The sequence below is a fragment of the Centroberyx gerrardi genome, chromosome 19 (genome assembly GCF_048128805.1).
Source record: "Centroberyx gerrardi isolate f3 chromosome 19, fCenGer3.hap1.cur.20231027, whole genome shotgun sequence".
Lineage (NCBI taxonomy): Eukaryota > Metazoa > Chordata > Actinopteri > Beryciformes > Berycidae > Centroberyx > Centroberyx gerrardi.
The window spans coordinates 2,039,752-2,111,840 of record NC_136015.1 but is presented as its reverse complement, the minus strand read 5'-3'; the positions used below and the strand labels follow the sequence as shown (position 1 = coordinate 2,111,840).

General features: G+C 40.1%; 2 protein-coding genes across 2 annotated transcripts; one reads left to right on the top strand and one right to left on the bottom strand.

Moving 5' to 3' along the window:
- Positions 1-13,066: 13,066 nt before the first annotated feature.
- On the top strand, positions 13,067-43,097 carry LOC139931639 (immunoglobulin superfamily DCC subclass member 3). The gene is made up of 14 exons (XM_071925194.2): positions 13,067-13,115; positions 21,902-22,207; positions 25,090-25,234; positions 25,834-25,964; positions 26,596-26,733; positions 27,013-27,171; positions 34,162-34,327; positions 34,795-35,045; positions 35,553-35,717; positions 37,201-37,389; positions 38,798-38,911; positions 39,749-39,875; positions 40,469-40,592; positions 43,020-43,097. The coding sequence occupies exons 1-14, from the start codon at positions 13,067-13,069 to the stop codon at positions 43,095-43,097; spliced, it is 2,142 nt and encodes a 713-aa protein (XP_071781295.2).
- An 18,715-nt stretch (positions 43,098-61,812) lies between these two features.
- gnrhr1 (gonadotropin releasing hormone receptor 1) lies at positions 61,813-70,216 on the bottom strand. Its single transcript, XM_071925193.1, has 4 exons — positions 70,201-70,216; positions 66,821-67,365; positions 63,570-63,768; positions 61,813-62,228 (listed from the first exon to the last, which is right to left on the bottom strand). Exons 2-4 carry the CDS (start codon positions 67,358-67,360, stop codon positions 61,813-61,815), a joined length of 1,155 nt encoding a protein of 384 aa, XP_071781294.1. The 5' UTR covers positions 67,361-67,365; positions 70,201-70,216.
- Positions 70,217-72,089: the final 1,873 nt, after the last annotated feature.

Here is a 72,089-nt window from a genome sequence, read left to right as displayed (position 1 = left end):
GAAGCAAGTAAAACAACTTTCTCTCTCTCTCTGTTTTCTCAACTCCCTCCACTTCCTACTGAATTACTCTTAATCATCTGTCTTTGGAAGACATGTATGGAGTCAACAGCTGTGAAACTTGAAAAACTGATATGAACAACTGTGTGGTTTCCTCTGATCATCACCATGGTTCTCCACAGAGACTGGTGGTGTTAATGGGATAAGGGGGAACTGAGAAGCCCTTCATGCTGCTCCTCTCCTTCTCCACACTGTTTATGAGCAGCATAAATAGTTCAGATTACTGCTGGTGTTGTGGCAACATAAACTCTACAACCTCTACAGAGAACGGCCCAGTCGCTATCAGCAGTTTGACTTCAAATGTACACACAGTAAAATCTTTCTGAAGTCGTTTATCCTCAAAAGTAATGTTGCACTGTTCCAATAGCATATTGCAATTTAGCCATCTAACCACTGTTGGAGAAATGCCATTACAATGTAAGGGAACAAGTCAGGTCTTTATTTTGCAGCTAAAAGGAGACTGGTTGTCACAACTTTAATGTGAGTACTTGATTATAACAATGTTTTGTGCCATACTGTGTCATGGAGAACTGAGGTTTATTACTGAGTGTAAAGCTTTAATCCTCAAAATTCCAAGTTGAATTTTAGAATTGAAATAAATCAAAAACATCAAAATGTCCCTCCCTGACTTTCCTAAACCCACTTTCTGTGCAAACAAGTATTGTTAGATTTTCAAAATCATGCAAGGAAATAGTAGGCTAGTTATAACTATATTAAACCCCTTTCATTGTAGCTTAACAGCAGAATTCATGATTTATGCTGATGGCCACATACAGTGAAGCAGGTTCATAAAACCAACTTCCCACATATAAACTGTCTATTCAAGAAATACTTCTGCACCCTTGGCTAAAATCTGAGGCTTTTAGATCTGGTAGTTTGGCTGGTTTCATGAGACAGAACCTGTGAAGACAGCAAACTAAACACAGACTGGCTGATAAGCTTGATACATTGTCATGAATTCACTAAAGTAAGAGAAAGATTTCCCAATGGAAGGGAGGATTCGGCGTGGAGGATTTTAGAGACATGAAGGGCTTCATATAGAACCAAGAAGTGATGTAAGAGGTGGATGTGGGAAAAACAGCATATACATCATCAATATAAATTACAAATATTTAATTTCAATTATGTTTCCATTTTATTAAATGAGCAAAACCTCCAAAACAAAGTCTCATAACAATTGCTGGACCAGCTGCTCATAACAATTGCTGGAACAGCAGCTCTTAAGAACTTTTATTTTTAAAAGTCCTTGAATTAATGAATAAAAAATATGTTTGCAGAGAAATGGGAGGTTTTGAATTGTTTTTGTCATCCAATGAGAAAGTTAAAATTAAAGTTGTATGTATTGTATACTTGTGCAGATAAGTGAATAAAAGTAACATCCTGTTCCCTCCTGTGTTTTTATGATGGACTTTTTGGCCTAACAACATGCTGTAACATTATTTGTCCAACAGAGGTCAGATATAGACAGAGGTCTATATGAAGACTGACCGAATTCTGTAATCTTGATCGTGTGATATCTGGATTAGAATTATCCTATCTGATACCTTTTTGAAAAACTGACTCAAAATCAGCAAGATTAGTCTGAAAAATCTGTACAATTCAGGTTAAAAGTTTTGAAAAAGCCTTGAGCCCACTATCTGCAGCCTTGGTGGTCACTGTAGTTCCCCTGGTAGTTACTAGGTGGAGCCAGTAGGTGGGAATGTCCAGCCCTCCAGCACCATTTCCCCTCAGCACTTTATCTTAACCACACATGTATGTGAAATATTTAGATGTTTTGATCGATGATGTCTTTCTTCCAAGCCATTGAAAACAAGTGAAGTTAGGGGTTTTATTTTACAAATAAACATTATTTTTAGTCTACAAAAACTTTCTCCCACGGTCAGGTGGATTGGAGACAATAAACTGCCCATAGGCATGAATGGGAGTGTCTGTCCATCTTTATTAGCCCAGTGATGAATTGGAGATCTGTCCAGGGTGTCAGAATGTATGCTGGGATAGACTCAGCCTTCCACTACCCTGAAAAGAAATAAGTGAGTAGAGAGAATGAATGAATGAAAAGCCTGGTTGTTCACGCTAGTATGGGGTTCTGTTGTATATTAATGCATCAACTTAGAGTGTGTGCACATATTGTTAAGAATATAAGATTAGATGAAACTTTGTTGATCCCAGTAGGGACATTGGGTCGTTAGTAACAGGATACATCAGGGGAAAAAGACAAATAGAATATAAAATAAGCAATAAAAACAGTAAAAATAATAAAAAACAATAAAGCAATGGAAAATGGAATATAAACAATTTTGTGGTTCTAAAAATGTATGCTGGTGTCAATGTTAAGTAGACTGTATAGGTGGGAAGTATAGGGAAGTAGTATGGATTACTAACATTTATGGATTTACTTAACAGTCACAACTGCTATCAGTATGTATACCGTATGACATAGTGGAACCATTATGAAAATATCATTAATGAATGCAGAATATTACAGTGGCAGAGATGTGAAAGGTGAAGAAGTATGTGAATTTACAGCAATATGCATGATGTGGAAATGGGCATCGCATTCATATTACTGTAACAAATCTGCAGGAGGCCATATGGGTACAGAAAGTGTTGTGGTGTCTAATCACAGTGTGAGATTTATCACAAACTGTCAGGCCTGACTCATCATTATACATTGTGTTCTGGCCTGCCACCTTGGCTGATGTGTAGGCTCAGTCACTCAGCATACCTTAATTCATAAGCCTCCCTACTCATCTGAGACCTCGAGAGTCATTTCTGCTGAGGGTCCCTAAAGCTCAGAAATGATGGATTTTAAAACACTAATGAACTTTAACTCTTCTGAATGGAACAGCTTTCAGAAAGACGGGAATTTTAAGGAACTCAATACTTTTAGCGAGTTTAAAGCAGACCTAACCCTAACCCAGTCTCTTGGTAATTGCCGTGTCTACCACTGTTTTCTTCTCTGTTTGCCAACGCTCTCCCTCTCCTTCTTCTCTTTCTCTCAATTCTATCGATTGTCTAATATCTACTATGAAACGTTTTAATGTTTTTCTGTCTCAATCTGAAAAAGATCCTGCACACTGCTCTTGCAATACAAGACCATACGTATTTATTCACTTACATTTCAGTCCAGTCTGACCAGTCTGTGAAAAGTTCATAAACAGAATCATGTGTACATATAGCTTAAGCACCACTCCATTCTGCACCCTCGGCTGTATGCTTGGATTTATAGGTGCGTCTGTCTAGGGTTAGATCATGTCTATTAATACTTCATACAAACTGGAATCACACATCGTATATACCATCCATTAATTTTCTAGCCACTTATGTAGGTCAGGGTTGTGGTGGCAAAAGTGTGTGTGGTGAGCAAAGTAGCTCAGACATCCTTTTACCCAGCAACTTCCTCTTGCTCCTCCTGGGGGATCTTCAAGAGTTCCAGCTGGGATGAAGTTCCTCCAGCATGTCCTGGGTCTACCCCGAGGTCTCCTTCTAGTCAGTTGTGCCTGGTATACCTCCAAAGGGAGGCACATAGGGGGCATCCTTACCAGGTGCCCGAACCTCCTCAACTGGCTCCTCTCAATGTGGAGGAGCAGCGGCTCGACACCAACGTTCTCCTGGATAGGCTCTTTTCACGTTGTTATTGTAACAGCTTCCATGTTGAGAAACCGGTGCATCACAACCTCTTGTGGCAACTTTCTTTTTGCGACTTAGTGACAAACCAATCCAACAAAGACAACAAAAACAACAAAATTGTAATGGTTACTAGCACTAGATACATAATGCAACAACGTTATGCAAATTAGGTGATGACTGCCAAGAAATGACAGCGGACAAGGAGAAACTGAAGGTAAAACTCACCTTCATAATCGAGGAGGTAACTTCAGGTGAAGAACTTGTAGCCTTCCTCTAGTTTAGATTCAGGAGTCAATGAAAACAGGTTAGCGAGTCTTTGCACTTCACTAATGTTAATTCTGGGCAGGTTATGGAGCAAGTTAGCAAAGGCCATAGCTGGCAACAGGAAGTTGTAATGCACCAGTTTTTCAATGTGGAAGCTGTTACCATGATAATGTGAAAAGGGACTATTGCCGAGCTCCTAACCCTGTCATGCAGAATGAGGCCAGCCACCTTGTGGAGGAAACTCATTTCGACCGCATGTATCTGCTATCTCATTGAAGATCAACCAGTAAACTGAGAGCTCACCAGTCACCTGGATGGGAAGGCCCATCTTTTTCCATGAGACAGCCATGGCCTCAGACTTGGAGCAGCTGATCCTCATTCCGACCATGTCATACTCAGCTGCAAACCGCTCCAGGGCACATCTGAGATCACAGTGTGATGAAGCCAGAAGGACAACATCATCCACAAACAGCAGAGCTCAACCCTAATGTCACAGAACCCGACACCCTCCAGACCTCAGCTGCACCTTGATATCCTGTCCGTGAATATCACAGCAGGAGGGACAAGGCACAGCCATGTTTGAGTCCGATGCCCGATGTTGTTTTCTGTCTGTAACATGTACTGTTGCAGTCTCTCTTGCAAAAAAAGCTGTTGCTCTCAGTGTGACTAACATGATTTAATAATGGTTTGATAATATTAAATCAAATTAAATTAAATTAAATGAGCTATGACAGTGGGCATTCATTAGCTTTACATCAAAGCTTTACATCAAAACATCAAACACTGTTTGATGTTTTGACTCATCAGCTTCACAATGGCAATTACCACAATGATGACTTTGACCATTGTTTCTCTCTACTAATTCTAGCTCTGGTCAAAACTATCTGAAGTGTTAAATTAATTAACTCTGATGGGTGTGGACTGATAGAAACCACTGTTGGGTTTTACACACACAAGGTTAAATTAACACTGACAATTTTGCTGTGTATGAGTGTTGGCTTACTGGGGTTTCTTTGCCAGAGATCGAAAAAGTTAAGTGTGTGGAATGGGCAGATAACACTGAGAAAGATTTGTTCTCAGTACTGGAAGTTGGAATTTCCTCTTTCTCAGTGTCCTCAGTCTTCTTGGCCAAGGAAAAATGGCTGCCGACAGAAAATATTACCCAAGTTCTCCTCTTACAGGCTAGGAGTATATTCTGAATAACATTGCACCTCTAATGATAATGCAATGAAACAACTATGACTTGTTTTCAAATGTTGAAAAGAGAAAGAAATTAATGGAATTCCCCAATTGTAGCCTACAATATGGTGAAGAAAGCACTGGATGATTGTTTTTCATGTGAAAGAAATCTATGCACGCATGTTTTTGTGTGAATATGTTTCCATTTGTTTAATTATTTACACCCGCTGTGATTATAAAGAAATTACAAGTTGAACTTTTACCCCTCTGTATTTAGTCTACATCTTGTTTTGTCTTGTGCCATTAACATGCCAATTGAGAGGAAACAATAAAGTCCAAGTATTTGGTTGTCTATTTATACATGGTGTCCCTCTGAAGCAGATATATGCTAATATGGTTGTATGGAGGGCTGCTTAAGTGGGGTGGATGGGAAAAGTAGTTACCATATTGAGACTGCCTGGGAAAGGGAGAATCTTAATTGAATTCCCAAATTGATTCTTTGACATTATATTTACTGTGATGAAATATAGGATTAATGATGTTGACAACAAAAGCCCAGGTCAAAAAAAAAAAAAAAAAAAAAAATCATATGCCTGCAGATATTAGTCATAACACACTCAGCATCTTCTATCCTAAGGTTAGTGATGGAAAGAGTACTAAAACATCCTACACAAGTAGAAGTATAGTAGAATCAAATCTCTATCGCAATTGGTTGCTGCTTCAGCGTGGCGCCGCTAGTTTGCATAAAGTTCAGCTCAGCTCAACTTCACGTCATCGCTCTGGTCGCTGGCATCGCGCCGCTCGCTGCTGCCACGGCGTCGGATACCTCTAGTCGCCAGCTCCCACTGACAATGAATGACTTCACGCGAGGGATTGCGCTGCTTCCCAGTATTGGACGCTTGATAGGCGTGCTTCGATATTGGTTCCTTGCTGCACCTGATTGGTCGAACACTGTCACTCGCTGGGCCGTCTGATTTCAAACCGGAAAAACATGGTGGCTCGTTTGCAAACTTTGTCTTATATTACGAAAATAGTTCACCGAAATGTGTTTCTGAAAACATTTGAGGCGAGAAATCAGCCATACAGTTGCTGAATCTGTCTTAATTTTCGATCGACAACGATTAGTTTAAAAGTTTGTACACGAGTTTCGGGGGTTTCCAGAGGCGGCGAGTCGTGCTGGCCGCCCCTGATTTGCATAAAGTAGCCTACACCTCAACTTTATGCAAATATGGAGCAGCCAACGTGATGCCGCATCTCTTGTAGCGCACCGCAGCGCTACCAGAATGCATTGCACGACTGCTTACATAGAAAATGAATGGTAAGCGTGGAAATGACGGATCTTGTGGAAACATACCATAAGCGTTACCTGATTGACTGACTGACTGCCTGCCTAACTGCCTGACCTGAATTGGCCTCATGATGCCCTTGGGTGTGTTGTGGGAAAAATGTACTTAAGTAAAAGTAAATGGAAGCTTATTTAAAATGTACTCAGACTAAACTCTGACTTACTTTTGTACAAAACAAAACATTGTTACATATTATCTTTCCTGTGCAATGCAAAATGGACGATAGAGAAAATTCAAACGAGATTCTTAATTTTCCTTAATTTGAAAGACAACTTTATAAAATAAAGTGCACTAACAAAGTAAAGCCACATTACTCTTCTCTGCTGACTGACTGATCACTGCTAGTTTCTTAGTTTTTTACCTTATAATGGATGTGATTTAAAATGTAGGTACAATAAAGTACAGTACCTACATTTTAAATCACATTTTAAATAAGCTTCCATTTACTTACTTTTCATTTTCCTTTTTCTTCAGTAAAATTTAAGCAAATTAAAAGTACTTCTACTTGTGTAGGATGTTTTAGTACTCTTTCCATCCCTGACCTTAAGATGGAAGATGCTGAGTGTGTGAGGTATCCAATTATTATCGACTATTTAACTTCTGGGCTTTTGTTGTCAACATCATTAATTCTTTATTTCATCACAGGAAATATAATGTCAAAGAATTCAATTAAGATTCTCCCTTTCCCAAGCAGTCTCAATAAGGTAACTACTTTTCACATCCTCCTCTCTTCCACAGCCCTCCATACAGCTGTATTAGCATATATCTGCATATTCAGAGGGGCACCATGTAAAAATAGACAACCAAGTGCTTGGACTTTATTGTTTCCTCTCAATTGGCACGTTAATGGAACAAGACAAAACAAGATGTAGGCTAAATACAGAGGGGTAAAAGTTCAACTTGTAATTTCTTTATAATCACAGTGGGTGTAAATAATTAAACAAATGGAAACACATTCACACAAAACCAAGTGTGCATAGATTTCTTTCATATGACAATTAAACAATCATCCAGTGCTTTCTTCACCATAATGTAGGCTACAATTGGGGAATTCCCTTATTACATTAATTTCTTTCTCTTTTCAACATTTGAAAACAAGTCATAGTTGTTTCATTGCACTATCATTAGAGGTGCAATGTTATTCAGAATATACTCCTGGCCTGTAAGAGGAGAACTTGGGTAATATTTCCTGTCGGCAGCCATTTTTCCTTGGCCAAGAAGACTGAGGACACTGAGAAAGAGGAAATTCCAAAAGACAAAACAAGATGTGGGCTAAATGCAGAGGGGTAAAAGTTCAAAGTAGAAGTTCGACTTCAAACACATACTTAAGTAAAAGTAAGATTGCTGACTTAAAAATACTCAAAAAGTACAATGATACAAAAAGCTAAAGCGTAAATGTAATGTGTTACTTCCACCCCTGCTTATGGTCAGTCTCTTTTGAATTCATAAAAACAAGTGATGAAGTTATCTCCTACCATGATGTAGAAACAGTAACATACGTCTCAATTTCACAAAGACATCATTATTCCTAAGAGTCCTTTTATTTGTTCGCTGTTAATAAACCAGTTAACAGAATATTCCCCTCCCTCTTAAAATGAGCCAGTGGGTAAAATGAGCCAGTGGGTAAGTCCCTATTATCACAGTCACACAGCCAAGGGAGTTATATTTTAGTTATATTTTCATTCTTCTTTCATTTCGCTGCATTCTTACCAGTTCATTTGAAAGTCAACATCATGAAATGAAAGCATTTATTTTAGTTCTGTCTCATTTTTCCTTGCCAAGATAACATTTTGAGTAAAAACTGGCTCATCTTACCCCGCTCTCCCCTACTAGTAGCTTACTTCTAATAACAAGGGAAACACATGATGAACCCAGTAGTAACAGTAATAGTAAGTACTTCTGGCTGTCATGTTTTTGTTGACATCAAAATGTACCCATATGCTGTATTAGTCTGAATTTGACAGATGGTGAAAACCAAAAGTGAAAGCAGTAAGATGTTTCCACAGTAACAGATTTAATATGGGAGAAGCCGGACATCTTAACCAGGTTTCTCATAATCAGAGTCTGAGCTTATACTGCTTATTCTAACCCTAATTATAACCAGAAACTTTACAGAGGACCGAGGAGGTCCAAGTTTCCACTTGTACCCAAAGGATGGTTCAAAAATCTGGGTGGGGGAGATGAATAGCCAGTAATCTCCCCTCCCCCCTCGAATATATGCCCTTGAGCAAGGCATTGGACCCCCAACTGCTCCAGTGAAGCTACTGGGTGGCCAACAGTAGAAGACTTCAAGTTGTACTGGGCAGCTTCCAGTGGCCAACAGGAGAAGACTGTGATTGTACTGGGCAGCTTCCAGTGACTGACAATAGAAGGCTGTAGTTGTACTGGGCAGCTTCAAATGGCCAACAGTATACAACTATCAATTATTTGTTGGTATGATGCCATTAAAGGGAAGAGCACAAAAAGCAAAAATCGTGAAGGTGGCCAGTAAGGAAGCAGGTAAGGTTCATATACAACAGGTAGGCTATATTATCATTCCTTGTATTCTGTGGTTAAGGTCCGACCCTCTGTCCAACAGTTCAGGTGGAAAGACTCCTTTATTCTACAGTCTAGACCTCCTAAATGTTGGTAGAGGACTCCTTTATCCTACTACCTTAGACCTCCTAAATGTTGGTAGAGGACTCCTTTATCCTACTACCTTAGATCTCCTAAATATTAGTAGAGGACTCCTTTATCCTACTACCTGAAGGTGCGTTCAGACTACGGACTACAAAAACTACAGAACGGTCTGGCGTACCAAGCTACACTGTTGCCAACAGAGCAGAAAAGCGTTGCCCAGGTGGTCGCTGACAGTTCATGTCGTCGTCACGCTGGGTGCACCAACTGATAACGTCAGACTGTCATAGCGTTGCATTTGTCTCGTTTTGATTTAATTTGGCAAATACTCGTTCTTCTAATTCATCAAGTAAACAATAATAACGTAAATACAACTACCCTACACTACCTTGATTTGTTCGCGCTCCACCACGTCATCAGAGCGGAAGTGAGTGGAAAAAATTTAAGCCAGCTGAACTTCAGTTTGTAGCTGCTACTTTTTACGCTCTGCCGTTTGTAGCGTTGTGTCGTCGACTTCCATTGAAAATGAATGACTTCCTGTTGCTTTGTAGCCTACAGTCTGAACGCACCATCAGTCCTCCTAAATGTTGGAGAACTCCTTTATCCTATACTGTCTAAGGGCACATTCCCACCCAGCATGTTTGGAGCTGTTTATTTGAATTCCGGAGTGTTTCCTCCTTTAGTTCAGTTCATTTGACCAGGTGAGAACAACCACCCAAAAATGTGAGTCTCTGTCCTCTTCTGAACTGCGGTGCAGTTCGGGTCAGTGAAAACGTAGTCAACCAACTACAGGAAACAACCCCAAAACGCAAGGGTTTATGGGTACAAGGAGATGGATGTTGACATTTGATAGCGAGCAGTTCCTCATGCTTGGAAAGCCTAGCATAACAAAATGAAGTCTGGACTGATGCTCATATTCAGCTGTTTCGTCATGTGTTCTTAACTGGTATGAACACCAGAAAAGAAGAGCACAGACAGGTCCATCATGCTGAGCTGAAGTTACAGGGTCTGGAATAGGGTGACCACCTCTTAATTGTTCCGTTGCAGGACAACAGACGTGATTTTGCGGGACAATGTGGGACACGTGGGAGAGAGAGAAATGACTATTATTAGGCTATGTAAATATTGATTTAATATTAGATGGAATGCCTATTTGCAGTAGCGTTGGATATTAACCTGCTTTAAATCATCTGTAGGCTTTATGAAATGTTTATTTTAACGACACTAGGACCTATTCAATCCAATAAATATAATTAATTAAATATAATAGGCTAATAGTTTGGTTGAAAGTCACATTTTATGCAAGAATAGGAGGGATAAACAGACCAGTTTCCTTAAGTAGCGAAATGCACGGTTAAATATATAAGTATGTTGTATACTATACTACAATAGGCCTAATCATTGAAACGCGGGACACTGCTTATGACATGCGGGGCATGGGACAAACGTTCCAATTGGTCACCCTAGTCTGGAAACCTGGTGGCATGAGAGGTTACCAAAACTGCAATAAACAAGCTGCTTGTGAGTCCAGTGCCCTATGTCATGAAACAAGTTCAACATAGGGTATCTTTGCAATAGCACGCTTCACAAAACTTACAACAATGGCGAATCTGATTAACTGATCTCACAAAGGTGGTTATCTATTTGCTCTGTCAACCCAGGACTTTCCAATCCAGCTATGAGCGTGTTCACAGGAAAGGGGCGGGGTTTGTAACAAATAGTCAATCACCTGCAGCATGGACAAATGCAGAGCAGTGGATTTACGATAAGATTAAATTATTGATTGAAATTAGGTTGTTAACTATTGACATTAGGTTGTTGCAGCAGCAAAAGTAACATGATTCAGCAGGCTAAAGGAAATAGAATATAAGCACACAGCTAGAATATAAAAATAAGCAATAAAAAATAGTTGAAAATAATAAAAAGCAGTACATTATAAATAGTTGTTGAGTTATGCTACAATTTCAACAGGTTTAGTAGACCATGTATGGAGACAAAATGGATTACTAATTTATGTTCTTCTTTCAACAAGAACAAACTATTATCATGAATACATATGAGAAATACAGAAACACTAACAGCAAAAAATAACGCTACTGGTACAGTAGGCATACTTTTCATTGATACAATATTGTGTCACATTGAGGCTATGAAAATATTTTCAATTCACAAAGTTGGCCTCATGTTCCCCCAGAGCTGTGATGGAATATGGGTGCAATTTATTGCACAAATCACTCTCCTATCCTATCTATCCTATTAAAGAATTTCAGTGCACTTAATATACAACAGTAAATTTCATGCATTATTGATAACTATAGTCAACCAATGTACGCTACCAAGCTATTTGATAGAAGTCCTCTTTTATAGCTATAGTGGGCAAATGATCTGGAATACAGACATTTATTATATCATGATCTAATAAATCATTGTGGAAAGCAAAGTGGTTCTGCTAGTCTCTAAACACTGTTGCCCTGTGAACAGCAGCAACATCTGTTAATGCAATAGTTTCCCCCTGTACTAACCCTAACCCTAACCCTAACCGTAGCCCATAGGATCCTCTAGCAACATAACCTGCTCCGGAGCAGGTTAGGTGTACAGTCTTGGTGATCTACCCCACTTAAAAATAAGCCACCTTCGTGACATTGGAAACTCCATGTTAAACCTGAAGTTATCTCACTAACCCCATTATCTAGCTTCGTGGTATACCCCTTATGTGACTTTTGTTTACAAGCCCGGTTCGCTTGTAAATCGGACAGTGTGAACCTAAACAAACTACATATAAAAATGCCACAAAGTAAACTTTTCCACTATGGTTCAGACTGAAGAAAACAAGCTGTAGGTGTGATCGCACTCCTAGACCTCCTAATTTCTGGTAGAGGGAAGGATTGTTTGTTGATCACAATGTCATATTGTTGATGATGATTTGTCTTCTGCTGCTTGCTTGAAAATCTACATCTACACCTTGCATTGGTGAATGTATGTTGTTTGTGGTGCCAGTCAGTTTTATGTTTTTATGTAATATTTTCAATACTTGCTACCAAACCAATTACCCAGTAAGGACAAATAAAGATGAAACTTGAACTTGAACTGTGTTTGTACTGGGCAGCTCCTGTGTGTGATTGCATGGAAAGTGAGAGTTGAGCAGAGCGTTGCTGGAAAAGAACACACACTCAGCAAACATACTGTAAAGAAATAAAGGTTTGAAAATTGAGTTGAAAGCCATTTCACATGGATGTCCACTCTAGATCTTGGTGTAAAGGAAGGCAAGATTTTTTGAGTTGACCCAAAAAACTAAGAATGTCTCAAGTCTGATAGACTGCCTGAAAATGTCACTCATGCTAGAACATACTGTATAATTTATACAGTATGCTCCAAGTTCTAGTGATTTATCAAGCAAGATATCCACACCACAGAGTCTTCCTCCAGCCTGGTTGACAGCAGATTGGGAGCAGTGTGGCTGGTCAAGGCTTGGCCACAGCTGGCCCATCAGGCAGCGGGGCGGGGGAGGGCGGCCGGCCAGCGGCCCTCTGTTCAAATGAATATCAATCATGCCTCCCAGGCTGAGCACCCTCCCCTCCGACACCCCGGAGCTGTGATTGGTTCATAGGAGACCAACCTGCCAGCGGCCGGTGAAAGCTGCTGTATCAATGTCCATTCACCGACAACAATGAGGTTGAATAACTAATGTGCGCTGTCCAGGGTGAGGTGTCTTCCTCCTACTATTCTTAGAGTGGCTTTGGACATGACCAGCAGCCTTCCACGGGCCAAACGCTGGACCAGGGAATTTAAAGAATAACAATGTTGTAGAAATAAGAATACCAATTTTTAGCTTTATCACCAAAGAAGATAGATAAGAAGAAGATATATTATAGGACACCTTTTCATTTGGAATACTTTTTTCATCTATTTGATTTTTGAGGGGTCTACGGGAAAGAAGCTTTGACACCAAGGAGATCGGATTAAAGAAGACCAAAATGAAACCAAGAATTTTATTCACCTTCTTGGCAGCTTTCATCTGTTTGAGTAAGTATGGTTTATAATATTTTGAAATCAATAGCTGTTGAAAAGTGTGGGATGAGAGGTGAACTAATGTTGAGGGACCAGTGATGCTGCGTGTTGCACTGGAGTGCAGGCTGGTTTGACTTTTACTGGATTCTACCTCAAACCTTTGTCACACAAGTTATGAATTGTTCAGTTTACACTTTGGATGCCATACTCATCATTGGAGAACAGATACTTCACTGAAGGTACAATTATAGGTCCATACAACCACTGTTTCCTCATCTGATAGCCATGGGATTGCCATGGAAGCACCCACTGACGATTAAATAAGCAATTCCATTCTTATGATTCCAATCAAGATGATTGGAAACTTTTGTCAATATCTACAAGGATGTTAATTGGTTTTCATGGAACTTCAGCCATATCAGCACAATATTCAAAATCTAGCCCCTGTGTCTTTATGTCAACCTCCAGTAGAACTTTGGATCAGATAAATTTCATGTTTTACTGCTGAAAATGCATTGAACCATGTCTGATTCTCTCTGTTGTGCTATGCAAAAACCTACTAACTGAGTTAAAACTGATATTGTGAAACTATTGAAAGCAGTTGTCATATTAGCCTTGAGGCCATTATGCAAATTCACTGGCTAATGTGTCACCTTCCCCTCATAGAAACAGTGAAAGCAGTAAGCTATTGAATGGACATTTACTGTGGGTAGTGGGGTCTCCTCAGCTCTATCAGCTAATAACTACTGAAAATCGTAATAATCATGGTAGATATGGTTTAATTAATGAGCCAGTTAATGTGCATAAACATAAGAAGGTTACAGTTGGAAGTCATTATACAATCTGTTTAATTTGATTGATCAGATTATTTAATGCATCAGAGTATCAGTTTTATTTTGGAGCTCATACAGGCCATACTGTGCAGTCAGTTTCATTTGGACCTACAAACACACTTCCTCTTTTTCTGTAGCCAGTATTCATTTATGCTCATATTTCATATATACTCATATTTCCTCGTCAACATTTAAAAAAAATCTCTCTGAAATGATCAGATTTGGAAACCTCAAGGTCAACATAAAGTTTTGTGTAAGTTGTTTCCAGGCATAGACATCAGATGTAAATCTTCAAAAAGTTTGTTCTGAGTTTAAGGAGGGATTGACGAAATTCTTTTATTAAAAAATAAAAAAAAATCATTTAAACCGCACACAGCTTTCTGCATGAGAAAGGGAACAATCCAGACGGTGTGGGAGACCAGAGCGAGGGGTTAGGGTTAGCAACCTCTAACCTTTCAGTGGGGGGGGGGGGGGCTCTGGGTCGTCCTGGTCATCAGAGCAGTCGGCAGAGGGGGGGCCAGAAAAAACAGGGAGACAATAGTGTCCGCCACACCCCCCGTCTTCAGTGACCTGACCCTCACACCCTCATCTCCATAACACTACCCCCTCGCTCCTGAGTCTGGCCTCAAATTGAGACCTTATTAAAGATGTGTGTGTGTGTGTGTGTGTGTGCGCAGGGTAATCCCCCTACAGCTGCCCATGACCGTGTCCTCAACAACCCCCTCCTGCCAGGTCTCCTTGCTTTCTCTCTCTCCCACACGCACACACACACAGTGTCCAGGGCGAGATAACCCAACAGGACACCCCTTGGTTTAATCCACAGTGGGACACAAAGGGCCTGTGGCGGCCGGTGTTTCCTCCAGCGTGACAGAGCAGAGGCTAACATCTCTATCTGTGGAGGGTTTATGCTAATGCTGAGGGGATTTAAACCTTCTTAACGTGCAACCGTGGTGCTGATGGGACTTTCCTGTCAAAGCTCAGATCCAAGTTCCCTAATCCAACTATCCACATATTCATGATCTTTGAATGTTACTTAATTATTGTATGGTGTTATTTGTTTTAAAGAACCTTTGAGGTTAAATATTTAAAAAAGATAGAAAGTAAACAACAGTTTTATCAGCTGGGATGTCAAATCTTTGATGCTCAGTATCTCAGAACTGCAATCCACCCAGATAGAACCTTATAATTCCAAGCTCATATGTTTTGACTATGTATTGACTCTACTTCCATTGACTACATTAATTTCCTACCCCTAACCTTAAACTAACCTTAATCTTATGAAGCCGGTTAGAGAAGTGGGCTAAGGCTGCTGGTTTGAATCCCAGGACCAGCTGTGAAAATGTGGATGGGGAATGAGAAACACTCTCCCTTACCTCATCAATTACTATCAGCAAGGCGCTGATCCCCCAACTGCTCCACTGGAGCTGCTCAGTGGAGCTGCTCAGTGGAGCTGCTCAGTGGCTGACAGGAGAAGACTGTGGTTGAGCTGGGCACCTCCCAGTGTGAACGTGTTTAACTGCATGAAAAGAGCATGGAGCTCAGATGAGTTTCCCTGGACAAATACAGATTAAAATACAAAATAGCAAAACACTATGTGGCTAACCTCAACCTAATCCCAATTCTAACCTTAACCCTAAACCCAAGTCCTAACCTTAAACTAGCCTCCTGAAGAAGAACTTTTGCCTGAGGACCAGGCAAAATGTCCTCACTTCAAGGTCTAAAACTCAAACTGGTTCTCACTAGGATAGAAGTGCAAGAACACACACACACACACACACACACACACACACACACACACACACACACACACACACACACACCTACACACAAACACAGAGCAGTTACTACATATTGACAGCTTGTCTGTTGACCATAATGGTTCTCATAGCAATATCTCAAGAGTGTTTTAGGGTATTGCTTTACTTGTAGTAGTTTTTATAACAACAGATATAGTTGATGTTGTCAATACACACCTACAGTGATGCACATGTTCCACACCAGCAGTTGATATCACATCCATCAAGCGCCGGTGTGGATCAGTCTTAGCGTGGGAGTTTATCAATACACCTGGTTACTTAATCCTTCGTGGTAGGGCTGCTCGCCAACCCCTGCTGTCAAACACCCTTTCTTTTTAATTAAGCAGCAAAAGCTCCCACAGCCACACGTGATCACAAGTTCATCAGAAGTTTCAACAGAAGCTTAAAGTAATAATCTATATAATAACAGTGGTTTATTAAATAAATAAATAAATGAATAGAAGAAGAACTGTGTAGTTCGCATGAGCAGCGATAGCCACCATGGATAAACACCACCGCAATGTGCGCTTAGTACCAAAGATGAAAAATATGAGTAATTCAAGGATTACCACTTTAAACCTTGTAGCTCTTCGTTAAGTCCAAACCTGTTGTGTGTGTAAATAAGATGGACACTTGTATGACAGAGGCTTTGCCATTATTGGAGCAGCACCAGAGTGGACCAAAATACTATTAGGCCTTATGACTACAAACTCCACCCTTCCAATATAGGTTGGCGGAATTCAATTCATTCAAGTGAGTTTGAATATGCATTGAGAAGTTCAGCAATCCCATCTAATAAGTTACAATGCACAAGAGCCTATAGCTAATAGCTCTGCCTTAGTATCCTCTTCTATTATTATTATTTTCCCCTTTAGATCATACACTCTTTTGTTTCTCCAATAGTGCTTCTACCATGTGCTTCAAGTGCAAACCACTTGCAGAGAGATCCATCTGAAAGCCCTCAGGTTCATAGCATTAACTGGTTAGAGACCCAACCTCTCTACTGCTAATGTGTTATTACCTTGAGTCTCATGGGGGCCGGGTGGGCCACAAGGCTTTTTGTTTTTAAAGAGATTTAAAGACTAAGAGTTGCTGTGCCCCTTCTGTAGGCTGACACCTCACTGATTAAAACTGCAGGACAAACAGGGAGACCTCTCCTCTCCATCACATTGGAGATTATTGCTTATTGATCTGCATGGCTAGTAGGGACCTTGTTTTCGGCCTAGCCCTTTTAAACAGTGTTGACCATCAGAAACCAGCCTATCTCCAAATGCAGATGGGACATCCTGGTCCCATGTCCCATGGGTCCAATATCAATCAATGCATGTAAGCCTGTTATTGATTTTGGTGATGATATTGGTTAAGACATTGAGGGCTGGCATAGTAAAAAACAGTTTTTCACAATGAGCCTACATTTAGTTGATCCACAAACACCTAGATCTAGTAGGTCTAAATGTTTGTTGTAACTCAAATACAAATCATGTATTGGAAAGTTGCTCTGTCACCAATTGTCACCAAGAGGCGTCAGACTTAAGAAATTCCAGTTAAAAGCTATCTTGGAAGTTTGCTAATTAGCACTATTCAGAGTGTACAACAGAACCACAATGTTGTGGCACATGCCTGTTTCCTGCCCAAATGCCCATGTTCCTCTCTCTAGGTGTTTAGACTTTGAACTTGGCATATGACTCCTAATAATGACAATCAATGGCTTAAACAAAAGACAAAGGCAGCCCCCTAGCAGCCACTACAATAGCATGTTTGCGTAGCGCAGCAGAAGGAACTTGCCGCCTCAGAGCGAGGAGGAGAGTTTAACTCCCATTAGGCGGACAAAGGAGGAAGCCCCGGGGCAACGGGTTTCACGCCTGCCCAGCTATTCCCATTTTCTAGCCCAGACCCTCAACTGCGTAGTCAGTCCATTGTTTAAACTGCCCTCCCTCCTTCTGTAATGGATATAATAGGGGACGAAGATAGGGATAAGGGGAAGAGAGGAATATTAGAGGTGCATGTTATTGGTCATGCTGCACAAAGGGCTACCAAACAATTTTGAAAAGTATGTGTTTGTGTGCGTTAATATGTAGGTGTAATGTAATGTTTATATGCCTTTCACCCAATTTGTGCAGTGAATCCATAAAATATTAAGCTTCATTACAAATTAACATTAGAACTTTCAAACTTGCTAGTTTTATTATCTTCATATGATTCCTGTGAGAAAAAAACAGTGTATAGCCAGTTGTAAAAAGTTTAGTAAAAATACAGGGAAATGTAGAGGGTGGGAGATTGGAGAAAGGAAAAGACATTAGTGAAAGGATTTGTGTATGCTTGCCTTATCCCTGGAGCCCAGGACCCCCCCTTCACTCTCCCTCTTCTCTATCTGTTCCTTTTTTGGGGGGTGGGGTGGGGGGCTGTTGGGACAGCAATTACAATAGGCTGTGAAGTTTAGGGGCAGCAGTCTGGTAAACAATGGCAATGGAGGGCTGGGGGAGGACCATGGCTGGACACAAGCTGTCCCTCCTCCCCTCCTCCTCCTCTATCCATCCATTCTCCAACTCTCTCATGACCCCAGAGAGGCTAGGGGTTACAACCACAAGGTGCTGGTGTGGGGGTCGCTGGACGATCCCCTCTCTAAAGGAAAAAAAAAACCTCATTACGGTCCTATCCCCCACATTGAAAATGGTTTCATCCCCAATGCTACGCACTTAATCACACCCCATGCAGTTTCGGCATATTGGAACTTATCATCTGCATAGAGGAGTACATTTTAGCTGCTCAAGTCTGGGTTTGCTTCAAAGCTTTTAATCTAGCATCCTTTAGCCTTGCAACTCTGTATTCATCCTTCATCTATGTTGATGCTGACAGCCTCCCTGGCTTGGAGGCCTCAGTCTTGATTCAATGCATTGGGGCACAAAAGAAGGGAATCCTTGATTGATCCCTTGTCAAAGCTAATATGTCAAGGTCCAAATTTCAGTGGCTAATTAAGAACAGCTATTGAGGGATATATTGGTATGGCAGTGTTTGGCTCTAACCATGGCAAATTGTATGGAACCCATAGGATAACATATGATAATCTAACTCAGTGGCTCTCAACCATGGTCCATTGTGACCCAAGAGTATGCCGATTTTTATTCCAACCAAACACTATGGTAGCTGATTTCACTTATCAGTTCCTCATCTCTAGTTGAAGGTGTGCTACTTGAGTTGCTGTAGTGTTCGGCTGGAAGGAAAACCTGCAGACTCTTGGATGTCAATGGCACATGGTTGAGAACTACTGATATAACACAGTTATGTCAGCTTTGGGGTGGCCTTTGGTTATAGCTTAGACTTGAAATTTAAATGCTTCTGAAATAAGATAATCTGTTTATAAGAATGTTCTATCAAAAATATAGCCCCTAAAAAGTCTTCCTTAGATGTCAACTTCCCATTTGTAGCATTATGTTTATTATCAAGTAGGAACCTGGCACTGGCCTGGTTAAAGCTGAAATTCACTCCTCATCAAGCATCTATGTTTCATGAACCAATAACCACAAAGTGTCCTTGTATGACATAACCTTGTTTGTGTACACTCCACATACTATATCTGCCAGACCTGCTATACTGCCCCCCCTTCCATCACACTGATGCACACAGTATTGGCAGAGATCGACATTGGCCTCTAAGGCCTTGCAGGTTGCAACGCCATGTGTTCGATAACCGTGGCCATAGCATGTGATGCAAGTCCCCCCTCGGGACCCCTGAATTTCATTACCAGCCCTGAGGGAAAGGAGGCTGAAGGGGGGTGCAGGACTCTATCAGTCCATCCAGGCACAGCTGATTGGAAGACCCACAATCCTCTCTGCTTGCTACATCTGCTGGGTGGGAGTCCACTCATTAGAAGGGGTGCAGATGCTCATTTCTTGATGTGACAGATGAGTAAAGCCAATGACAGGGATCACAGGGAGGGGGGAGGCTATGCTGTCTTTTCAGGTTGTGGGAAAGCTCCATGGCTGTATTTTATAAATGACATGTAAGAAACTGTAATCCAATGGGCTATTACAGAACCTCAAACAGCCATTCCATCAAGCACCTTGTCAACAATGTGTTTTCCATGTACACTCATGTCAAGAGGAATTGCAGTTCGACAACATAACGTCAAAGAGGCCATGTTTGTGGTATTTGTACATACATTGCCATAATACAATCAGAGAGGTCTCATTTCAATCCATACCATTTACCAGGCTTAACCTAGAGAGAATGCAGTTGTGCAGCATGTAACTGGAGTGAAGGATTTTGTTTTATGCATGATTCCATTGATTTGCTCTGTTTTATTTAGAGGATACTGCTATGTATAGAAGTAAGATAAAGTAGAATCTAGTAAAATTGTAAAGTATTGGGCCATGTGGTGCCTACACAGCAGCTGGTTTGGGTTATAGGAAGAAACCATTGGCTATGGAACCTAAATATGGAGGAGAGAGGGATGCATTTAGAAATCAATGGAAATGTAAGGTATACTGGCAAAGACAAGTGTGTACAAATCATTAGCAAACAGCATCAAATGGCCTTTAGAGTGAAGGGAATGCACTTAGTTAAGGACAGAAATACACATCACCTCAGAAATGAATTCAAAGTCAAGTTCAGCTACAAGCTGCCGTGTGTGGGATGTGATGTTCTGACTGTTTGGGAATCAGTCGGCTGGACAACAATAGCTGCTGTCTTACGGCTCACAGCTGAGTTGGAAGGAGTAAGGGAGGGGTAAAGTTGGGCTAACAGATGCAAAAGCCCACATTGAACTTGGTCATCATGCAGGTTCAAGGCCAAACTGTGATTGTTACTGCCTCACAGCTTCCCCATCCCTCACAACAGCTGGGAGAGAAACGGTGGCTATTCCAAGGGGTCAGGGTGGGGCTTTTTGAATCGGGGGATATTCACCCCAAATAAGGCTTAGAGAATATGGGGAAGACTGGGAGTGTCACAGAGGTCGACATGGAGAGGGGATGGATAGGGGACAGAACGATCCGATGGCATGGGAAAGTCACCTCGGAGATGGGACTGAAAGGAAGGCAAGGGATGGGAGGGGTGGAGGGGATGCATAAGAAGGGGCAGATGGTGCCCTTGGAGTTAGGGTGCATGGTGGCTGATGTGAGTTTTTACAGAGGTTACTGGGGGTTGGGTGGAAATAAGCATAGTCACAACACTATTGTCACTATTCGCCGCTGGTTCAATAGAAGCTCCCCTAACTTGACCCCAGCAACCCTTGCCAGTGTTCTCTTCCCGGTTCGGGTATTGTTGTTGCCCTCTCTGGCTGGATGGCTCGCTGGCATTCAGCCTCCATTGTGGTTGGTTTACGTTAAAAGTGTTGTAGGCCGCAAAACCATCCAAGCCATCAATCAAATGTGATGGTTTTTGGTGTCAAGTGAAGTTTTTCGGGTAAAAATTATGGCCCCAGGCTTGGCCTTTGTTGGAGAGGTCTCCCCCTGAGCTGTTGTGTCTCAGCATTTAGTAACAAACAAATATGGGAGGCCATGCTCTGGGATCATGGGGTGTTTGTGGGTTTGAGATGGAAAATAGTTTGAACTTTCTGTTATTCACTGTCCATTTCCTAGAAGGATATTTTGGAAACACTCCTGGTAAAAAGTTCTTAGCAAGTTTAATCGCAAAGGTTGAGTTCCAGAAATACAACTGAAGTCTTTTAGGATCCTAAGTGACAGTTCAGTAGGATTGCTTGAATCTGATTGGAATCTCAACAATCTTACTGGACTGTCTGATAGGATCCTAGAGGTTCGAAAATGTGAGTCCTATTAGGTCCTAAAAGACTTTCCTTTACTTTCCTTCCAAATGACTTTTAGATCAAAGAGATGTTTTAAATCTTTTAAAAGCATGAGCTAATTATGGGGAAAAAAACTCACTAAAAGCACCATGATAGCTGCATTATTTTATATTGTGCAAGAGATTCTCATGCACTAGATGCACTTCAACTACTGTTCCCTGGTGTTCAGGAGTAATGGGTTACATTTTATGGCATTAAATAAATCTCATAACCAAAAAGTAATTTAGCACAATATCTTGAAATAAGAAAGGCTGTAGATGACGACAATAACACTTTCTAGCACTTGTGTTTTGTATTTCAAAATGTAACATTTTGAAATTGTAACCTTCCCAGTTGTGTCTCAGCTAACCAGTATCTTCCTTCTGTTTCCAGATGGCTGCCTAGCCTCAGAGCTGGCCTTCCTGCTGGAGCCCAGTGATGTGATCGCAGTGAGGGATCGCCCACTGATGCTGGACTGTCGGGTGAAAGGCGAGGAACCCATCATGGTCACATGGCGTAGAAATGGGGTGCCTGTGCCCACCAGCCCGCGGGTTAGAGTCCTGGCGAACGGTACACTCTTCATTCAGAGCTTCCAGAAACGCAGAGATGGGAATGACCCGGATGTGGGCGAGTACGACTGCGCCGCCCAGAACCGCTATGGCATGCTGGTCAGCCGCAAGGCCAAGGTCCAGATGGCATGTAAGTGTGTCACTGTGCAATACAGTACAGGACTGTTAGAAACCATGGCTGGGATGACAAACAGGTGCTTTGGAGCAGATTGGAGTTTTAGTTCTACAAACATTACTCAGAGGCAGAGCTGCTCTGGAGGGAGAAATGATCTCATTAAGCCTTAATGGGCAGAGCCACAGTTTTTTAGAGCACAAGTTGGCTAACTGGCAAACTTGAATGATAAAGAAGGAACTCTGGTCAAAATATAAATTAAAATTATGAATGGTAATGACATTTGTTCAAGATCATGGCACTCATGAAGGTCAGCAGGGTAGCTAACTAGCTTGCCCCGATAGCTAAAGGCTAATAAGGCTAGTTTGAATTTGGATGGCAGCTAGGCTAACTAGCTAACTTAGATAACTTAGTATGGCTAGAATCTTTTTTTTTTTCTTCAGTTAGTAGGCTTCATAATATTAGCTACTTCTCTTAATTGCCTTTTGAACTCTTCTTCAGTCCAATGTCACAGAAAAACTGTGGTTCTCTGGCTCTGACCATTGAGGTTTAACTCAACCAATGAGATTATATCTGCCTCTGAGAAATGTTTCTGTAACTAAAACTCTAATCTGATGCTTTGGAGTGAGCCCGTTATATCTTAACATATTATGGATCTGTGCAATCACAGAGGACTATCTCATCATACTATTACGCTTCTTACATTTTCCAGCTCTTTTCCAGTTACCACTTGCAGAAGGTATTATTCTATTTTATATCTCATGGTTTCCATAACAACTGGGTATTATTATACAGCAGAAGACATATATTCAAGATTCATAGGTGTGGCCCATTCTCCCTTGAGAACAAGGGTTTGCTCACAAAATAAGCACAGTGAATATGAAGACAAGAATTCTCATTTTATTGTCACACTCTTTTAAAGTCCCAGTATAAAGAAAAACAAAGTTGACAGACCTTATAGAGGAGCAGTAAAAAGGTAATATTGATGTGTTAATACAGAGTTGTATATGCCAAAATTTGTTTTAGGCAAACGTTCAAAGGTTTTTTTATATATATATTTTAATTCCCAAATGATATGTCTATGAAAAAAGTGTAATCGGAAAATTATATCTATACCTTTGTCTCCAAAAATGTCACATTTCTGACCAATCTCCTTTTTTTTAATAGTAAGTAATGAAGTTCATGTAACACTGAGATTTTGAGAGAAGCTCTTTAGTGTGTGTAGTGGGCATTTGATTAAGCTGTGCACATGTCCTCCTAGACAGTTAAAAACACAGGGGATCACATAATAATGGAGGTGATTTAGATGAGAAGGCTGCCGCATACTACAGCCTCGTACTCCCACTCACTTGAAGATAACACTATAGTCATTTCCCAAGGCATTTTTATATCCATGTCCATGCATTACCTAGAGGTCATAAAAATAGCACAGGGACCAAAGAATAGCTTTTGGTCTTGCCCACAGATAGTCACTGCATGTTGCCTTATCTCTGTCAAAACATCCTATAGTTTCGGTTATAAATGATGCCTCACATGGTGAACACCTCTGTCTCATACCTGGCAACCAAAGACCCCCTCTGACTCTTTCATCTTTTGTGTGTTTTCAGAAGGAACAGACGCCCCACATAGCGGGCTGATGGCCTGTTGACACTCACTAAAACACACTAGTTTTCAATATGTAAAACCAATAAAACACATATACTGTAGCTGTTACATTTGACCACTTTGGCCAAACAAACACACACACACACATGCACACGCACATGCAGACACACACACACATACACAACCTTCTACTCCCCTCCCCCCACCCCTTCCTTCAGCCCAATAAAACCAGGGGTTTATGGGTAATCCAGGAGAATTATGGCTATCTCTAGGTGGTCTTCCCTCAATGCAATGAGTTGCCATGGCGACCTTCTCTCATTTGCAGACCCCTCCCTTAGTATACACCCTTATTGATTATAACCACCAGGTTATTAGGAATCCTATGTGTGTATGTACGTAAGCATGCATATACATGAATGTGAGTGGATATCCTGGAAGTGGTATGCTATTTTACACTATTCCAACATAGGAGTTACGTCACTCTCAGTGTGTGTAATTTATGATGATTTAACAAGGGCTGACAAATAATACTGAAATGAAATGAAAGCTAGCTAAAATGGTTGTCCAACCTAAAAAGATTTCCAAGTCTACACTATGCAAACTGTATCTTATTTTTCTTATTTTTCTTATTATCTTAGTTTTTAAGAAATGTTGTTAATAATTTGATAATTCAAAAGGGAATACTACTTTAAGGATTCATTCATGTATGCTGTTCCTGTCTTGGATAAAAATCAAAGATGTAAAACCAGGAGATAAATCAAGCACATAAAATGGGACTAGCAGAATGCGTGACTTTTTATACATCTTTTTATACTTAAATGGACTTTACACTATTGCACTGTTTTCAGAAATACCCTTATCCCCAGAAAATCTCCTGGGTTGCCTTCTTGGGGTGTATTTTCTTTATTAAAGCCCAGTATTGTAGGATTTGCCACCTTTATGTCCACTTCAGGCTCAGCAAATTGATGACATTATACACAGGAGTCATGATCCTCAGGTTTCTGGCTTGTAAATTGAGCGGTATTCCCCTTTAGTATCTAACCTTTATTTATGCGAAATGTGGTCTTAATTTTGAGAAACACTAGCAATAGCAACACCACTGGCGTGAGATAGAGGCTACCAATCATCTCAACCATGCTCTCAGTTGTTTACAGTAATTATACCAAGGTGTCACTATTTTGACAATGCCATATTGATGATTAAAAAAATACACATATCACCTTTAAACAAAGAAAATAAGCTCATCTGGTGTCTTTTCTTTATTAAAACCCATTGTTGTGTTATTTGTTCCTCAGCACTTCCTAAGTTCCACACCCACCCAGAGTCCATGGTGGTGGATGAGGGAGGCGTGGCTCGTTTCCAGTGTCAGATCAACGGTGTACCTGAGGCCAGCATCACCTGGGAGAGAGAACAGGTGCCACTCAGCACCTCCAACAACAGGTAGGTTCACACATACACACTATAAACACGTACCATATATATACTGTCAAGGCACATATAAAAATCAGAATCAGAATCAATTTTACTGACCAAGTCAGTTTGCACATACGTGGAACTTGACTTGGTTTGCTCACATTAAAACAACACAAAATTCAAAAACAAGTAGTATAAAAATGTTTTGAGGTCGTATATAAAGAGCCCTATTCTCGAATTTCTACTTTACAATGTTCACGCACATGAAAGCAACTGTGCACACAAATACACACACACACACACACACATGCATACATGCACACACAGACACACACACACACACACACACACACATACAATTCATCCTAAAACTAACATGTTATGATTATGAAAATGTTTACATGTGCCTTGCATATTGCCACCTTTTCTGTACATAGGGATCCTCCAACTAGTAATACATATACTAAACTCTGCACATCTGGTGCTCATATTATCTACATCTGTAAAATGAAGTGAAATATATACTTTAGTATATATATAGTATATTATGATGTGTTTTCCTTTAAAAAACCCTGCCATTATTGCTCAGTGTTTAACCCACACCCTGACATCCCATCCTTGTCCAGGTACACACTCCTGCCGATGGGGATTCTCCAGGTGACGGGCGTAAGGCAGGCTGATGCCGGGATTTACCGCTGTGTAGCCTCCAACATCGCCAACACCCGCTACAGCCATGAGGCCACACTCAATGTCACTGGTAGGTGGACACACACGTAGCTCGAATTAGGGGTTCAGTTCAGTGTGGAGCTCAATAGGTAGAGCAAGGCACCCACACTGCCGGGGTTAGTGGTTCTCTTCCCTCTGGGACCACATGCTTGTACATATAAAAATGGCAAAATGTGTGAAATGTACCCATGTACTTGTAGAGGTTGTGGGTTTCAGAGTTAGTAAAGTATATGTCAGTCTGATGTCAAAAGAGAGGGAACATATCAGCTATAGAATCCACTTCTTCTGTGTTCTTGCTGTTGGTTTATAAACAGGGCCGGCTCTAAACTGCTGGAGGCCCTGGGCAAAAATGTCTGTGGAGGCTCCCTTTTGAGTCAAATCCTACCCACCATCAAGCAATAAAGAGTAAAAATGTAGTTTTTAAAGCATTGTATTTTTGTATTATTAAGTAGTACACAGTGCAGGGTGACAGCGAGTGACAGCGAAGATAGGAGAGAGATGTCAGGTGACAGCGGTCATAATCCAGGACAGCGTAGTGTTACAAAGGTTTATCATGGATGTGTCATACACCCTACGGCACTAGCAGATATATAACCTATTCATTATCCCATTCTCTCCGCTTGTGTGTCCTCCTCTCTTTCCTCCTTCCTTCATCCTTCTAGGCGGAGCTCCCAGGACCTACAAGGAGCCAGTCATCCTGTCCGGACCCCAGAATCTGACCATCACTGTCCATCAAACGGCCATCTTGGAGTGCATCGCCACAGGAAACCCAAGGCCCATCGTCTCCTGGAGCAGGCTAGGTGCGACCACATCGAGCACATACTATCCGAACAATTGATCTTGGTCTAACACAGTGGATACAATTGGATGATCATAAAGTACCCTAATTTGTGATTTAAATTACTGTAACACCTGGTTGACATCTGGATGATTTGATTTATCATTCATGATGAGGACCAGCAGCCAGATATAACTTTTATTTCATAAGCCAGCAAAGAGCCCATTCTTATCTGCATCATCCACCTTGTTTCGAGTGTATAAGTGTGTTCATCTCTCTCTCTCTGTCTCTCTGTTACCAGACGGGCGTTCCATCGGCGTGGAGGGTATCCAGGTTCTTGGAACGGGGAACCTGATGATCTCTGATGTTTCCCTGCAGCACTCTGGTGTGTATGTATGCGCTGCCAACAGGCCCGGCACCAGGATGAGACGAACTGCACTCGGCAGGCTGGTGGTACAAGGTGAGGCCATACAGAAATTACTGCAAGGTGCCCATGAGCAAGGCTTAACTTAACCCCCAGCTGCTCCAGTGGTACTGCTCAGTGGCTAAAAGTTGGAGACTGTGGTTGTACTGGGCAGCTCAAGACAAGACAATTTTGTTTGTCTCATTAAATTTGGAAGCAAATCTACCTTATCAGACTATTCACTTTTACATTACTAAATGGATACCTAAAAGGTATCTCTCTTTTTCTAGCCTGGTTGTTCTAGATATTATTAAATAACAGCCAGTTCTCCAATGGACCTCCATGATGAAGCCAGATTGCAGGTTGCTTGTGTGTATGTGTGTGTGTGTGGGTGTCTGCACTTGACCATATTAACCTGCAGTGGATGTGACTTATGGTGGTGAAGGGAAGGAAAGAGTCAATAGTCAAGCTCCGCCCTTTCTCCTCACCTTTGGCCCCTGGCTGCATTGGGGGGGGGGGGGGGGGGTCTTTGGTGACACTATTGGTGTGACTGAGGCCCCCCCACCAACCACTCACCACACACACACACACACACACACACACACACACACCTCCTTCGCCTCCTTTTTTATAATTAAGCATTGACACCAGTGTCCAGCTGTGTATGTGTGTGTGTGTGTGTGTGTGTGTGTGTGTGCGCTTTCCATGACAAGGGCTCATCCATCACCCTGTAGATGTCCATACGCACTGCCTGCTCATATTTCTCACTGTCATTAGCTCTGTTTTAATTGGCCGTCCTGAGGCTAGCTCATTACTACCACACCTCCCATAATGTTAGAGGGCAACACAAGGGGAAAAGACAAGCTATAAACAACCATGGGAAGTGTTACATTAAAATTTAATTACGAATCTATCTGGTTTCTCTGCGGAGGTTAGTCATTAGTGAATATGTAACTGATACTGCAATGAATTCAATTCAAATCTTCAAATTTTAATATCATGTATCATGAGCAAACCTGAGGAAGCAGATGTGAAAACGCATTGTTTGCGCCTTAATGCTTCAGCTCAGGATTGAGTTAAATATATCTGCATTTTTTAATTTATTGGTTCCTTTGAATGGGACAAGCAAAGATAACATTGATACCACAATTACAGTATCCAATGAATGTATGTATGAATGGACAGAACTAATTTACAACACTACTAATGTGTGGTTGATGTTAACAAGTATTGCAAACAATATAAATTGGAATGTAGAATGTGTAGCTGCCAAATATAAATTAACAAGAAAATCTGATATAAATATATATTCATATAATCTTTTCCTTCAACTGATTTGAACTCAATTGTTGAACTCAGCTGTTAAACTCAGGGCTTTTCCTTTATCAGTCCATCCATCCATCCATCCATCCATCCATCTATCTATCCAAGCCTTCATCCCTGTTGTGTGCGACTCTTTGACCGGATCAATCAATACTTCCTCCTATCAGTCTTTCACAAGTGGATTGGCGATGCTTCTGGCAGAGAGGAGGGGGAGACAGGGGCTGATCTTTAATATATTCATTAATTTATTGATCTATTTCTATCTTTTTGGGTTGGGATAGAGAAGAACAAAGAGCTTTAGGCTTTGGTCGTCTGGCAACATGGCCACCCACAATGTTGGTTAGAGAGCCTAAGTGTTTTGGCCGTTGAATGACCTAATGTTACTCACTGAGCTCAATGCCACAGTACTGCTTTAATTGCATTAATTATTGGCTACCAGCAACTTGCTCCCAAAAGGAGTGTATTGCCCAAAATTGCAGTAGTTCTAACATGCTTGTCAGTGACAATGTCCAAAAAGTAAGGTTATCAGGAGAACTGAGATTTGTTCAGATTATACATAATAAGATAAATTGAAACTTTACTGATCCCAGTGAGGAAATGGGGTAGTTCCAGCAGCAATAGTAATAGGATACCGCAAGAAAAGATTTATGAATGGGAAATATGAGGTAAAGTATGCATTACAACATTATTAAGAGAACAGAATATTAACAATATTTGAAATATACCAAAGTATGAAATATATACTGTATATACATGTAACATAATAAATATGCAGCAAATGAATATGAATACAGTGTGAAATAGGTAAAACCATTATAAAAGTAGCAGTATTGAGGGCTTTCAGGTACACCCTCTGGCAGCCATATTGGAGTTCTTTAGCTCTTGGACAAAACAGTGGTTGTGAACAGCTGATTATGTTTCTAAATGTACAACTTGGAATTTTAAACAGAATTGCTCTTTTTGACTGGGAACTGATCATTTCATCACTGACACATCTGACTGATTTTATATTTAGATACTTTCGGCTTGTTAGCTAGATAACCATAGTATCACTGTTTTGTTGTAAACACATCTGATTTACAAAAGCTAACGTACTAGTATAAACTCGCGTTAGCAGTGGCTAGTAGTTGCATGTTAACATTAACATTAGTTGCTTTGCTAAATGAGCCTGCTGGCTAGTTAGCTAGCTAACAGTTTGTTCAGGTTGATTAACTGACTCTTCTCAAACTACAACTCAGAGTGTTTTGGAGTAGAGACTAGGGCTAAAGACAGACATTTTGATGTAAATCATAAATCAGACCATTTACTTTCACTAATAACTTTACTAAATGGATCTGGAGCCACAACACAACAATCTTTTTTAGTTAGCGCTCTTTTTCTAGCCTGATTGTTATTTAGATATTAGCCAATTCTGCATTCTCTGAAATTTGTGACAAAAATGGAAAGCTAAAATGAAAGGGAAAAGAAACAGATATGTGAATTTACAGCAAACACACAGTATGTGCAAATGTGAAAAACTTTGAAAGTAAGACTGCAGGTCAAGGTGAAAGTCTCATCATCCAGGTCAAGTTTACTTGGGTGGGGTACAAAAACAAATGAAGGTCAGTGTCACTGGCTGCTGGTTGTGTTTCTATCAGGAAGGTTAGTGGAGGCCAGCAAGGTCTGAACTTTCACACAGTCTGTCTGGCTGTTTCTCTGTCTGTCTCTCTGCCTGCCTGCCAGTCTGTTGGTCCATGGTCATGGTCAGGATAAAGGGACAAAGAGGACAGGGGGAGGCCGGGCCAGATGCAAGGAGCAGAGAGAAAGGGAAGGGAGGAGGACTAGACGGTCAATGTAGGGTGCGGGGTGGTGGAGGGTGGAAGGAGAGGATGGGGGGTTGAGGGATGACCTACAACATCTGACCTTCGACCCCTGACCTTGACCTGAGAGGGCGTATCTCTCTGAAAACGGTCGAAGTCAGGGTACGGAGGGAGGGAGGGAGGCAGAATGGGGACTGGACGGACAGATAGGGAAGTTGAGGGGGAAAGGAGGCGTGGTTTCAGGGTTTCATTAGGAAGGGGGGGGTGGTGAAGATGGATGGTGTCCCTGCGGAGGGGTGAGGGTGACCAGGGTGTCACCGCACAGAGGGAGACACAAAGGACGACCGGCCATTTGGAGATGGCTGCCTTCTCTGAATGGTGCGTTAAATATATTCACCCCCCACCCCCTCTGACCCTTGGTGGTTTTTGTCAGGAGAATATTTTTTCCTATGAAAAACGTTGAGATGGGTTGCAAAGCTTTTATAATGCAGATCCCACCGAGGGGGGTCCTTTCTCACATTTTATATGAACATCAGCATAAATGGCTTACGTCCTGAAAATATTTCCCACACTAGGCCACAGAACGGTATTTATGAATTGTTAAATGTATAAACCCCAAAATGTAGTTGTCAAATTATAGGATGTCAGAGTGGCAAAAACAAACTTTGTGTTCTATTTCATTACCACAGAATATGTTTAAATTCACTGTTAGTATTCAGGATACTTGCATATATATCCATTCAAAACAAATGTATCCTGAATATTATGTATCATATAGTGACCCAGATAAGTTTGTACCCAAATGGGACAGCTTAAATGTGCAAATATTAGCCAATACTGAGCCATGTATACACTTTGTCCTATTTACTGTTGGCTTTTAGTTTAATCTGTCATTGTAATATGCTGAATCTTTTCTTAATTAATGTGTGTTACAACTGTAAATGTAATAACTTCCCATTAAGGTAATAAACCATTAACATAACAGTTTGCAGCTAAAAGTGTAACAATGCTGTAAACGTACAGAAAAAACTTTATTACATTAATGGTAGGGAACTTATTCAATTTTATAAAAATTAAATAAACAGGATTATTACACTATTTGCTGCAAATTGTTCTTATATTAACAGGAAGTTATTACATTAACAGTTGTACCAGTGTGTCCAGAGTGTGATCAGGATATGAAGATTCGCGTTGGGGAAAGTAACTTTTAAAAGTAATTAGTTACTTTACTTTACCTAAGACATTACCGAGTTATGTTACAAAAGTTACACTTTATTAAAAGTAACGTAGAGTACTTTTATGTTCCCCGCTTCTTAAACATGCCGCAGCAATATGACTTGTGCTGCCAAGTGTGCTGTCATCATTGCTTTAAAATCCAATGCAAAACTACTAGTCCATTTTTAAAACAGGAAGCCAATCTCATTTATATCTAACAATAACCCAATTAAGTTACAAAATACCACATTTCCCCCAACACTAATGAAGATGCACATAAACAGCAAATCCCAAGTAAGGCCAGAATACGAGCTCTTATCTGGACACACAGTAGTACATAATTAGTACATATCATACATGACTCAGAATGGGCTGGATTTAGACATAAAATAAAAATAAAAAATATGATTTTCAATCCCATGTGGAAACCCACTCAGTCTGAATCACACAGATTGAATTGCGTAAATCAAGTTGTTAAATCCATAGGTGAAAATCTAAGCAGTGGACAGATGTATGTAATCCTACTTCACCCCCAAAAAGGCTCGAAAACAAAGGGACTAAACCTAATGAGGAATGACCCATGGTGAAACTCAAGGTCAAGCCTGGGACTAAAAGAATAGCTGATCAATACGGAGTATGGATCGGCTGATGAACGTTCAACTGAGGACGCCTGACACGTTAGATCTAACATGTTGGTGGGACAGTTGAACAGATGAAGGGGTGGACAGCTATTCCCCCTTGTAAGAGGTAATGACCACACACATGCGCGCACACACATGCACACACACAGCGTAACTTGATTTACTATCTGGCATGGACAAAGAAGGAGACAGGAGCCTTGAACTTGTGCTGAGCCACATTGAAAAGATTTTTATTGTTCTTGAATAGTTAGTTTTAGTGTCTGAATATTGGTTCAGAGGCTTTTCCACCCTGACAAGAATACAAGTCTGAAGGAAACACTAAATACTAGTAATTTTTTGACATGAAAAATATACAAAATATCGGCACAAAATATAAATATTACTAAAAATATTGCTACTTAGGTGGGTTTACCCTCCAAGTGAATGACTCCAAGTTAACAAGCACCTGACTTATGAAACCAGCTTTGACTCATCATGCTCCTGCCACAAATCCTCAAGACAGGCCTGACTAATTTTTGCAGTTTTTAAAGTCTCTCTCTCTTTTAATTTGAATTAGCAAGAAGAAGCGTTAGAAATGTTAAAGTCAATCATGCTTGTTTAAAAGCACTGTAGAAGGAGCAGAGCACTATTTGAAGCTACTTTAGGCTGGCTTTATAAGCCCCATGTTTACCTGTGGACAGACAAACATTTAAATGCATGATTAGATCATAACAGCAGCAAATCTCAAAATTGGAGAGAGTCAAAGCAGTAAAGTCAGAGGGCAATTGGCTTTTTTTCCATTCTTAAAAGCGAATAAATACAAATTTAAATGAGGAGGCATGTGGCATTTTTTACATATGAGATTCCAAATAAAGCTTATAAAAATTAGACACTCTTTCCACTTCTCCATGTTGCGCTGACCTAAAAGTGACTGCATTGCCTGTATTTTTACAGCATATAACAGTTTCAGAACCCCCCAAATTTGAAGTTACCACTCCTACACCCACTCACATCCCACTCACATCTACATTTCCCCCCTCTGATGATACAACACAAAAACAACACACATCTACCGGTTTCTCATCCCTCCTTCTTTTCCTATATCGGTTGGTGTGAGTGAGGCTTTAGAGGAACTGACGCCCAATTCTAATGAAAGTAGTTTGGGGAATACAAAAAAAAAATCCATGGCTTCATTGATTTATGTCTCCGTATTGAAATGGGCGTCTTGTTGACACTTCACCCCTCCATCCTTCCCTCAGCTCAGAGGTGGGTGGGGGTGGGGTGGGGTGGGGTGGGGTGGGGTGGGGGTGTAGGGGTTACAGCGGGTGTCAGTGTCAATAGATCAATGAGATGCTGAGGGTAGGCGGAGGGGGGGTTGGTGGGCTTTAGAGCTTTGCAAGCGCTGCCTATATCCCTAAATATATATGCATGTCTATTGTGTGTCTAATATTGAGCCGGGTGTCAGGCGGAACGGTCAGTGCCGCATCTGTCCCAGGACAGCAGAGGGCTGGCTGGGGTCAGCACATGGTGTTTGTGTGTGTGTGTGTCTGTGTGTGGGTCTGGACAGTGACCTATGAAGTTCAAGATCTGAGGGGGGAAGGGGAGAATGACCACAGTAATTAGTTCTCACAGAGTTGTATTAATAAATCCAGTTATTATTATGAATCCAGTTGTTGTTGTTATTGTTGTTGTGCTGTTCTGGCTGTATGGATACATATTATGCCAATTTATATTGTTTATACCATTCCAACTCAGAATACAGTGCAATATTCTTTATATATATTGTTACTGACTGATAGAAATGATGATGATGATAGAAATGACTAATTGTTTTTATGTACTACATATACTTTTTATATACTACATATGCTTGTATACGTTTTATATACTGCTTCTAAAAGTGGCCTAGTCCCTAAATTACTTTTTTTTTTTTTTCATAAATTTGTGTTTACTTACTAAAAATGATTCTGATCTCCTTTCATGTTTATTCTCTGCTCCTGCGCTTTTATTACTTTATATGCACATTCATATTCTGATGGTCTTTGTTGTTTGTATCTTCTCTCACCTCATCACACTCTCTTCTTCCTCAGCTCCTCCCGAGTTCCTGCAGTGGCCGCAGTCTGTCTCCAAGCCAGCAGGGGGCAGCGCTGTGTTCACCTGTGTGGCTCAGGGCGTCCCGGAACCTCACCTGATCTGGCTGAAGAACGGCAAGGTCCTGACCCCCGGAGACAACGTCAAGCTGACCAATAACAACAGGTAGACCACAGCACTGAAAACAGCTGACAACAATAATTTAGTTTTATGTGGTTTTAATTTATCTAATAGAAATTGAGTATAAATTAAAAATTAAAAATAATAAATGGGTGATTTGATCATAGGTTTTAATCTCTCCACTAACAATGCACAAATGAGTAGGCTACCAAAATTCCAAAGTATTGTTACTTTGCTGAAAATTTACTCAAATAGACGTAAAATTACTGGTGTAAACATCTGCTTGAGTAAAAGTAAAAAAGTAGCTCAGTGTAGAAGTTACTGAGTTTTATTTTTCTTTTTACAAAATCACATTGTTGCATATGAGCAATGTTGCAGTACTAGTAGTTGCAGTAGTAGTATTATTGTTTCTGTAGCTGCTAAAATCCTCCATTTGTTTCAGTACCAGTATGAGTAGTGCCAGGTAGAGTGTGAGCAGCAGTGTTCTGATCAGACCGTGTGTTGCCCTGCAGCACCCTGGCTGTGACCCGTATCACCTCAGAGGACGAGGCCATCTACCAGTGCATCGCTGAGAACAGCGCTGGCACCAACCAGGCCAGCGCCCGTCTGGCTGTAGCCCAGGCTAAAGACCTGCCGACCTCCCCCCAGGGCCTGACAGCCAGCGCCCTGTCCAACAGCGCCCTGCAGGTGGTGTGGACCCAGCCACCCGCCGAAGTCACAGACGGTATTATCGGCTACGTCCTGCACATCCGCAAGATCGGCGGTGAGTCTCAGGACATGGGCAGTGTTAGTCAGAAGAACGCATCTTAAAGCTCAAACTTTAATGCACATTTTGTAAATAAAACTATACAATTTAAAATAATCATGAAATATATTGAAGTATCTGGTGTATTTGTGAAGACTGGATCCAAGCACAGTATTTTCCTAAGCCCATGTTTTTTTCTGTTTTTCTGTTAGAAAAGAACAACGAGGAGTGCTTCAGCATTTCCAATAGTTTTTGTGAAATGCAGTATGCTTATTATCACAGAAAGTGATTATATAGTTGACTCTTTCTTAATGGGGGGTAATTAAAAATGTAAATTTTCCTTAACTGACTTTCCTTAACTTTCCCTAACCGATTCCTGCAATTTCACTGCAAAAACACCTAAAACACCTGCCACAAAATCAAGCATTTTTGGTCACAATAATCACAAAAAGCTCTATGAAATCACTGGTATACTGGTAGTAAAGCTGTCCTAATGATGTCTGTCTGTCTGTCTGTGTGTTTCAGAGCCCGACAGCCGGGAGCTGCAGGAAGCAGTCAGTAAAACCACCTTTCAACACGACCTCGCCAACCTGGAGCCAGCCACCACCTATTCCATCTACCTGAAGGCCTACTCCCCTCTGGGAGCCAGCAAGCAGTCCAGCACCGTGGTGGCCACAACACTAGGGGGCGGTAAGAACATGAAACATTGCTAACCCTAACCCTAACACCAACCACAGGGGATTCATTTTCTATAATTTATGCTCTTTCACTTGAAGCCTTTTTTATTATGTCCTCTATCTTTCTCTCATCTATTTTCCCTTTCCTCACTCCATCCCTATGGGTCTCTATCTGTCTTTCCATGTATTATACTCAAACCTTACCCACCGTTTTATTTGCAGAATAGAGTTTACCCACTTTTTTTAGGCTGGCATAAATCTTTATGACATAAACTCATACTATATGTTATAGGAAGTAATAACAAAATGATGTAAGTTATATGAAAATAGGGTCTTTAAAAGGGGGGAAAAAAAGCATGAATTAATGCTTTTCTGAAAATACAATTGCTTTTAGTTTGGCAGGTGTGATGCGTTATGATGATTACCAACTGGAGGTAAAATTTACCCTCCTTATCTAACACTACATCACCGCATATACTCTATAGTAAGGTTTGACCGATTTTTAGATTGAAGCTGCCAATAGCTGATATTTTGTGCCAATATTGAGTTTCAAATTTGACCATTTTCATGCCAAAAAATGACAACTACAATGACACATCATTGAGTTTTAGCTGCTGTCACTCTCACATCATTACCGAATTTGATCGTTCTTTTCCTGATCTCTCTTTCTCCGACAAGCATATTCATATTCCAATACTATACAGAGCAACATTATTAGCAATGGATGCTCATAATAACACTCAAGTATTAGGTCTATCCTATTTGCAGTACCTTAGACAAGCACTTATCCCTATGAGAACCCCCAGTAAGATAGCTGGGACATACTAGTATTATCCAGGATATTGAGAGAGGTATAAACCTTATCCTGTTTATGTTTTTTGCGTGTTTTTATGGTAATATTCAGAATAGTCTGTTTATTCACATATACAAAGATATTTATGATTCATTTGTAATATGAAGATGCGTATAAACAGCTTATACTGAGTAAGAGTTTAAGAACTTTTATCCAGAATACTTTAGTTTTAAGACCTTCCGGAGGGCATTGATGTTACCAAATGATGATTTTTCCCTGAATATTTCCACAATGTTTTTCCAGAACAGTTAGTGATTTTCCAAACTACTTCAGCAAAAATTCTAGCCCAAATTTCCTTTTTTTTTTTCCTTTCAATCCAAAGCACCACCTCAGTAATTTGAACCACATTATTGTGATTACTAGCAGTTTAGAATTTAAGGAATTGTTATTTTTGAGGTTTTGCAGAAACATTTGTACTGTGTGTTTATTCAAACACACAGTACAAATATTTAATATGTATATCTATTGCAACATACTATATGTATTGTGTGTGTGGTGTGCTTGTATTCTATTTTCTTTCTTCCAGCTGAGTCCTATGACTATTTGCTGCTTATCCTTGGAGCGCTTTTAGCTCTGTCTTTCCTCCCTCAGTCTATCAGGTACTCTTATCCCTGTTTCCATTCTGTGTCCATTTTCCATCCAGTGCCGACCCCCCCCACCTTCTTCACCAAGGTGGTGAACTCCAGTGCGGTGCAGGTCCTCTGGGAGCTTCCCAGTAAGGCCGGTAAGGCTGAAGGCTTCAGGTTGTCCTACCGCCGGGTCCCCAATGCCGTCTTCCTGGGGCCAATCCAGCTGCCCTGTCACATCAACGTCCACACCATCTCTCATCTTGGTGAGTGTGTGTGTGTGTGTGTGTGTTCTTGTATTTCTGAAGATGAGGAAAATCTTCCAAAATGAGGACATTTTGGCCAGTCTTTACTTCTTCAACAGGCTAGATAAGGTTAGGATTTGGGTTTAGGGTTAAGATTAGAATTAGGATTAATTTTAGGTTAAGGGTTAGAGAATGAATGTAATCAGTGAAGATCCTCACAAGAATAGTAATACAAATGTATGTATGTATGTGTGTGTGTGTGCGTGCGTGCGTGCGTGTGTGTGTAAGAGAGAGAGAGAGAGAGAGAGTGTGATTATTTTTGTGTGCACACATGCATATGAAAAAGTATAGAATGTAACCTTCTATTTCTATGATACCTCTCAGTATAGTTTGCACCAGCCAATATGAGTAAACAAGCTAAAAACCTGCTGCATCCTCTATTCCTTCCCATTCTAATCTAAGGATTACTGATAGAATGAAAAACAAATAGTCATAGCTGGCTATGAGAAAATAATGGGCTCAGTACTAAACTAAATAAAGGGTGAATAGAACGGTAATTTAATGAGAAATGGAGCCTAGATCTACCTGATTCATTATAGGGCTGTCTATTATCTGAAATCCTTTGTTGTATAGGAGATTGAACAGATATTGATTCAAAAGAGCTGTAAGTGCTAGTCGTATTTGACGCAGTAGTGTGTCGAATGACAATTTGAGCATCAGTGCATAATCTAGTGGCGTTGGCTATAATTGCCATTGCATGTGGGTGGTCGATAACAAAATATAGTTATTGCATTGAAGCATAGCCAAACATGCAAAACATCACTTTAATGATGTTTTCTTACTGACAGATATGTTAATTTTGCCATTTGTCTGTAAGAAAAGCATGCTAAGGAAGATTTCTGGAAAATTATGGGTTGATGTCAATGACCGATTGAGTCAATTAAATTCACAGATGAAACACTAGCACTTGCATGTATCTTCTTGTAATGGGGTTAACAGTGATACAGAAAGCCAACAAGACAGATGGGGGGACAAGGGAGAGGAGGAGGGACAACAGAGACGGAACATAAACTCTGGTCCAGGGAACAGCGATATCATTTGTTATAAACCTAAGCCAAAGTCACTAGCATGTTACTTGGGGGAATACACCAAGTTTTTGGTAGGTTGTCTCGTTGGTCCAATCCATGCTAACACCATAGATGTGGATAAGTTATTGTTATTGGATGATACAAGACATGTTATACAGTAAGTTCCTCTGATGGCTCATGCAATATTACAACACATTATAATGCATTATTACCACACTCTCAAATAATTTGATCAGAGGAAGGCTAGAGAAGGGTTGTTGTTGGTTTGAATCCACAAACCAGTTCAAAACTTGAGTGAGGAAAGTGAAGGAGTAACATATGTATGGGGACCTCTCTTTTAGAACCGGGGGCAGTGTACGAAGTTAAACTGGTGGCCTACAATGGAAATGGTGAGAGCGACTGCTCCAAGAGACTGGTGTCACTGGCAGAAGAAGGCACAAGTGCCCAAACCACTGGTAAGTACAATGAAAGACTGCCTCTTTGAATAGTTTTTAGCAGGTACCAGTGTTTTCTTTAGCATGCCTGTGAAGGGTGTGGAGAGGGGAAAAGGTTCACCAAAAGGGCAAATATATATTCCCATATGCATATATTACATAGCCATATTTACTATTCCATGACCTATGTGCACTTGTTTATGCTTGGTAGCAGTGCTGGCAAGCATCTACCTGTTCTGATGTTGGGAAAGTGACTGCAGGCTTTTGATAAAGGTCAATGTGCATGTCTGAATTTACTGCTGTAGTAAGCTTTAGAGGCCAGCTGATGCCACTGTTGATTACCTTGACTCTTATGTGCTTGAACCTGTGGTGATAACCCCTACTGGCCAGCAGATGGCGCCAATCGACTCATGAGCATTAAATACTATCGGTGAGGTAGCGCCCCATAGTGTTGCATACTTAAGGATGAACAAACGTTATATACCTCTCTTTCTTTAGAGGAATCACCATGTCATGGTGTGTTAAGATGGTAATGCATATCTAGTTGAAATAGTGCAAACGTGTTTTATATTTTGTATACTTTACTATACTTGTAAGCACATTTGATCGACTACCTGATGGGTTAAGCACTTAAAAGCACAAAAAAGGTAAAACATTTGAGGTGAGCTTGAGGGGTTGCTACCATAGTGCTTTACTATTATTGCTCTATTACTATTATTTATTATTGGTTTCACTAGAGAGTTTTAGTGTCAAGACCTTTCCATCTCTGGGAAAACATCTGGCAGGTACTGATCATATATATTATGTGCTATGCAGATGTAATTACTGCACTCACCTCAACCTCTCTTTGATCAACAGGAGGGAAAAGCCCGTGCCAGTGCAGGGATGGAGAGGGCTCTCTGGGTGGCATCGTAGTTGGCATTCATATTGGCATGGCCTGCATCATCTTCTGTGTTCTCTTCCTCATGTTTGGATACCGTCGCAGGTAAGGGCCTACAATACACACAGTACATCCCTTATACTTGTATATTATGCACTATTACATGGTAAGATAATTCATAATGAATTATGAGGTAATACATCATGTGTCATATTTACTGATATAGATACCTGGAAGGTTCAGTATTTTTAAACGCCTATCCTATTGATGACTAACCAAGTCCAAACAGTTCTATATTAATTATTTTTCCAATTACGACTGCCGTGGAAGTACAGTATATGGAATGGCTTGTGATTCTGAGATTAAGAGTTTCATATGCCATTTACTTGTACTAGCATTTATCAACACATGCTAAGTGGATGCTGGCGCCAATTTCTCAGACACAAAATATAACAGTCTAAAACCTTTTTGAATGTCCTAAAAGTTGGCTTGCTTATTGACCAACATGATTACCTCCTGAAAATCCAGTGCTCTTTAACAGCTGCTGTCCTAAATGTCAATATTTGGAGAATTCACTGATTGAACAGATATTGATTCATTCCTGAAAATGCTGAACCTTCAAGACTTGTTCTTCTGCAATGCTAATGTTATTACAAGGTTCTGTAGAATGTGTACTCAAAGATGGAGCCTATTTCCAGTCTGTTTTGCAGCAAAGGGACTCAGGACAGCTGGTCTGTACCGAGGGACGACGCAGGGCATCTCGGTCACAATGGCATCCCCAAAGATGGAGCAATTCGGCCAAGAGTCGAATCAGTGCCTCAGGTAGTACTTCAGACTATGCTCGCAACACATTGTTGTACTTACAATTTAAAACATCTTATTCCGTGTGCAAGTGAATATAATTAATTGTAGCAGCTAATAATGTAATAACTGCTGGATAATGGAGTAATATCTAGCACACACATAGGCTCGCCCACACACAATAGCTATGTTTCAAAGAAAAAATAAACATATCATCTTTGTGTTAATAATTAGTGACACAAATTTAGGTTGATTTTACCGTAGGCATTTTAATCAAATATGTACACCTTAAACATGTTTTATGACAGCTATAGATTTTTCTGCACTACACCGGCCCCTAATACTGAGACGCCACTAATGTAATAATTTGTCAAAATGTAGCTAATGAAATATCTCTCTAAATGGGTTAGGGTTACAGTAATAAACATTGTATTGTTACATTAACTGGCAATTGGCAAACCTCATATGGGTGGAGCATAGTTTTAACTGATGATATAATAACAATAATACTGACTATGAATAACAAGAATGTAATAACTCAAATTATTACTTTATTTGTCCATTTATTATTATAGCAACTGTTAAAAATATGTTACACCCTTTATATGTAATATTGCTGGATTATTACATTATACAGCAATGTATAACATTAACAGGATTTATTACATTTTTAATTTTGATTTTGGATGTTTCAATTACATTTTGACAAGTTATTGAAAAAATCTGACAGTTATTACATTATCAGTTGCTAAAAGGGACATTGAATACATTTCCAGACATTTCCCAGAGGAAGGTTTTAGAAAAGATGATTGCTTTGGTTGTACAGGATCAGTTGCAATCCAGCTTTTCTTTGCCCTGCTGTGATGCAGTTCTTGTATGGATCGCAGCTGACTGCCAATCACCCACTCAATAGGGCATAGGTCTATAGGCCTTTGGAACAGGATAGATTGAGCTTTCAACGCTGTTGTACAAAAATAACCTTTTCTGGGCTGCAGGACATGTCATCCCATTTGAGGTGTTGATGATGATCAACTTGAATGACTCAGCTGAGTTCACAATTGAGCTATTGCTGCTGCTATCTCCAGTAGTTCTACAGTGGCACTACAGTTTAGTTCTACAGTCATTTCTCGGACGCAGAGCTGCTGTGGTTGCAGAAATAATCTTGTTCAGTTAAACCTCAATTGGCAGAATCAAAGCACCGCAGTTTTTTGGAACACAAGTTAGTTAACTGACAAACTTCAGTGGCAAAGTCTACAAAAACTCTACAAAATATAAATGAAGAATATAAATGGCAATTTTTTCATTCATTCATGACCATGGCATTCATGATCTTGGAAGGTGAGCAGGCTAGCTAACTAGCTTACCTAGATAGCTATAGGTATGGCTATTTTGAATTTGAAAGGTCAGCTAGGCTAACTAGCTAAAATAAATAATTTAGTATGGCTAGATTGCATTTTTTCAGTTCGTAGAAGGCTAGGCTTCATAATATTGTCTACCTCCTCTCTTACCCCATGCCTTTTTCATTGAGCTTCAGTATAACTTTACTTAGCTGGAAAAACTGTTTGTTGGCCCATTAAGGTTTAACTCAACAAATTAGATTATTTCTGCCTCCAGAGCAGCTCTGCTCTGAGATGTTTGTAAAACTAGGTTGTGATTTAACATATTGACTTGTTAATCAACTAACAAAGATAAGATAAGATAAGATAAGATAAGATAGCACTTTATTAATCCCCTTGTGGAAATTCAGGAAGAATGTGTAAGCAAAACCTAATTATAAGGCAAATATGTTTGTGGATTTCTGTTACATTTGTACATTTGATCAAAACAATTAATCTCGTACTAATATCAACAATGTTTACAGTTTTCAGTGTACATTGACGGCACAGCTTCTGACCATAAGCTGTTAGATATAAGACAAAGTTGACCATGTAGAGTCAGTTGCCAATATTTTAGGTTACATTCATCCATCATTTTCTTTGTTTGAGTGTATCAAAACCATTCAAGTATTGGATAAAGGTTGATGCTGTTATTCATCCATCTGACATATGACACAATGATATACAGTATATGACCTAAGGGGTACCACACTGTTAAATCAATACCTAGATAAGAACGTTAAGGGTCTCAACTTCAAGGGAATTCAGGTCAGAAAAACAACACCAACAGACCTGGAGTAGTCTGATGAGACCATGATTTGTTATTTCCATGAGATGTATCATTCTTTGCATCCAAACATCCAAACTGGCCATTGCATTAATGGGGTTGTTTCTGGCTTGATAGGTAGTAACTCAGTAGGCTATTATTATCAGAAAGTCAGTAAAGACAGATATTTGGTGACAAGAAACCTTGAGATCATTGGTTGAGTAAGTCAGAAATAAATGATATACCTGAATTATTAACTAATTTCTTCTCTCCTTTCTTGTCTCTCCATCTCGTCATGACTTTCAGGAAGTGGTGTGTCCAACCCAATGCCAGGTCGTCATTGAGCAGCACTCGTCGGGTTTGCCTGGCACGGGCACTGGCTAACACTGGTCAATAACTTTCCCAACCCCAACCCTAACCGTAACCCTCCCCACCAACAGTCTGCAAGGTTCCTCCACCTCACCTGGCCAACCAACCCCCTCCTCTCCACCCCCTTCTTTCATGCCCTTTGATAGGGGTCAGTCATAGTTTTAGTCTCCCCCAAAAACTGCTGCTAATAAACAGAATAAACAGCTGTAACTGCTAACCTGATAGAGTAACCACTTATAGAGCTAAGGAATATCCTGATCGCTCTGCGTTCAACATGATCCATGAAACATTTTCCTTCATTTCCCGCCCAACCTCAAACCAAAGCTTATTGCCTTTATTGCCTGTGCACATGTGGCATGTATGTAGAATGAAAGCCTTGAGAAAATATTCTTACTCCAGATTAAGTCTTGTCACAATATTTTTGTTGTGTACACCGCAAAAACTCATGTCATGTTTCCAGCGGGAGTTCCTTCCATAACCAAAATGTTCTCTTTCACTGATCTCCCCTGGTAAACTGACATGCTAAGTTGTGCACTATGGTCTTAAAGCCCCAAATGATGCCAAATATATTGACCTAATGGGGCAGAGACAGAGAATTGTGACAGAGAATTCTTGACCTCGCCTTCAAGTAGCATTTGCTCTGCAATAAAAAAGGGAAGAAACATAGCGGCCTTTGTGATAGCCTTATGGAGGTGTGAGTGTGATTAGAAAATGATTGTCTTACCACCGTACTAGCCTCGAGACAGGTCGATTTGGAGGAACCATGTAAGCAACTGTCCCTTTACTCCCCTGTTCCTAATCCACTGCAACCAAAAACTGCATACCTCCAAAGATAGCTACCTCAGTCTGACGAGAATGTCTGAGCCATAGTTGAGGCAAACGTTAGCCTGTTGATGCTGCTTGTGCTAGCCTACCTCAGCCAAAAATTATTAAAACCCTTACCCTTCAGCAACTACTTCCCCCACTCGTGCCAATGCCAGTGTACCGTGCCAGCCGCCAACAACACCTGTCCAGAGAGTGCCCACCAGGATGACTGCCATGGAGAGCATAACCATGGCAGGGCCTGAATGTCACTGTACCCACTTCCTGTCTACCCTCGCCTGAGCTTGATCCTGTTCATTCTTTCTGCCAGAAGCTCAAGCCCTATCCTGCCAGAGACCAACCTGAGCTGGAACTCGTCCAATTCAACCCAGGTCTCCAGTGTTTGGCCTCGTGTTTCCATCAATATACCATCCATTTTTGAGGGAGGCCTTCAACTCTTCCTTTTTGATGCAGAATAGAGCATTGCCCTGGATCTGACATCAGGTTTCCTTTTTGGAAGGTATGAAGCAAGCAGAGATTGGCCATGTAGCATTGCCTCTTTGATTATTGTTGCTCCATTGTTTGGTAATCCATGGCTTTCAAAACCCCTGATTCACAAGTGTCCATCTCCAAAGACATATTTGTGCAGCGGATGTACCTCATGGAAAATATGAACCTCACAGAATGCCTCTCGAACTCTTTAACCCCTCCCATGGGATAAGAGATGTATTCAAATGTTTTTCTATGAAGTCTATCAAAGAAAACAAGAAGATGTTATCCTTCAAATTAATGGGATGCTTGTTTTGTCTGCACAAACTTGATGGCATTTCAAAGGTAAGCCAAATAAGTGATTGTTTTAGGCCATGCTGCCAAGTTAACTCTCCAGATGCCAAATCAGTCACCATGGGAACTTGATGGCGCTGAGTTGGCGGCTGAAAATGTTTATTGAGAGTTTGAAGGTGATACTTGCCTGAATGCACGGACAGGGCACATGTTTAACCTTGTCAGCCTATCCAAAAAAAAAAAGTTTTTATATGAAAACCAAGCTGAATGATACCCAAAGATGTAAACATTTTGATGGTTTTCTTTATTTTCCTTCACAATATTATTTTAAGAGAAACTACAGTTGCTTTGAATTTTAGATTGTTCCTGTTTTTAAGGGGTAGCCAGTATGAAAAGTGCTTTAACTGAAACCAGGCCAAAAATTTTGTCATGATTTCTTTACCATTTTTTTAAAGATGAATTTCCAGTGTTTTTGTTTGGAACTTGTTCCAGGTCTACCCCTTCAACATGGAACTCTCTTATTTTGTTGATTATAACATTTAACTTTTAAAGAGTGACCAAATGAAAATGTCATATATTTTCAAGGAGATTTTCTATGTTAATACAAAAAGGAATACTTGCTTTCTCTTTAAAAGTAGTTGAATTTTTTGCCAAATACTTAGCTATCTTGGAGAAATATGTAACCAAATACCTCTACATGTTTTAACATTCATAGTCTTTACCTTTGATGACACCTCCTCATAACCAAAGCACAGTAACATGCGTGTAAGTGTGATAATATACATGTGTGTGAATGGCTGACAGTATGTGAACCTTGAGGGCAGTAGCTTTGAGGAGGAACCTGAAATTTAGCTTTAAGGCTCTTTTTCTGAATTGTTTTCAGATATTAGTTGATTACCCAATTGACCAAAGAACACAACTAATTTTAAATAAGTGGATTATCTAATTGTATGTGAGGAAAAAGTGAAATTAAAGCTTTGAACTTTTCCTCCTATCCCAGAACAGAAACAATTCAGATATAAAAAAGTTACCAAAAGAGTGGGTTGCCTCAAAGTTTTATTGTCCTCAAGGTTGACCTTAACCCTTAATGAGTGTTAAAGGTTTACTCAAAAGCACTGCAATATTTTCCTCTCATCCTTGTTTCTTACAGTATTGAAAGGTGTGAAAGAAATGTGATACCAAAAAAGTGTATTTGATATGGAAGATCTTAAAAATAATTGCTTTTTTGTAGTGTGAAGTGTGTAGTGGTTAAAATAGATTTCTCAGTTTTTTAAATGGAAAACATTTGTTGGTTCTGTTTGGAGAATTTCATTTCTCTTTTTTGTTTGAGTCTTTGACTTTAATTCCTCTTCCTGTGTACAGGAAAAGTTGCCAAACAAATTATATGTTTTTTTTAATGTTTATTATTATTATTGTCATTATTATTAGAACTGATAACAGTAAATATAATCATAATTTTCAGTCAGCCCATTTTTCCCATAAAGTTTTTTTTGTTTTGTTTTTTTGTTTTGTTTTTGCAGATGTGTAAGGATGATGTGAAAATGTTTGTTAGAATTATTTTGTGGTGGTCTTTGAGCAAATGCAGTGGGTTTTCTATAAAGGATGATTTCATGATAAATGGAGACAGTAAACATTTTGTTTCAAGGTATTATTAGATCTTTTGAAGTAAAACTCACCTGCTGCCCTAAAGACCCACTGACTAGAAGAAAAAAACTACAAAAAAATTGTAGGGAAGTAGAAACTGGCTGCTAGTACCAATGAGATGAAACAATGCTTTAATAATTATAAAAGATTTTCTGTTTTCTGTAAGCATTCCACTGGTGTATTATAGCCAACTGAAAACCTAAAGCTTTAAAATGTTTAGAGACTAAGGATCCTGTCCTTGTCTTTGGCCAAAATGAAAAGGTTTGGAAGTGGTGTACTGACAGTACTACAGTAAGCTGCAGCCAGAATCAGAGACCAAGTTGTGATTCACAAAGTGTCCACAGTACTTTCATGTCGCTTATGGAAACACTGTTGTTAATGTCACTTATTTATTTATTTATTTAAGAGCCAATGCTGCAAGTATTAAAGTTGCGATGGTTATTACAAGACAACACTAGCACTTCACTGCCACGTAGAAACTGTGGAGCTCATATGACAAGACATGAAATGTCTCAAATTATTATTCTTATTTGATGATAGCTGTAATATTGATAATTATTTACTACTCTCTCACAAAGAAACAGATCAGGATGAATGATCACACAGTAATATGGATATGCAACTTTGTATCCCAATTGCAAATATCCCTGTATACACAAATATTGGCTTATTCATTTAGAATGTTACAATGGAAATTAAGCTTAGGCTGATTATAAAAACCAATAGTAGACAGGACGACACCCAGCTATCACATTAGGGTTTCTCATAATTGCCATGAGATTATCCATACTATTTAAAAATTAGGTAAATTAGATATTGCCTTTAAATGCGCTTATTTAGAGAATACTTGAGTATCTCAAATATTAATGGCATATTGGTATACAAGTAAGCATGGCGGTTAGTATTCTGGTGATGCTCTCCAGACACAGAGAAGACTGCTCTCCTTTCAAGCAACATTTCACTTCTGTTGATAGTTGCATACAGACAAAATTACTTCTTAAAAAATTATGACAATGAACACAGAAAAAACGTCACTGTCCGAATTGATATTGTTTGTACAGGTTCAAAGAATAATTTATGGAGATGTGCATAAAAAAATAGTGAAAGAAAAGTGAAGATGTTGAAACAAAATTAATGTTGCTTTCATGCTGACTGATTGGCATACCAACATTTTCAATGGTCTAATTCAAACTAAACAACTTGGTCTCTTTGCATGACTGCAGACTGCTATATCTGAATGTGTCTGTATTATACTCTGCTTTCTCTCCTTCCTTGATCACATTCCACTGCGCCCAAAACCAAATAAAGACTTTTACTAGAGCAGTGTTTCTCTTACAATCAATTTGCATTTATTTTGCTTGCATCTGATGGATATTTCTTTTTGTTACAGTTTAAGGCCTCTCTGTGGGAGGAACATATTCTTTCAGATACTAGCTGTAATGCATGCAATCAGTAGGCGTTTCAAAAAGCCAAAACATGTCAGCACCCTGATGACACCATTCAGTTTCCCCTGCCTATGTAATTCAGTTTCCCCTGCCTATGTAACAACATAGCATGCACCATGTAACATTAACAGTTTGTTGGATGCTTAGGGAAAGTAAAAAATATCAGTCATATTTGCACAATTTACACAGATCTGCACTTTTTCTGAATCAGAGGATGGCCTACTAGCTCAGGTTAGCCCCTTAGCTCAAGCTGAGCTGTAGCCAGAGTGGAAATACAAGCAGGGATTCTGACAGTGTTTCTGTATTTATACGCTCATACATCTGTCAAGTGTCTGGTACAAGACACTATGAGCCCACCTGACATTTGGACCCTTTGAAACAAACCATGAATGTCTTTTTTTTAAATGTCAAATAAGTCAGTAAGTCAGTTTTGTCAACTATAGAAGTAGCAGTTGCTTCACAAATGTCCATGTTCACTCATCATCTCAGAATGGGGGGGGGGGGACTCTGCTGAAAAAGGAATTCACATTAGCATATCTATGAAACTATGAAATTGTCCCTTTATTATCTGATAATGGAGGACTTGGCATTAGAGAAGCTTTTGCTCATATTAACAAGCCAAGTTTTTGAAGGTGATCTGTGGCTTTCCAAAGAAAGGCTGGCAGCCACTGTAACTTGGCAGAGAGATTGAAGCAAGGCAACTGGACATGGATGCTGCTGCAGACTGGGCAGGCAGCCAGACAGATTGGGTGGGTTGGGATCAAGGTGAGGCAATATAAAAGCCAGTGATGGAATGCATCAATACATGTCACAGACAACTTGCAAGTCAGCAGGAGTATCTGATGATACCTGTTTAAAACTTTAAACATGTATTACAGTTTCCACATTGTGGGATAATAGTAAAGACATCAAAACTATGAAATAACACAAATGGAATTATGCACTGACCAAAAAAGTGTTAAATCAAGTAGCCACCCTTTGCCTTGATGGAAAGGCAAAGGCTTTGGAAATAAATTCATACGTAGGCATCAACATCACTATTTATATTTGTCTAAGAAACTAATTTCAAGCATTTAAGCATAAGCCTTTAGATCAAAATGGCTTTAAGATAATGAAAAACATGTAGGCAGTGTACATCTGGTCTAGTCATGTTCATGGCTGTTGTTGCTAATGAACTATTACAAATCCTGCTAACCCTGCTAAAAGCTGACATATTTTTATATCTAAAAACATGCTAAGCTCTTAGCTGGGCACATGCACAGGCACACACAACAGAGCAACCTTTCATTCAAAATGAGAAAAAAGTCATACTGTGAAGCAAGGCTCCCAATGGACATCTGACATCTCAAATGGCCCATACCTCTCGCTAATGTCTCAATTTCAGCAAGAGTTTCTCTGTTCATCCAACTATTCAACTCCAATGGTCCATGAAAACAATTATATACTGTACATTTAGGCCTCCATGTTAAAATAATCTCTATAATGTGCATCAGGTCTGCATGAATATCACTGAATATACGGGGTGGGATGCGAACCCTGGTTCCTAGAGCTTTACGTAACTCCAGTACACATCCAGAAGGCAAAACACAATCACCAACAGTTGAACCCAAAAAGTGATTATATGTCCTTTTAACACAATAACACCTTCGACACCTTTAAGTGGAATCTATGACAAAAGGAAAGATTCATATTCCAACTCTGTTTTCCCTGAAGCGGCGCACACATTTACAGCTCTCTGAACCTATTAAACTCCTGGTGGGAAAATTGGTCACATCCAAGATCATGACCAACCAATCATTGCTCTCCTTTGGTAAATCACCAACTATGCACATCAGTTCACTCGCTTTTGCTTTCCACCATCTTCCCATTCTCCTCCCAAGTCACATTACTGTCAGCTTCCCTAATTTATCAAATACAGTCCAGTGGGAGTGCCTCAGCACAACCTTGATCCATCATACAGGATTGAACTCACTGTACTGTATTAGAGCCCAATAACATTTCACAAGTATTCTTTCTCTCTGTACCTTACCTTATCACTCTTATGCCCCCCCCCCCCCCACCCCCCATTTCTGCCTCTCATTAGGGCAGACAATTCCAGAGTAATTGCTATTGCGATTTAATGGATAGATTGTGGAATAATGTGCCCAAGAAACTCACGCTAGCTCAACCCATATCTTTTAAATTCAATTAAATTCAATGTAATGGAGAAGGAACCAAAAAAGCATGTCTACGGTAGCTGCGCAACAGCCCAAAAAGAATCGCTTTTCCATTTAGTTCACTATCTTACAACTGGATGAAAAATGCAAAGTGATGAATTGAAGGAAAATTGATGTAATGCTTTATTTTTCTTTCACTCTTTGAAACTGGCTGGCAGGTTATTCTTAGAAGCATCACAGTTATTGACACAGCAGCTAGGCCGTAGACAGACCGTCTGCACTCTGCATCCGTCTGTATAGATTATGGTATTCCACATTGAAAATTGTGCCTAGTGAAACTGTAAGCAACTGTCAGTTGGACAGATCATCTATGTCTACTATAGCAAATCCAAAGCTCTCACTATTGTGTTGAACCTTCTGTCAAAAAAAAACAAATTAGTGTTAAAATAGGGCAATGACTTGCACAACAGTGGCTGGACGTGGAGATGAAGACACATGGTGAGAAGCCTGGTGGCATCTATAGCAACCAGCTTAGGCAAACCCTCTGAGGGGTAGCCTATTCCACAAAGGAGGCTAAGAAAATCAGGGTTTACTATGAAAATCCTGATTTGAGTGACCCTAGCAAATCGACTGGGATTAAGGCTAATTCAAGTCTGATTTGAACAATCAAGATAACTGCGCATTCACAACTTTAAAACACAGACCAGAGATGTCAAGCATGGATCACATCAATTCATAATGGAGAAGAAAGAGACTTAAAAAGAGAGCTGCGACATTCATGGCCGCAGAACAGAAGCTATTAATCAAATAGTATGATGAATTTAAATATTATAGTGAAAAAAAGGCAAGACCATCGCTATAAACAAAGCCAAAGAGAAAATCTAGTAGGATATTGCAGATCAGTGGTGTGCACAGACTCTGACAAGAGCAGGGAGGAAATCCTGATAAGAGAAATGCCTTTGTGTGTGTGTTGGTTAAGATGCATGAAATAATGAATAAACACACCCACACCACAACACTTTTTTTTTTCCAGGTATCTCTCTTTTTCTAGCCTGCTAGTTATATATTTAGATGTTGTTTGCACACAGCCAATTCTCTACTGGACCTGCATGATGGAGCCAGGCGTGGTTGCTGGGAGATTTGTGATGCAAATGCAAAGCCTCTTTAGCATTCACTTTGAGACTAAACAAAAATACAAATAATTATGCTTTTAATGGCTTCACAAGTCCCAACATACAGTTGCTGAAAATTGTAAACATATGCATTCAACAATCTCAAATAGGCTTTAGAAGATGAAAAAAACACAAAAGCTCCATGGCCAAATCAAAGGAAATGGCTTTAATTGGCTTTTCCTTTTCCACTGACCTTTTCTCTCCTCTGAAGAGGAGAGAAGAGGTGGATGTGTCACAGTGCTGCAGTCTGTTGGCAACACAGCAACGTATATGTGACCTCATTGCAGCTGGTGGTATGGGAGCTAGCTGACTGCCATATGGTTCTGAGTCATACACTGCTCTCCTTTGCCTCTAACATTGTATGCTAATTTCCACTCTCAGAAATACAGATCAAGAGTAAGTTCTTCAACCAAGCTTGTCTGATGGCATTTTGTCTTCAATAAAATTGGTCTGGCAAATTTTATATATTTTTTTATTCTTAAAAAATCTTCAACCTATTTCATCCTTCACTTACAGTATATCTCCCTTTCATGACTGTAGTGGATGTAAGTGGTAAAATAAAAAAGTGTAAACGAGTCAACTCTTTTGTTATTAATGTTATTTTTACAATAAACTAAAGTTTGATTAATTTAGATGTACTGACTCAAAATGAACACATCACCAATAAGACTCAAACTTCCCAGCACTATTGACAGGTAGGATGAGCCAGACCAGGGCATAAGGTACTACTGTATATAAGATTTGAAGTTTCTTTATGCTGCCTGGAACACTGACCCATACCTTACATTACTAAGGATTAATTTGTTGCTTAGAGGCTTTCTCTGTTTTCTTGGCAGCTTGTTGGCCATCCTGCATTACCTACTATTTTTCAGCTAATAACAACAGCATGCATTTATTTTAGGATCAAATTCTACTGCAATGGTAGCACTATAGAACACTGGTAATATTTTGTTGAAAAAACATTATGCCAAAAACCACTTTTCTACAAAAAGATATTGAATTGCATTCACCATCAGAAAGCCCCTTATCTTCACTTGCTTTGTTCTCTCTCAAGGACCAGAATGCATTCTCCCTTAAAAACACCACTCATTCAGGTTTGCCAGCCTCCCTTTCTCCAAAGAATGACGCATCTCTCCAATCTCTATACTTTCTATTGTAAATCTGATGGCTGACAAATCAAAGGTTGAGATAAAGCCTGGGGAAGAATGGTGAGAGGAGACAGGTATTCTTGAGGGTGGCACTAATTGGCGAGAACGGGAGGAAACAGATACAGTCACAGATAAATATATTGAGAAGCCAGTAGTTATTTATAGGAACAGGTCATTCACTGTGAGACAATGAAATGTATTGGCTCCACAAGAGGTGTATCCCATGTATGGAATTTCAGTACCACAAACAGCAAAATATAAATTATTTATTGCCCCTTAATACTATCTGTCAACAATGCTATGGCGATGCAGCCACAAATACAGTGTTCTGTATCATTAATTCAACAATTTGCAAAGCAACGTTTTATTTGAAACTGCTTAAATTCTCAAAACTAAGCCTAAGCCTGTAAATTATTCAGTGAAGAATCACATCTATGGTGTAAATGAAAAACTATGAAAATCTTAAAATCAAAGTGAAATGTTGCTCTTCACTTTATGAAAAATCTTGTGAACATCTTATGAAATCTTATGGAAAAATGTTGATGAATGAATTACATTTAATTCATATGAGGTAATGCTACAGCCACTTTCACTGATTACAGGTCATATGAAAATGCTGAGTGAGAATAAGCATTAATGAGAACTGCTGTGATCATGGGTTGTAGGCAGTCATTAACAGAATTAGGGAAATTATAATAGTTTGACAGCCTAAATGACAGACCACACACAGTGTAACACTGGTTATGCTGTATCGGGATTTTCTGTTCAACTGCAGGAACAGCCCCACTGATTGGCACAATGCTTTCAGGGCTTTCTGATAGCCTCTGGGTAAGCCTGGGGCACAACTCAAGTCATGCCACCTCCTCATCTTGTCCTTTAGGCTGTGATCAGATTGGACTTTTTTTCATGGTCAGACATTGCTAATCAAAATTGAAGGATTGGAAGCATCCTACATCAAGCTCAGATGCAGATTGTGCATGTTTATAGTCAATATATGTTACCTGCTCATCATGCGCTGTTGTTTACTGATCCGCTTCTGAAGGTTAAATAAATCGTTGTTGTTGCACAGATTTACTCAGTCATGGAAATCAAGACTGTCAACATACAGTTTAAGCCCTCTTCAAGCGTCTTGCCAGAGCAGGCACACCCTGTCAGTCTCTCAGCAAAGTCCCCATTTTTTCCTTTTCTTTCACAATGGCCTAATGCTAAGTTTTATGATTCTCATTCAATTTTGTGTGCTTGGAGTTTTCTTGACCTTCTATGTTCTCTTTAAGCTTCACTGCTGTTTGCCACAAAGGATTTTGGACTGTTTTTGTCACTTTATAATGGATACCAGTAGTCAATTTAATAATGCTTGAGCGAATAAAAAACACTAGGCCTATAGACTCACTTAGAGTGTCGCTCTCATTTGTGTCTCATCTTTACAACTCATAATACATAGTGCATGGATGAAATTGGTTATTGTAAAAGGAACAAATTCTGACATCGATGTTCATGCTTGGTTATTTTTATCTAAGTTGGGAAGAAAAATTGTTTATCAGCCCTCAAATCACAGGGGAAAAGGAGGGCATAGATATTCTATTAATTATTCCACCACTTGGTGAAAGCACTGGCATTATCACCATGGCAGGGTGACCATGTTTAAAGGTCTGGTATGAATATCGAGACAGTGGTTTCAAATGTCTGTGGTGCCAGTGACAGCAACGGCGCCTGACCTGTGAGCTCAGAGCTGCTCATCAAAGTGACCATCGCTGGATAATTGTCAGGAGACCAATATATTAACAACAGAGATGTGTTGAATTTAAATGAGACCTGGCACAAAAAATGAGCCACATGTTGGTGGCACCAAATGGCAGCCAGAGGTAATTGTTTGAATTTTGAGGACTTCAATGCCCAGAAATCCTGTAAGGTGTCATCAGTAAAGTGCCACTGCCCTAGCCGGACTATGCTGCTTTATACATTACCAAAGGATACCAAAGGGATGAGAGAAGCAAAAGATGCAATGTTGACCCCGGAATTTAATTTGGGCAAATGGGATGCTCTTTTCTGTTGCATCCCCACTTTGTGGTAGGTTTACGCTGGTAAGATGGAAGTATTTTTTATATAAAAAAATCTTGCATAAATTAAAAACAATGAAAGTTATTTCTTTACCTAGGTCTGGCATCCATATCTTTGGTGTATTAAGTTGTTGCTTTTGATATGTCATAGATAATCTATATATAGAGAGAAAACTATCAATGTAAACAGATATTTTGACTTTTTTTTTCCAAAATCACAACTTTGACTTGGTTCTGAACAAGGATAAGAATGTAGCAAGTTTCCATAAAAAGGCACAGGCCTCGCTTATCTCTTCTCCCCTGTGGGAATTTATGTATGGAGATTAAACTGAGACGTGTTCTGCTCAAAGTACACAGCTAATCATTCTCTAGCCATGTCAGCTCTGTCTGGCTGAACCATCAGGTGATATGCAGTCACAAATAGCAGGTTTTGCATTTTAGAAAGAATACATCATGCTAAGAGTTCTGCTGTCAGCCTGGGACCTTCCTTTGCTCCCTGAAATTGCATTGTCTTACCTCATATAGCAAGAAAATGGGTGAGTCGAGGTCTTAAAGGTGCATGGCATGTATCAAGCCACTGTGTCAAACTGATGAGGTTTGCTTTGGCCACTTAGAGATTGGATTTCTCCTCTGTATCTGGCTGTGTCATCTCATCTGTGGGAACCACTGAAGTGAAAAAGATCTGGTCTGGTGACACAACACCTAAAATAATGTATCACTTCTCCTGTGGTCCTATACAGCAAGATTCAATAAAGTAAACCAAGATTGTTGAATTTAAGATGAGTTGTAAATGATGCTTGCCTACTCATGTTCCTCTTCTAAAGGCAAGGATACAGGTTTAGAGAAGCTTATTCTATTGATCACAATCCAACCCCATTTTTGTGAGCCTCTTTGGATGCTCACAAGAAAGAAATTGATGTTCTGTCAGCATTTACTATATGCGAGTGTAAAATCAATAGAGATTTGCAGCATAAATGAAGCATCACAGATTAAAGTGCTTACATTATAGCATCACAGCTAAGGTGTAATGTGAATTTAAAAAACATTCACTTCACTTGAATCTATATTCAAACAGCAGAACCTAAAACTTGTGGCTAACAGGGTGGCAAATGCCAGCGGTAATCTGGTCTGCTCAGTCAGTCAAATCATGTGTAGCTGGCCAGATCTTCCTGCTGTTCATCATATGTCTCATCTTTCCCACTCTGTATTTGTAATATTATATTTAATCTGTATTTGTAAACAGTACTTGAAGGCAGCATAATAGCTTGAATATGTGGCAACATTATGCTGCTGTACGTTAGTATTGGCAGAACTGATGCATGTTGCAGTCTAGTGCGACCAAATGAATGAATCAATTTTTGGCATTTGGCATCTGCCTCAAGGGACTTTTATTTTTTCTTCACTTAGTTTTTCAATCCCACTGTTGCATTTTTGCTCTGCTGCTTTTCCATGTTGATTTGTAAGGTCGACTCGTTAGGTTGTAATTTACACACATCACAATCAATCTGCTATTGTCAGTGTATGAAAGGTAAAGTTGGCAGGGGGAAAGAGATGGACTCATGAGATGTCATGAACTTCTACCACTTAAGTGTTAGCATGGAGCCTACTATCAATTAAGTGTTAGCATGGAGCCTACTATCAGTGTATGCTAAAGTGTTAGCATGGAGCCTACTATCACTTAAGTGGTAGCATGGAGCCTACTATCACTCAACATAGTGCTAAAGTGTTAGCATGGAGCAGCAGTGCCAATGATCTACCGGGGACATATGGATGCATTTTTGTGTCTATGTTCTCATCACTTACTGTACCTGCAAAGTTGACCAACGAGACAGTCTACCTAAAACTTGTTGTACAATTATGGATGGCAGCCCATGAGGGCTCCTGGTACGTTAACAAGACACTTAGGCCTCAATGAAATAATACCACGACGATGAAATAGAAGCCTTTTGATATATTAGCTCAATTGAATATGTTAATAACAAAACAAATAAAAGTCATAAAGTGTATTTGTGTCCATATTCAACAAATAAAATTTCATTCTGATGGGATGAAAGGATTTTGCTTTTCCTATCACCTGTGGTACCTCTCACAAATATTCTTACAAATATGCTTACCCACCCAGTGACATTGCAACAGTATCAAGTTGTATTTCATTCGGAAACTAGCCTCTATAGGGAAGGGAAAGTCAATCATCCACTGTGCACACAGAGCCGCATATTGATCCCAGCATATGTAGGCTTTCTGTAAAGGCTTCAGCAATCTCCAACCTGAGCTGCACTCCAGTCCCTCATCAATCTAGCATTACTGTATATGGTGCACCACAGTCTCTCAAGGAGCAATTTCTGCATTATCATTCTACTGTGTTTCTCAGTCACATAACACCCTGCTCTTTTGAGAATAGGGTGCAAGCTACTGCCCTCAGATAATATACTAGTGAAAAGACTATGCTTGTGTAAAACATGGGTGTTTACGATCTTATCTGTTGTAATAATAAAATAATAATAATACATTTAATTTGTAATGCACTTTTCATTACAAGTAAATCTCAAAGTGCTACAGAGTAAAAAAAAAAAAAAAAAAACTTGTTCAGCTTTTAGGGTCAGTTGTCACCCATGATGGCAAATCCATTTTATAAAATATCATAATTGGGGTCCTGAGCGGTCTGGGTGTGCTTGTGTCAGGTCTGAATCTGACCTGCCACATATCATCCACTGCCTCTTTCCTGTGTCTCTCTATATATAATTTAATAAAGGACTATCACAAATAGAATTTGAGGGGTGATATCCTAGAGGGTAGAGAACTAGGCCTGTGACTGCAGGTCACCAGTTTGAATCAGTAACACTCTCTCCTCCCTCAACAGTCAAGATGCCCTTAAGCAAGGCACTGAACCCCCAGCTGCTCCAGTGGAGCACCTCAGTGGCCACCAGTAGAAGACTATGGTTGTACTGGGAATGTGGTGAACTGTGTGAATGTGAAGCAGGGTGTTGCTGGAAAAGAACAAACAGCTCTGTCAACTTTCCCTGGATAAATACAATTTAAAATAAAATATATAGGAATATATTTTAGTGATATGTATTACGAAGACATTAAACCTGTGGCAGCCCAAAATCAGTAATACAGTGGGTTGAACATATTTAAGCATATTACATCACATTAAATTTTAGGCATTTAGCAGACACTTTAGCTGATCCTTACTTGTAGGGAGTGCAAGACTAGAATATGCTGTCAACATACAGAGAATGACCCTGTTTGTCATTTCTATCTTTTCTAACAACATCCTGTTTCAACAGGAAATGCATCAAATCAAGGAAGTAAATATGCCATTTCATGGGCTTTAATGCTTATAGATCTAATTTCACCCAGTGAATTATCTTCTTCTCTTCATGACGAAAAATATATGTTGTGTGATAGGGCTGGTATTTCAAAATTTGAGGAGGATGCCAGTTGCTATTAGCTACTGGCATGCTAGTTAGCTAGTATTGCTAGGGTAACTTAAAAAACATAAAAACATCTATTAAATCATTATGCACATAAATGTATCATCTAGTCCTGCCTCATGACTGACCGTAAGCCATGCTGCATCTACTCTTTGCTTATTTTTGTACTCTGAGCAGTGTTGTATCCAACATGGAGTCCTCCATGTTGGATTTTCTTTCAGAGGCCAACATGCCCAAAGTAACATTTCTATTGGCGGGCCATGCAAATTCAGAGATCAGAGTTCACCACACTTGAACATGATGGAGCAAAATTGCTTCACAACTGGAAATTATGTTTTTTTTTATCTGCCCTTTGCATGGTTTTCAGTGAATGAGAAGCAACTTTTTTACTTTTCATTTTTTGTGCACTTTGTGAACAGTCTGACTGTCTTCACAAGGTTACCAAGCCTTTGTTGAATTCGTGGGGGAAGTATGTACCTGTGCTTTATATTCATTTGTATGCCATAGGCTGTACACAGAAAGACAGATAAATGCAGACAGTAGTGAGCGTGAAAGGCCAGAACATGAACAATGGTCTATCCAATTCTCTGGGGAATGAAACCAGCTTCATGTTATATTCAACAATGCATCTTTTTCACATTTCACTTTTCAAATAGTGATGGAAGAGCAAAAAAGTTGAAATGCAGTTCTAATAGGAAAGGAACAGAGTATCCTCTTGTGGTCTAAAATAAGATAAATCTGAGGGTAAATGGTAGCTTGAAGGGCTGCCTGATGCAAACACATAATTATCTCTTATTTAGGAAATACCTCTGTGGCTGAATGTGCAGTATACCTAAGCTTTTAACATTGCATTTCCGGGCCTTCTCTTCAGCCTCCTGTCTCAGCACTCAAAGTGATTTTATTAAACTATGATTAAGCACTTGAGTTCTGGCTGGCTGTAGTCCTCAGGTTACTGGCTTCAGATAGCCTATATTCATTTCCATTTCCCTTGTTCATTTCCACTGTCACCTTGAGCAGTGGAGGAAAGTAGATCTTATTTCATTTCAGTCAGGCTTTGAACAAAAACATATGCAAATGAGGCTGATGAGGTTGCCACACGTCACTGTGCACACTGGGGGAGGGCTGTAAATGGATATTTTAAGGGTGGATATTTCAGTTCTATTATTATTATTAGTCATTCATTCATCATTTTATTATAATGATGCATTTTCATTCATTTGCATGTTTCTGCCGCGCTGCTTTTAAATTAATCTAGCTGCTGCAGTGTAAGAAGGCATGCTTCTAGAAGAGCATGCTGTGTGTGTCACATTGTTTAAATGAATGAATAAATGGGGGAGCATGCTCTGTATTTCACACATTGTTTTAATGAATGAATGAATGAATGAAAAGGGGAGGATGCTCATGTGTCACACATTGTCATCAACAATGAGTAAATGAATGAATTAATGAATTAATATGGGAGCATGCTCTGTGTGTCACACATTATTTTAATGAACAAATGAATGAATAGGGGTATGTGCTCTGTCTGTCACACATAGGCTTAAAGAATGAATGAATGAGGGAGCATGCTCTCTGGGTCACATTTTTTAAATGAATAATGAATGAATGCATGAATAGGGGGGCATATTCTTTTAATGAATGAATGAATTAACTGCAGAGCATGCTCTGTGTGTCACATTGTTTTCATGAATGAACGAATGAACAGGGGAGCATGCTCTGGATGAATGAATGAACAAATAAATGAATAAACGAACGAACGAACGAACGAACGAACGAACGAACGAACGAACGAACGAACGAACGAACGAACGAACGAACGAACGAACGAACGAACGAACGAACGAACGAACGAACGAACGAACGAACGAACGAACGAACGAACGAACGAACGAACGAACGAACGAACGAACGAATGAGGACTTTGTCAGCAAGCTGCTCACACAGTGGTGGGTAATTCATAGAACCACTGGGTAATACAACTCCTCCACTTCATTGCATCTCAGGCATATTAAAGAGCTTGGTGTGTAAGCAGCCTTCTAGCCTCATTTCATTGATTTGTGGAGCAAATGGGACACACACAAATGTGAATCCATTTCTGTTGTAGGAGATTTAAGAGTGATTTATTTCCCTGTAGACTTCATCGGCTGCATCAGAGTACAGCCTGACTGCGTCACACAGAGGAAGACAGTGCCGCACAAAGACAGTAGAGAGAGCTGTAATATTCCACTCGGTTCAGTCTACAGACCTAAGCTCCTCCCCCTGCCTTCCTGCAGCAAACACACAAACACGCACACAAAAATCACACTCCTTTCTGAATTATTAAGGATGCAGTACAATTTAAATATATATGTAATAATAATAATATTTATTTAATTTTCTCAAAATGACTATGAATATATGACTCACCGATTGATAGTAGTCTGGTGCATATAGTCTGGCATACAGGAAGTGATGTGCTTTACTAGGGATGTAACAAAATTTCGCAATACAAACATTTGACGATATGCACTGTGGAGAAAAAAAATTAAAAAATGTTTGCAATTTCAGCTGACTTCTAATATCTCAGAAATTATATTCAGAATGTTTTTTTTCGCTTTTGCATTGTCTGAACACCAGAGACCACAAGGTTAACAAGTATTAGCTTGGGTCATCACAGTTCCAATGATCCCAGCTGAACTCACAACTGTGTAGATGAAGTAAGTGACAAGATGGACTCAGGCCAAACTGACTCAGTCAGGACTCAGTCAAGTTTTAAGTTTCCAATTAATGAAGAAAACAACAACAAGACAACTGACAAGACAAAGACTGTTTGCTAGTATTGCAGGAGAGACTTGCCTTACAGGTAACACTAACATGTTGCACCATGTACAACACCACAATGAAAAACTCCAGTTGCCACTATATTGTTGAATGCCGCATTTAAGTCTTAAACATGGTTTCAGTGGTCTTAGTGAGTGAAACAAAGTGAGAGAGCAGAGATTTGTGCATTCAAAAACGCAGGAGTGGGCCAAGGCTGATGTTTTTGTGTTGTATCCTTCCCTGCCCCCCCAAAAGACTTGGCTTGGACTCGCAGTCCTCTGCTGATAAGCCTTGATATGTTGCTGTATTGACATCGGTGAAGAATAGAGGCCAGCATTGGACTGGAAATGGACACATAAACCCTTTAAATATTATTTGAACTGGCGTTAAAAAGGTCTTTTATTAGCATATATGAGACTCTATTTGATAGATACTTTACACCACACCATGCTTGCATTTAGAGGTTCATAATTTTGGTATATTCATGTACATTGTTACATATAAATGGCACATATTTTGATATACATTCATTGGCTGCCACATTATATAACAATACGTTATATCTTGCTGGCTAATAGAATCAAGCATCACAAGTCAAACCACTGAAGTACTGCTTTACAATAGATCACAATGAGCTTAATACTGTTTCAATAATAGAAAGACCAAGTGCCGTCACAGATTTTAGATGCCAAAAATCCACTGGCCTTTCTAGTGTTAATACAGTCACCAAAATAATTCACCTCCCCACAACCAGTTCAATTTCAGGTGCTCCCAGTTTGTTGCCTGCAAGACATTTCAGAATAAAACCAACAGTTTGTAATATAATACTTTCAGAGGACAGAGTATTGGAACACAAGGGTCTTTGAGCGCATAAGAATCTGTGTTTGTCAGAGATGATCATTTGTGTTTCTGAAGAAACATAGGTCTCAGAAGTCTAGAAGTCTTTTCAGTTATGGCCACTATCATAAAAATGCGTCACTAAGGAGATTGAGGTAAGAGGTTCTCATCCACTGCCTCACAGTGCTGACTCAAGTGCTGGAGACCAAAGGTTAAGAGAAGCCGCAGACAACTACAACCAAGGTTCAAATCAGTTCCACTCTGAAATTCAAAGGGATCAAAGGGGTTTCCCACACATGCTCTGTATCTCACTGTCCTGGAGCCAAAACTCTTCACCATCCAACAGTGTACTCTAGGATTCCCTTGATTATCAAATATCTACATATCTGCGTTTTGGAAATGTGACACATGATCACACTGCTGAATTCCTCAGGATCTCGACATTCAAAGTCTACCCTGGATTCCCACTTGGCTGGTTTGAACTAGGGTCAGAATCCACGTCCCCACTAGCCCCAGCAGTTCGACCTGAAAGACGATCCGCAGACCTTGGCGAGGCATTTTTGGACCGGCGGCTACAGCAGCAAGCCATCACATCGGCAAGGTCTGCACGGAAAGATGGTGTGTAGAAGCCATAGATGACAGGGTCGCAACATGTATTCAGGTTGCCAAAGACAAACAATATGTGGTGTATATATTCTGGGGTCTCCTGGATGATGCCTGGTTGGAACCAGTACCAGATCCCCAGGAGGTAATAGGGTGTCCAGCAGACTACGAAGGAGGTAACGATTACGACGGTCATCTTGAGGGTCTTCATTCGCGCCTTGGGTATCATGTCTGTTCCACTGCGTCTGAGGCAATGCTCACCACCTGGAAAAACACAACACAGGCAAAAAAATCAAATGTAGAAACTAAGGAAGCCATCTCTTTTTTTTTAAGGTATTTCGGCTATATTAGACAATGTACAGTGGGGAGTCATGAGAAAGATAAGTACGTCCGTAAATCTCAGTAATGTACAGCAAATGGATAATCACCATCTTGACAGCTTCATGACACATTTATGAAACATAACAAATGCATCGATATTGCAGATTTCAAAATAAAAGCTCCTCTAACCAGTAAAAGTTAAAGCTGCACTGGACAAGATTTCTATGTAAATATACAGCCTTTTCAGCCTAAACTGTGAAGTGATGCTGCAACAGAGAAGATCGTCCCATCCCCACTACCCATAAATTCACCCTATTTGTCCAAATTAAACTCTGGTGTCAGTATGGTCACTGGTGGGAAATCTTCTCCACACAGAAAGTGAGGAATCAAAACTTTAATATATATTTTTTCAGTATTACATATACATAAATACAAATACATAATACCCACACATTCTCAAATGCGCATCTCAACTATACTTACACACACCTACACTCTCCCTCACTCACACTCACACCTAAATGCACACCCACCCACTCACACACACACATACACACACTCACCCTCCTACCCCACACCCCATTCCAAAAAAAACTAAATAAAAATACATAACATTAATCTAAGGAAAAAGAAAAAAGACATCCATATTGCAATTCCTTCCCTTTTTCTACAGAATATATGATATTTACATAAACATACTATATATATATACACACACACACACACACACACACACCTACATACATACATACGTACATCAACACGTATATATAGATATGTAGACATGGATATACACCTGCACATACATATACATACACATCTTCGTCCACCTATACCCCTACGCATGTATACTCTTATGTATATATACAAACACACACACACACATACATATATACACACATACACATCTATGCCGATCCTGTCTCCCTCTCCCAATATAATTCATAAATCTGTTCCAAATTGGTTTGGATTCCTCCGCTTTTCCTTAATGGTTTTGTCAACATTGTTTCATATGATATTGTTCTCACTAATGTATCCATCCATTGTTTAAATAAGGGTTTTTCTGTGCTCTTCCAACCTTTGAAGACCAGCCTCAGCATTGCTGCTACTCCCATATTTAATATTCTAAACTGAGCCATCTCAGCCATTCAAACTTTGCAATTTGATTTAGTACATAAAGTTGTAAAGAACCAGATAAAGCTGTAGTGAACCAGAAATAAATTGACATCTTGGTAGTCTGGTAGTCTAGTAGTCTGTGAGAGTGAGGTTTTAGGAGTCACATACCTTTGCTCTTGTGCATCTTGTTGATCTTGATGAGGATGCGGGTATAGCAGAAACTCATGACCAGCAGAGGGAAGACATAAAGTGTCACAAAGTGAAACATGTTGTAGGCTGTCTCCTGCCAGCGATGCCGGAAGCTTCCATGCGTCACACACTGAGTGAAGTCCACTCCCTCGGCTTTAATAGCCCGAAAGATGAACAGCTAAGGATGAAGAGAACACAGAGAGATGAGGAATCAAGATCATACCATGCAGTCACAGAAAAATAATGGTGTAGTTGTACATTGCACAGTTGAAACACATTGTTGAAGTAACATGCCTGATAATGAAATCATGGATTCCATTCTAAATGAAATAAGGAAATGATTACAGTGACACAAAGGACTGATGCATTATAGGGAAACTACAGAAGGAATGCTGCACAACACCCAGCGATAGTATGACAGCAGTTGACCTACTGCACACAAATGAGGTGTTTGGAGAGCTGCAAATTAAATTCACAGCCATTGTGAAGTGAATCTAGGTAAATTTTGACACTAGACGCTTACACTGGACCACTGGATGACAATGACTATGGTTACATGGAGAATGTAACAGAACATAGAACATAAAATATGTGTGTGGATGTGTTCAGATGTTTGCTTAAATCCTACATCTTTCATTAACTGACTTTAGCAGGACTGTACTGTGAATCTGCCACCAGTGGCAATTTTCTTTTAACTAGGAATCATTCAGTGAAGTTACCACATCTAGATAAAAAAAAACTTCCTTCCAATATGAGTTGCACGTATTGGCATACATCAGAATTGTCTTATATGCAGTGATGTAGTGGAGGGCAAACTCAACTAAATTCAGTTTACCCACTAGAGATAACCCACCTAGGCTGCATTATAGTAACTGGTATCTGAGTCAAGTTATATGACGATTGGGTCTTTTAAAGGAAAACACTGGTGTGATCAGACATCTTGCATTGAGCAAAACAACCACATTTTTTCTGTATAGAGCTGGCTAGTCACGTGGTAATCCCAACATCATCAATGTTCCGGAACTGTTTTGGCCATTCATTTGTAATACCTAGATTTCAAAATAGCTGGGTTCCATATGGTTCCACTCATTCAATCGATCAGAGAATTTACAGTGCAAGAGTAGGTCTAATGGATAACTTAATTGGATCTGCATTTGAAATTTAAGAAAAAAATATATATATATATTTGATTGTGCTTTACACCACAGAGCCATTTTTGATTGATCAGCCACCTGTCGGTGCAGACAGCTAAGTTAAATTAACTTGATGGACGTTAAGACAAGGAAATAAACTGTGTTCAAACCAGCACCGCCTAAGACTGGGACATCTTGAGCTCAGTCATTTCTCTGTTTTGGGTTTTCTGCCACGTGCAGTGGCAATATGGGCTATGATTGGTTAGATGACAGCCAATCACGATGGTGGACAACTTTGCCCCCAAAAAAGGTCAACCTACACCAAACCCAACACACAGTGCGCTTAGAAATCAACAATTCTGCGCTGATTTCCTTATTTTTCATCCTTGCACTTTGCAGTAGTGTTGTCACTGTTGATGGCTTTCACTGTGTCAAAGTACCAGTTCTATTATGCCTGCAATAACCTCCTAGTTCAGCCTGGAGGAAGCTAATTAGCTTCAAGTGTATGCATTTGCCAAGGTCTTGACAGGAGGTCGACAGGACATGGACCTGTTAATTGTGTTCCACCTACATTTCTAAGGACTTGTGAAGTGTCCCTGCCTTCTAATGCCATTTCCGTTGTGTGATAGTAAGCAGATGATTGAGGACACATGCAGTAACACAGTGTAAGCAGTGTGAGATTTGATTCACCACTGTTATATTAGCTCACTTCACATGCAATCAACAGCCCAGTGCCTGTTCCTTCTGGATAACTATCTCATGCTATTCAGGTGACAGCATTGCTGTGACAGACTGAAAGCTTACTCCGCCTCTCAGCAGTAGAATATAGCAGCTACAATTCTCTGCCCCCTCCCTGTCTTGAAGCTGTCTTACATCTCCATCCCCTCACCATGATATGCTCGCCTGTTGTGTCCAACCATCTCACCCACAGAAAAACTGCAGTCACATCTCTCATTGTCATTTAGAAAGCCACTGACTGGTATCTCCAGGGTCACATTCACTGACAACTAAATGCCAAATCATACGTCAGATAAACTGGATCTGAAGAGAGCTGTTCATGTCTCCCAGATAGCTGAGGCAGAAAGACAACACTTAAGGTTCACCCATCCATTCTTGATATAGTTCAGAGGGCTGTAGTGTAGCATCTGTGACAAGTTGATGTATGAGAGCATTATACTCAGCTTTTCCTTCCTTTTTTCTCTCCTTTCTCTCCTATTTCTCTCTCTTCATCCCATACTTGCCAACCTTGAGAGTCCAGAAATAGGGAGATTTTCAAAACCAAAGCAGGGGTTCTGCAACGTCCCCCAACATTTTCAAAAACTCCACTGCACGTATACAGCCGCATTACAGATATACAATACATATAAGTTTCTCAGGCAGTCACACTGGTCCAGGGTAAGCTATTTAGCTAGCCTAATTTTGTGGAATGATGATCTTAAAATGCAAAAAATGAAAGAAATCTTATTGTGGTTTTCCCACCAAAAAAACATTACGTGAAGGAAACAACTAGAAACAGGCAGCAGTTTGACATCAAAATATTGTAGTGGAAAGTAAGGGCATGGAGATCGTGGGTAGAGGGGTAGAAGTGTGGATGGATGGATGGATGGATGGTTGGATACATTTGTCTTCAACTCTGACAACCCAGGTTCTACTGTTTTCTACAGTGAGAGAAGTTTTAATTTTTAGAGAAAGTTTTTCTTATTTAACCATGACCAAAACTTTACTTGAACACATACCAAATTGTTGCAGTTGCCTAACCTTAACCAAACTTTTAGTTGCCAAAATCTAACCCAGACCTTAAACAAACATGTTTTACTTGCCTCAACTTAACTGTTAACTAACTTTTTTCACATGACGAACAGGTGAAAATGGTGTGTCCAATTTGTGGTATTGTCACAATTTGTGGTGAAGAAACCTAATATTTATGTAATCTACATTTCAGAGTTCATGCTCATTTCACAAAATGTGTTAGAGTTGTTTGTCAAGCTAAAATCTGCAATTTTGCAAAAGCTGGGTTCACAGGTTCAATAACAGTTAGTGAAATGAAGAAGACCGTTATCTTATTGAAGCTCATCAGCCATGCAGCCTAGAACCCACCTGTGGAGATGCTAGCAGCAGACTTAGCATCCAGGCCACCAGCAGCATTCGTTTGTTCCTGAGCCCGGCGTCTAGTGAATCCAAGGGATGAAGAATTGCGTGATGGCGATCCAGACTTACCACCACTAATATAAATGCTGCTGAGTGCATAGCAAAGAGCTTGAGGAAACACAACAGCTTGCACATGATGTCCCCAGCATACCATTGCACTGTAATATTCCAAATAGCATCTAATGGCATCACTACAAATGTCATCACCAGGTCAGCTGATGCCAAGCTGGCAATGAGCGGACGTAGGTGGGCTGCCAAGCGACGACCCCGGCCCCAGAAAACACTGATCAGGACTGAGAGGTTGCTGACAGCAGCGAAGACAAACAGCACCAGGGTGGCCACCACACGGCACCGGGCGGCCATGGTGAAGGCTGGAGCCTCCCAGTCCGGAAGAGACGGTGGTAAAGATGAATTAAACAGGGACATGACAGAGCCATTCTCTGATGAATATGCTGGGGTGGAAACCCACAGGGACAGGTTTCCTGACATCCTATGAGAGGAGGAAAAAAATCAATTTTACATTGAGCACAACAAGGACAAACTGTTGAATCAAATAATCTGTTCAAAAGTGATCTATCTGGTATGAAAGCACACAGTCACTGTCTCCAAGCAGGTAAGACATTATCGATCTGAAAGCCGGAGGTCTAGTTTTTCCAGTTTTTCTGCATGAAGAAAGCTAGTTTTTCTGTGATTTATGCAGCTAAATAGGTTTTTTTTCTTAATGTATCAACTTCTACGTCAACATTTCTTAATAAGAGGGTTGACAAGTTGACCGATACACATGTCACACACACTTTGAAAAACGGTTTCTCTGATATCCTCTGATCTAATCACCTTCTACCATGTTTACCATGTCTGCCATCCTTCAAATTAACTTATACCCTCTGTAATCCTTTTCTGTGCTGGGCAGTCTTGGCTGATTTTATAGTTCCCTCAGGCTATATTCATTACTTGCTGGGAAAATCATGGCTGAAGCAGTGTAGTCTTGCCTAAACCGGCTTTTGGGCTTGAAGCCTAAATGTAAAGCCTTGAAAAACAGCCATTTTGAGTTTTATACCTTGTTTGTGCCAAGACCCAGAATATTGCAATTGAATGCAACTGAATAGTCATAATGGGGGATGTATCCTTAAAGACTTATGGCTCACTGGGCTTCCAAAGGATCTTTCAGGCAATGAATTGCATTGTACATGGACTTACAATACTGTGAAACTTCAGGTGAAATTGAATAGATCTGAACTGAACTATACATGATTAGGTTACAGATGAGCTAGTTTCTCATCAGAGGAACTTGTGCTTCACAAGAACTTGACAATTCCCCTTTTACTTCCTCTCAAAAGCATTAACCCTGCAATTACATACATGAGTAGGCTTTACTACAATGTTGGGGCGGGAATCTACATCAACTGCAGAAACCACAGATTGGTGTTTCTCAAAGGCAGCAATAATTTCAATTGTTGAGTTAAACTGGCAAACCTGAATGGCAAAGACGAAATGGTCTTTCTTTCATTTATGCTCAGGTACTTCATTTATAAAATTATAAATTGCAATGACTTCTTTTTTTCATTCATTCATGACCATGGCATTCATGATCTTGGAAGGTCAGCAGGCTTGCTAACTAGTTTACCTAGAAAGCTACAAGCTAGTAGTTTGAGCTGGGAAGGTCAGCAGCTACAGCTAACCTATATAACTTAGTTTGCATTTTGTCAGGTAGTAGCAAGAGCACTATTAGTTACCTACTTTCTTACCACTTGCCTTTTTCACTGGGCTTCAGTCTAATGTTACTTCTAATGTTACGCAAGCCTTTGAGCTGCAACACACTGTTGCGTGCAGACAGCAACCATCAAGAATCACTCAAATGCAATTGCAATAGTCCTGAAGAATATATCTCTAGATCCAAAGACATGAATAAACGTTTCAGCATTGATGACATTGACCGAGCTAAACACACTGACAGATCATCTTTATTGTCCAAAAAGAGAACGCTCTTGCACGTGCCTGTTTCTCAACTGAATACAGTCTCTCTGCTGGCCAGGTTAAGAACATCATCCTTAAACACTGGCATGTCCTTAAAAGTGAGCCATCACTGACAGAATCACAAGAAATCTCCCTTTGGTGTCTTATAGAAGACCACGTAATATCAAAGACTGTGTTGTATACAGCTTTATGTCCCCCAGTACTTAAAATTCGTAGGCATAGAAAAGGTCAAGCCACCCTCAAGAGAAGGCAACATTACAAACTACTACATAGGGAAACTTTTTAGATCTTCACTCTCAATGCAGCTAACACAGGGGGAGTGAATGATCAGCCAAGCCTTACTTGCTTCCATTAATTATCCCAAGTAGCCACTGCTTATAGTGGCATATTTCTATGTGCTGGTGTGGCAGCGGGGTGTGGTTAGAGCGCAGGCTCGACACGGAGATGAGGAGTGGCGCTGTCAGTCAGCAGGGTCAGCTGCAGTGAGACGGGCCTGATACAGACACCACCACACACCAACACTCGCCATATGAAAAGACATATCAGAGACTATTCCTAGTTATTTTGTGTTTATGGGAGCATTGGCTCCAGACTCAAGTGTTTTGTGTTCTTCAAAATAAAGTAAAACAGAGCTCATGGTTGTGGCTCCGGAAGGTTGGAGATCTTCTTCTCAACGTGGACAGCTGCTCCATCTGCCCATCCCCAGAAGTCCGCAACCTGGGTGTCATTCTGGACTCCACCCTCTCTTTTCAGTCACACATCAAATCCATCACCAAATCCGCTTTCTTCCACCTCAAAAACATTTCCAGACTTCGGCCATCACTCTCTGACTCCATGGCAGAGACCCTCATCCATGCCTTCATTACCTCCCGTCTGGATTACTGCAAAGGAGTCCTGTTCGGGGTACCCAGCAAAGCCCTGGACAGGCTCCAGTATGTGCAGAACTCAGCTGCCAGGGTTCTCACCCGCACCAAGCCCTGGCAGCACATCACCCCCACCCTCATCCACCTTCACTGGCTCCCGGTCAAGTCCCGCATCTCCTACAAAATCATCCTCCTCACCTACAAATCCCTCCATGCCCTCGCCCCCCAGTACCTATCTGACCTCCTCCACCCCTATACCCCGTCCCGGAATCTGCGGTCCTCAGACACGGGTCTGCTTTCCACACCCCACACCAGCCTGCGATCTTTTGGGGACAGAGCCTTCAGTGTGGCAGCCCCCACCCTCTGGAACTCTCTCACGGCAGAGATCCGCAACGCCCCATCTTTGGCCACTTTTAAAAAAATCCTGAAAACCCACCTGTTAACCAAGGCCTATGGCCTCTAGTTAACTCTCTCATCCCCAGCAATTATTGCCATTATTATTTTCTGTTCTTGTTTTATTTGTTTTGTCTGCCTCACTGTGTAAAGCGTCCTTGGGTCTCTTGAAAGGCGCTATATAAATCTAAGTTATTATTATTATTATTATTAAAGGTGGTGTCCAAGCAAATGTCATCCTCGGTATTTGTATGTGTGAAGAATGCCACAGTTTGGTTTGGTGTATTTGGTGGTTTGGTGTTGTCCAGCATGCAATTGGCTGTCGAGCGACCAATCTCGTTTGGGATTGACCAGCATTGCGATTGGCTGTCAATCGACCAATCAGAGCCCATATTCCCACTGCATGTATCTCTACTTCGAATGGCAGAATATCCAAAACAGAGAAATGACTGAGCCTACTTTAAAGATGTCCCGGACTTCAGCGGTCCCAGTTTGAGCACAGTTTATATCCTTGTGTTAGTGTCCATTCAGTAAATGTAATTGTATTCTTGTGGATTACTGGCTCAAATGTACATCAAATATAAATCTTGTGTTTCATGGGTTTAAAAGATTGAAACAGAGCCAACAGCCAGCCTACAGGTGGCTCCATACTTGACTTGTTTTTGCGGGTTGTTTCTCTCTCTCTCTCTCTCTCTCTCTCTCTCTCTCTCTCTCTCTCTCTCTCTCTCTTACATTATAATAGATATCAATGCTATTGACAATAATATAATCGATAAACATTTAATAATTACATTTAAATAAATTCAATTCAAATTAATTCAGCTGTTCCATTAAATTTATTATAATAGATAAGTAGGATAATCCAGGTGTGTCCACAACTTGCAGGTTCTTTTCTCGGTAACCTGCCCAGCTCTGCCTTAGACGTCAGGTTAGAGGAGCTTCTGTTCATATGCAGATGCAAAACGCATCACTTCCTGTGTGATTTTTCCCAGGACAGACCTACTAGACACCGAACAGCAAATGGAAAAGCTTTCATGAACTGGCTATAGGGTGAATTACCATTGTGGGTAACATTTTATTTTCCGGGTCCGCAATTTCCTAATAATTTTCTAGAAAGGAACTGTTAATTTCTTAGGAAGTTTCCTGGAAAGAACCATTAGATTATGTACTAATTATAGGGAAAATAGAGAAAGAGTACCTCCAATTTCTTCTATTGTTTCCAAGACATAACCATTAGAAATTAGAGGAAGGAATTCAACAAATAACTATATTATATAATTATATTAATAATGACTTGGGTCACCAAATTGACCTCTGCCTATTATTTTTCCAGTAAATAGTTTATAGTTTTGCAGTTCTTTCCAGGAAATTGACAAGTATCTTATCGACTCCACCAGACTACTTATATTTTCTATATAACTACTACATATTTTCATGGTCCTTTCCAGAAGATTTCCCAAGAAATTAACAGTTCCTTTCTAGGAAATTGCTAGGAAATTGTGGACCCAGAAAATAAAGCATTACCCTATTGTGTCATATGAATCAGCGATAGAGAGTATCAAACAAACATTTCTATGAAATTTGACAAATTCTTTCTATAAAAAATGAGACTGGTTTGCCAGCTTAAGTCTCAAACCCTGGAGGTTTAGAGAATGTGATAGAGGAGAAAAGCGTCATTCAGGATGACTGACAGGCTCCCTGTATGATTTTTATTATTTTCTCAGTGACAGCTGCCTCGGTTGCTTTGTAGCAGTCTTTTTCCATCATGACTTGAGCCAATGCCGGAACACTGAGATATGACAAGATAAGATTAGATGAAACTGTGGGGAGTCCTTGCAGCAGCAAAAGTCATGGGATACAGCAAGGAAAAAGACAGAATATAACCAATTGTGGGATTATATATGCAAACTGTGTAAAAGTGTATGGATAGATTTACTTAGTCGCAGTTGTTTGTTTAAATATGGATTACTAAATATAATGAAATAATG

Bases quoted from the DNA above. Each gene is read 5' to 3' on its own strand.
- gnrhr1 (XM_071925193.1), bottom strand. From the start codon at position 67,360: ATGTCAGGAAACCTGTCCCTGTGGGTTTCCACCCCAGCATATTCATCA. The intron at 63,769-66,820 runs GTGGGTTCTAGG...CTTCATCCTTAG, and splicing joins TGCTGCTAGCATCTCCACAG to CTGTTCATCTTTCGGGCTAT. The intron at 62,229-63,569 runs GTATGTGACTCC...GTGTTTTTCCAG, and splicing joins CAAGATGCACAAGAGCAAAG to GTGGTGAGCATTGCCTCAGA.
- LOC139931639 (XM_071925194.2), top strand. From the start codon at position 13,067: ATGAAACCAAGAATTTTATTCACCTTCTTGGCAGCTTTCATCTGTTTG. The intron at 35,046-35,552 runs GTGAGTCTCAGG...TGTGTGTTTCAG, and splicing joins GCACATCCGCAAGATCGGCG to AGCCCGACAGCCGGGAGCTG. The intron at 40,593-43,019 runs GTAGTACTTCAG...CATGACTTTCAG, and splicing joins GAGTCGAATCAGTGCCTCAG to GAAGTGGTGTGTCCAACCCA.